The 72,089-nt window shown below is 50.1% G+C and overlaps 1 long non-coding RNA gene across 1 annotated transcript; it reads left to right on the top strand.

The window, feature by feature from the left end:
• The first annotated feature begins 15,739 nt into the window (after window positions 1-15,739).
• LOC138580172 (uncharacterized) lies at window positions 15,740-38,358 on the top strand. Its single transcript, XR_011304194.1, has 2 exons — window positions 15,740-15,922; window positions 31,035-38,358. It is a non-coding gene; the product is annotated as an uncharacterized lncRNA (long non-coding RNA).
• The last annotated feature ends 33,731 nt before the right edge of the window (window positions 38,359-72,089 follow it).

The following is a 72,089-nucleotide window of genomic DNA, read 5'->3' on the forward strand; positions in this document are numbered from 1 at the left end:
CTTTCGGTACTGCATGTTCCACGGAAAGCGTTTGTATTGGTTTTTGGAATGTAAAACATGCACACCTTTTAAAGTTTTCAAAAACACTATTAGAAGACAATATCCTCTCTTCGTTTTGTGTGTGTGTGTTGATTTTATGAAAGGCAAATGACATTCATTCTGTGCAATTTGGGTGGTTATGCAAAGCCAATTTAATGAAATGTGCATTTTTCACCTTGATATGCTAATTTCTGGTGACGTCACATCCCATTGCGTTTGTTGAGGAGTCCCCCCACTTTTATTTTTAGGACTTGACCCCTGCCTTTAACTGCCCCCAGCCCCACGCTTTTAAATGAAATAAGGCAATTGATGCATCATAAAAAGTCAATAGATAAATAAACACACTTCTCATTTTGTTCCCAGTTTTGACAATCACTCTTTCCAAACATCTGTTTTCAAGTGCACATATATCACTGCTCACTCTTAAGTAGAATGTAATGTGCTTTTCTGGGCTTAGTTCCAGAGAAGTCAATAAATCAAGTGGTGGGCCTTTCCATAACGAGAAAATAACACATTATTTGTAAATCACGTTTCAGAGGGCAACTGTCATCGTTACATGCACTAGACTTATTTTACCACAAGTTCTCCAATCTGAATGCACACATCATACAAACTGTGTACTATAGCCCCTGTTTTAGGGCCCTGGTCTGGGTAAAGGTGTACACCTCCCTGACCCCAGACAAGGGACAGCCCCCACAGGAACCACCAACCTCAGGCCAGCTGGATATAGACGAGCACTGCACCTGAGAAATACAATTATTGTTAATAGAGGATGGCCTACACCCTGAGTTCTTAGCTACCTAAATGGACACAGACACCAATGGGAATCCCTCTTAATTTATAAAAACATTTATTCTTTTTTAAAACCTTCCCTATCCCCTACTTTCCCTCGAGGCCGCCACTTGCACGTAAACCGAACTGGGCTTTTTCTTTTTGGCCCTGGCAGCCCAATACACGCTGCCCGGGTCCTTTTCTTGTTGGGGCATGTCTGGTCTGGCCGCCATGGCTCCGTGAGCAGCCAGGCTGATCTTGTCATGCAGTCTGGTGCCATGGATCATCTTGCTGGGGCGGTGGGGGGCTTTCTCAAATGTCCCGACACAAAGCTGCCTAGAGGGCTGCTCCAGGCAGCGACCCCCAAGAGGGTGTTAGGAAGAATTGCATGCAGTCCCCTCTGGGGCATCCACATACAATTAGGACTACAGGTGTAAGCCAAACCAACCTTTGGTATAAGTCTGTACCACACAGTTTTTGGTAGCGAGCTGAGCAGCCAGGCTTATCTCAAGAGTGAATGTGAGCAGTACAAGAGGTTACACAGAGGTCTTTCAATCGCAGTGGTTCAAGTAGACACTTATACTCAAGGTTTCTTGGTAAAACACTCATTAATTTATTACACAATCATTTAGAAAACATTCACTAGAAGGAGGGAACTTAATATTATACACAAACACACTTAGTGCTGAACCAATACGTTTCTAAGTAAAATAGGCTCCCCTGAAATAGGAGCAAAATGGCATTTGAGTTACTTTCAATGGGAGTAAAAGCCACAAGTTAAGTAGAATAGATCACAAATACTTGCGTAGGCAGTGCAAATAGTTTCAGTTCACTAGAGGACTCAATTCACTTCAATAGGCCTCGGCCAAAGTCAATGGACCAGTGTCTTGGATAGAAAAGAGCAGTTCTTGGAGTAAACAGTAAAGTCTTTGCAAAAGTTCTCAGAAGTAGTTTGTATGAAAAAGAATCATTGTTGGTACACAAGCTGATTAGGCCTGCAAGTTGGGAAAGTTTCACGAACTTTCACTGCGAGAGGTAAGTTCTCTCAATCGGGGTTGGCACAGTGCCTTTAAATGAAGAACAAGATGCAGCTGAAGACGTTGGTTCCTGGCAGTTCCTGCAGATCTCGCTGTTCCTGAGCCTCACTCATGGGGACAAGAGGGAGGACGTCGGGGGACTCCTGCACTGCACGGGATCGTCGGAAAACGCTGACAAGATGGAGTCACTTCAGTTCCAGTAGCTGTAATTCAAGCACACAAGCTGGTGTCCCTCTCCCTGGTTAATCCTAACCAGCCTTGAGAATGGTATCCAGGTGACTTACGAGTTGATTGGTCCCACCAACTCAAAGGAAGAGGTCGTCCTTGAAGGGGCTTCTCTGTTGTGATGAACTTGGCAATTCGGACCTGCAACAGGGGTTCACCGGGCAAACCAACGGTCCAGGAGTTGCAGCAGCCGTCCTGAAGCCCACCAAAGGCACACGAACAAAGGGACCAAACCTGGTTTGGCGCGCAGAGACAAACTCTAGAAGGACCTTTACAAAAAGAAACGGCGAAAAAAGAAGACCGGGACCCATTTAAAGGGGCCATCTTGAAAAACATGGCTCCTGTGATTTTTAGCTACCGGTGTTCGCGGTCGGGAAAAATCATGGTAGTTCGTTGTAAAACCACTGCCACCAGCCTTTTCAATAGGAAAGGGTAGCATTTGACTGCTACATGAGTATTTAGACACAGGGGATACTATGTAACCCCTCCAGCACTCCATTGTAAAATGGTGTGTGCTGGGTCTAGGAATTTGGAAAGACTAGTAAAGTCAATTTAACTTTACATTCTCTGGGAAACAGTAGTTCATCCCAGAGAAGGTATTTATACCTTTGGGAAGTCTGAAAGACATCCCTGTGTCACTGCACTGAAGGTGCTGTGTGACACACATGAAAATATGATGCCTATGGAGTTGTCTAAAACTCCATACTCAAAGAAATAAACAAAGAAAACAAACAAGTTAAAAAATTCAAAGCCCCAAAGTTTAGCAAATGAGCTGGAGGGCTCTAAGGTAGAGGGAATTAGCACATTTATGAGAATTCTCCCCAACACTCGTCCCCCCCAGACTAAGGGACAGGAGGACCTAATCCCCGCCAGGATGGATCTCCTGTTGCAAGTCGGTTAAATGGCCACCAGCAACCTTTTGTAATCCTTGCTATGACACTTTTTATCAGGTGTTTTCATTTGCAAGCTATATGACCTACAAACCTTGTTTGGTACATCTTTCTTATTTAAGGTATAGGGGATCTGATCTAACAGTCCCTCAGAAGTTGTGACAACCTCTGAACCTACCATAGGCTTTTCAAGGGGTCCTTAGAAAGGAATCCCTTAGATCTAGAGGGGCCTCCATGGTTTCTCACCACCTCTCTCACAAGAGCAGGTTGGGTCTCAGGTATCTTGGTTGGAGGAGCTGTGGTCAAGCAAGGTACATGCTTCCACTTCCTCTGAGATCTCAGTTTACCTGGCTTAGACGTTTCCCTCCTAACACTAGGATGTATACTAGAGTCTTCAGCAGAAGATCCAACAGTCTTAAGGTGTTTAGCCTTAGACCTATCTTTCCTGGTTTTCCACCAGCTTTGAGAATTAGCAGTTCTCACAGGTCTAGAGAGGGGTCCAATTTGTCTACCCACCTCTTCCTCAGAAGCAGGGGTGGGTCAAAGACTTTACAATTGGATGGGCAATGATGGAGCTTGGTTGGGGCTCCCATTTGCCTACTATTCTGGCCTTAGATTTGCCTTGGTTAGAGGTCAACTTACTAACACAAGGGCTTACAGTGGGGGTCTCTGTAGAGGGTCCCACTGGCTCAGAGTGGTCTCTTAAGGTTGCCTCTCTGGCCAATTTGGTTTGGTTCTGTTTCCCCTCACTGGGAGGCCTGGGGGAACTGGACACTACTCCTAGAGTTTTTTAAGTCATTGCCCAACAGGACTCTCCCTGGCACCTCATTCTGAATACTGAACACAGGTGTCCCGATGAAAACGCTACCTCACATGTGTGGGTGCACCTACCGGGGGCGCAAAAGGAAAAGGGTAACCCACTGGTAACCCCAAGTCTTTCGGCACAGCCCATTTTGTTCATGTGGGCAACCTACAGATTTGGGCCTAGGGTTTCGAAGCCAGCAAGGAAAACAGGGAACCCCATGCATTTCCCAAAAGAGGACACCCGTGGGAATGCACAGAGGTCTGACTTGCGCGAAGCGGCCCAGAATTTATTACCCAGAACCCCAGACAAAGTGAACATTGTGTTTTTCCCCCACCAAATATCACACTTTGTCGGGGATTGTGGCTAATAAAAACTGGGGCAATTTGCACAAGGCAGACCTCTGTGGATTCTCACGGGTGTCCTCTTTACGGAAATGCATGGGTTTCCCTGTTTTCCTTGGTGGCTTGGACACCCGAGGCCCATATCTGTATGGTGTGCCCGTCTGGAAAAAGTGTGAAATTCAGGTGTCAAAACAGACTTGGGATTACCTGTGTTTTAGGCTTTCTCCTTGGCGCCCAGGTGGGTGCATCCACACGTGAGGTACCGTTTTCATCGGGACACCTGTGGGAACGCGGGAAGGTATAACATTTGTTGTGTTTGTGTGGTTTTCATAATGTTTTGACCCATTTGCTGGTGCCCTTTGTCACACAAAGCTTTCATTTCCCAAATGTGCCCTACATTTAGTCGCTGCTTTAGGCACCATACACTTTTGTAACCTGCACAAGTCGCCTACCCTTGTAAAGGTCTGCCTGTGCTCTTTCAATAAACGTATGCTTGCCCTTCCTCACCACATTGGTTTTTCTGATTTACATATGCTAAGTGCATCTGTTCAGGACGTAAGCATAAAACTCCTGTGTACCTTGGCTCAGTGTTTGGCTTGTGGTATTGCTTGTTTTGTAGAACACTACAAAAAATGTGTGCTTTCCTAACTGCAAGAGTCGGGGGAATGTAGCGGAGCATCGCTTTTCTCACAATTCATAGAAGCCATTGCCGTACCAAGCCAACCATGTCCACCACATACCTTTTTTTTCGGTAATTTTCCCGCTTTTCCCCCAATCTATGGCATTTTCCCTTACCTAGTTGTTACCCGACCTACGCAAATCACCCCTTCCTGAACTTGGAATTTTGTCTACTTTTCAGAAATGTATGCCTTTCTGTCCTCCAATACGGCTTTCCTACCCTTTTCTTCCATTCCGTCCATGCATGTCCAATTGGCAAATATGGCCAAAATCGCCTACCTCTCACGAAACGGTTGATTACCACATCAAAATAATGTTTTCTCGTTTCCACTCAACCTGTTCTTGAAAGCCAGGACATTGGGGAATTCAGCACAGCAAACCATTTGTTCCTAGCTCTTACAAGGAAAAACCCACAGGCTTCTTTGTACATCATTTTATTCGCATTTTTTGAAAAAAAACTACATTTTTGCCCTTTTTGCTTATTTTCTCTCAACCCCCTACAGCAACCTAGGATTCCTGGGTGGCGTTACGACCGCCTACATGTGGGGAAAAAAAGGGGCAAAATTTGGCCAGGATATCTCATGTTACAAAAAAGTTACAAGCCATTGAATGGCCACATACCGAAATCACCAAAAGAGGCCTTGGCACTGGGGGGGAAATACCCATGGGACTTAAGGGTTAAAGAGAAGAAATATTTACAACTCTGGTGTGCCTGCGCCGTGTGTTTCAGAGAGGGGGCATTGAGTGAGCGAGTGCGTAAGAAATCAATGCACGGCTGGAGCTTCAGCCAATTCATCCTGCAAGCATTGGCCAGTTGCCATACGAATGAGAGAATGCTCTCAAACTTCCCTTTCTCTTTTACAGTACACCAATGTTTTGGCATTAGGTGGCGCTAGCGTGCCACCAAAAACGTCAATACCAAAAATGCGGATCTCTCCCCGTTCCGATCTCAGAGGTCAAGTCCAGACACTGGGAAAACTGCAGGGGAGGAGGGCAGCTGCTGCAAGGGGCCAGCGTGTATGGTCTAAAGCCCTCCAGCCCTGACCGCTACCAGCTACTGTGCTAATGCGTTCCCTCCCATTGTTTTAGTGCTCGTGCTGCTTGGTGTACCCTCTATTCCTCAGCGAGAGCAAATCACCCAGGACTTCTGTACTGTATAGCATCACTTGCTGGTTTAAAAACGGTTGAATAAAGAAGTGACAGACACACTGACCTGCAATGTAAACTCCCAGGACAAGTATAATGAACAGCGAAACTGCTATAAGAACAGCCAGAATGTGGGTCCCTCTTCTCAATAAGTATTCCCGTTCAGCATCTGCAAAACAAAACACTTATTTTTATACATAAAAAAGGCGTGCACGATAATGATATGATATGATAAGGCATTTGTAACGCGCCTATACACAAGTGTTTCAAGGCGCAACGAGGCAGGGAGGCGGGAACAAGGGGAAGACAGACAACGATCCTACTAGGCCAGGTGTCATTAGATCGCGCAAGTGCAGGGGGAGGGGAGAGGTGCATGGGGAAGGGGAGGGGGGAAGTGCAGTACAAGGTAAGTAGAATAAATAATAAAAGGGCCAGCTGGTGGCAAGTGCAAGGTAAGTGCAGAACAAGTGCTGGGAAGGGGGGGCTGTAGGGATACAGAGACAGTCCCGCAGTGCAGGGGTTGCCAGGGAGGCAGTGCAAGTGGAGAGAGGCTGGGCCCAGGACCGAGGTCGGTGAGAGTGGCCCAGTTGCAGATTCAGTGCAGTTTCAGCGAAGAATTAGCATGGGAGAGGGAGAGAGAAAGCAGAAGCAAAGAGGAAGGCTTTGAGGTGCTTCCGGAACCGGAGATGGTTCTCCTCAAGTTTCAGGGGGGCAGGAAGGCTGTTCCAGAGGGAGGCCCCTGCCGCAGAGAAAGATCTACCCCCAGCTCGTTGCTTCGAGAACCGCCTGACCCTGAGGGAGTTGGAGACGGATGAGCGAAGGGCTCGGGAAGGAAGATATTTAGGAAGAGAGAGTTGAAGGTATTTAGGCCCCAGGCCCCAGAAGGCCTTGTGGACAATGCAGAGGGTTTTGAACTTTATCCTCGCAGCCACTGGGAGCCAGTGTAGAGATTTCAGTCCTGGAGAGATACGGTCCCTGGGCTTGAGGCCAAGGACAAGTCTCGCAGTTCTGTTCTGGATGAGTTGCAGAGGGCGGAGTGTGGAGGCAGGCAGATTAAGATAGAGGCTGTTACAGTAGTCCAGTTTTGAGAGAACCAGAGCTCGGGAGACAGCGAGCTTCTGGGGGAAGGAGAGGAAGGGAAGAATACCGCTGAGGAGGTGCAGCTGGTAGTGTGACTTCTTAGAGACGTCAGATATATGAGGAGAGAAGGAGAGTGTGGAGTCGAAGATAACCCCGAGGTTTTTTGCCTTGCAGGTAGGAGCAGGAAGAGGGCCAAGAGAGGCCGGCCAGAGAGCTGCAGGGAAGGAGGGAGTGGGTGTGCCGATGAGCAGAATCTCAGTCTTACTGGCATTAAGGCAGAGGTCATTGGCGGCACACCATTCCTGGATAGCAGACCGACAGTCAGAGATGAGGGAGGGAGAGGAGGAGGCCGAGGGTAGCCTGCAAATGAGCTGGGTATCGTCCGCATATCATTGGAAGTTGGGGCAGAATGCAGCAATGCGGTGGGCAAAAAGTGCCAGGTATTCGTTGAATAGCTAGGGAGAGTGGTTAGACCCCTGGCGGACACCACAGGTAGAGATAGAGGAGAGGAAGGACCCAAGTTGAACCTGGGAGGGTCGATGGGAGAGGAAAGAGGTCAGCCACGCCAGAGCCTGACCAGTGATACATAGGGTATCACAGAGACGGTTGAGCAGGATGGCATGATTGACCGTGTCAAAGACAGAAGAGAGATCAAGTTACATGAGGACACAGGGGGTATTGGAATCAAGGAGCAGGTCTTCACAGATGTTCAGGAGAGCAGTTTCCGTGCTTCTGGCAGATCTGAAGCCAGATCGATGATCATGGAGACAACCAACAGATTCAGTGTGAAGAATGAGCTGGGAGATGGCCAGCTTTTCCAGGAGTTTGCCCAGGAAAGGAGTGATGGAGATTGGGCGATAGTTAGCTGGGCAGGACGGGTCGGCAGAGGGTTTCTTAAGAAGAGGGTGCACAAGGGAGTGCTTCAGGGGGGAATGGAAGACTCCAGTGGTGAAGGAGTGGTTGCAGAAGTTGGCTAGAGCAGGAACAAGGGAGTCAATGTGGTCCTTGATGGTTTTGGAGGAACAGGGATGAACCTGTTTTGACGAGACTTTCATAGATCGGACTTGTCTAGAAACCTCGTCTGGGGAGAACAGGGGAAAGGTAGAGAAGGAGGGAGGAGAGGTGGCCGTGGAAGGGCCAAAGGGAGAGCAGGGAGGAAAGGGAGGACGGGGAGAGGAGGAGAGAGAGGACAGGATATCCTGAGTTTTAGAGATGAAATGAGAAGCCAGTGCCGTGCAGAGGGCCTGGGAAAGGACAGGAGAGGTAGAGTCTGCAGCAGGATTGGCCAGTTCCTTGCAGATTTTAAAGATTGTTAGATGCCGCAGAGACGCGGGCTTGGATGTGAGCTCTCTTCTTGGTATTGAAAGAGAGCCAGTATTGCCTTTGGAGCAGGCGACAGGCCAGTTTGTCAGAGGATGTACCAGAAGCACGCCATTTCCTTTTAGCCATCATGCACTTGCGTTTGAGGGTGACGAGGTCTGAGTCATACCAGGAGTTGCACTTGGCTTTGGGCTTCAGTGCGCGAGCGGCAATGCGTGAAGATGGGTTGTTGTGCTGGCTAGTGTCTGGTGGAGGTGCAGCCTTAGTTGTGTTTTTTGGTGGATTGGGGTTGGTGTGGGTGTTGATGAGCTGGGGTAGAGGGGTAATGAGAGGGAGTGTGGTGGCTATATATGGTTTGGGGGTGTCTTGTGTAGCTATTAGAAGGGTGATGGAGGAGTTTTGCATGCTTTGCTTAGAGTGTTTGTTGGCAGCTTTTTGTGCAGATTGTAGAGTTTCACCGGGACAAGTATGGATCAGCGGTACATAGTCTTGCTTGACAAGGTGCAGAATGGGTGGTACTAAGCTGTCGTTTTTTTGCAATGTGGCAGGCTCTTGGAAAGTGTAAATGGATTGCAGGCTATGAGTTGTAGGGCGGGTGCGTGGGCGAAGTGAGCAATTCCTTGTGTGCAGTTTAGGGGGTGCAGATGTGGATGGAGTGCTGCGGAAGCGTGATTGGAGTCTCTGATTTCTGTGCGTGGTCAGCACAGGGGTCACAGGCGTTGCCCGATGGATCTGTGTTGGGGTGAGGAATGAGGCTGAAAGGGGTTTGTGAAGTTAGGAACAAAGCTGTGAGTAATCCATTCCATTGTGCTCATGGCAGGTATGGGAGCGATTTAACAGTTCCCGATTCGCGGACTGCATGCAGGCATGACTGATGGGGTGCTGAAGGCCACAATGGCCAGTATTGTGCGGGGGGGTGCGTGATCGTCCTGTGCTGGTGAGGTAGGCCGCGGGCACTTAGCTAACGGGCTACGAGCAGTGGCTGTAAGCCTTGCAGCTGGGGTGTGTGCTGGCATTCGTGTGTCAATGCTTCCCGGGGTGAGGCGCGCATGTTAAAGGGGCGGAGCCTCCCACTCGGCGATACCTAGCCCTGGGGGCAGAAAGGTTCTAGGGGGAGGCTGCGTGATAGATGGGTGGCAGGACACCCGTACATATAATAGCAAATGTATCTGCGGCAGTGACATGTGAGCACCATGTGAGGGACAGCGCAACAGTACTCGTTCCCGTATCAGCATTGGCCATGCTTGCAGCAAGGGTCGGGGTTTGTGCATCGTTGTCAGGATCAAGCAGGGCCGTGGAAGGTGTATTTAGTATGCTGGCAAGTAATGCAGACTGCAAGACCGAGCGTTGCAGAGATGGGGTGTGTTGGGGGTCGCCTGCCGTGTCCATCAGGCAGGCGCCCCCAGGGGCTGCTTCCTCACAGCTCCCCACACAGGCCCAGTGCCTGTGTGAGTTTGGGGGCCTGCCGGGTCCATCCGGCAGGCAACGCTGGTGGGCTGCTTCCTCGCAGCTCACCACAGGCCCAGCGCCTGTGGGGGTCGGGGGTCTGCCATGTCAATCAGGCAGGCCCCATTGACGCTACAGGATGTCGGCGCCATCGGGGTGGGGGCACAGCCTGCCAGGAGCCTGCCCATGCGGACCTCTGCCACCGTCCTGGCATGAGGGTCCCATGGCAGCAGGGCCTGCAGGCCTGTGCCTCCACGTGTAGGCCTCCGGCCTACATCGGTAATGATTGAGACACGGACTCAGACCAACCTTCCACGGAGTCTGCAGCCGTTCTGTCTCACGTGCCTGCAGGGGCTCCTTTTATTAGCTTGGGCCATGACACAGTCATGGCCCATCTTAAAGGGGCAATACACGTGAGGACAAACACATCCCCTTAAAGGGGCAACACACCCAGGCGGGTCCCACGTAACACTCCTCCTTTTTCATAATGAACAAACAAACAGTGCTGAAACATCCAGGCATCCCGCCTGTTACAAAACACTAACATGCTTGTTGGTTTAGAACTTGTGGAGTGGGCAAATGATGAGATTTGCCACCGCCACATACTCAGCTTGCTCACACCACTAAAGACCTAACATATTAACCCATTTCTAAACACACTCCACAGGTGACATTCGTTGCAGGTAAGCTGCTAGAGGAACATCGGCAGTTCTACCACAGTTTACAAAACCCTTTATTAACCTGGGGCTCGAAACGATAACCTACACAAACAAACACCATGGTTGTCTACCGGTATTGCATGCACACCTCGCAACTGTGGGAGCACAGCCTCACCCGATTATTCTCGCCTGAGACCCCTTAAAGCATGTAGTTACTATGCAGGTTCACAGCATCAAACACAAGATTACTGAGTCCTCTTTAAACAACAGCGGGGCAGCAGGAAACCAGTCCATCTCCCATCATTGTCCGTTCAGGAGTCACTTCCCAAGTTCAGGTCCATCGATGGTATAGTTCACAGCCGGCAAAGCCGCACCTCGCGGGTACCAGGGGCCACATCGGCATAGTCACTTGATGTTCAGAGCAGAGTAGCGCGCCGCGGGTCACAGGGCATCCAGGCTGCTCCGTGTGCTGTTGATTTATTACGGAGCGACATGGCATCACTCACCCCTTTTTTTGTCGGCGATGCTCCCCCGATCTGGCACACCTCTTTCCTCCAGGGGCACAGAAGGGCGCACAAGCACTCGTCATGAGCTGCAACCCATTTCTCGACTAATGCCCTGATTCTTAGTTTTATGGTCCAAGGCTGCCTGGTCACTTGGTCACACCCAAGGTGTCGACTGAACTCAGGGGTCCAGCAGGTATCCTCCACACAGCCTGTCGAGCTTGTCCCTTCGATGGCATAGTATGCAGGGTGTCATTAATGACAGGCAGCCAGATTGTCCTCCGTGGCAGTCAGTCAGTGCCACTAAGATGATAGGCAGGGTGGATTATGTTCCGACGGCACTGTTCGGGGATATGATCACCTCTATGTTGTCGGGCATTCCTTCCGACCGATATAGCAGGGTACTGGGTCTTGTTCTGCTGCCAACGCTGCATCCCCTGCAGCACCTCATGGACGGTGCCGTTAGTGCGGTGTACAGTGCACACAATGTCCAACGTCCTGGCTGGGGCCTTAGTATACGAGGGTGGACGCCCCATGGGGGCTGGTGCTGTCGCTCTGCTTTGTGTCTGGTGCACTCACCGCCTGGGATTTTTTTCCAATGGAGCGCCCTTTCGATGCAAAGAGCTCCAACGGGAAGCATGCATTCTCTTCTCTCCTGCTCCTTCCAGAGCACCGTGGCTTCTCGACAGCAGCAGCCCAGAATCTTCATTGAGGCACGTTGGGCAACGTGGCCCTCTCCGGGTATTGCCTCTCGTGTGTGTCTGGCAGTAGACAGAGGCACGGGTGCTGCTGTAGCCGATCTTTGTAGGTGTGCTCCGACCATAAGGGAGGCACAACCCCCTGCCTGGGCAGCGCAGGAACATTGCTGACGTGGAGAGGAGAACTCTGGGCTAGTAATCTCACAGCATGTCACTGCCTCCTGGCCCGGGATCCCACTGAGGCCTCTGATGGCACAGCTCCAACACAAGATTGCTTGGTTGTTCTCCTCGCCAATCACTGCGGGGGCCATGTTCGCACTTTCGCCTCCCTGACCCTGTAGAGCTGCTGGGATTTACATCTATCTGTGGCCCCGGATCTTGAAGGGAGCGGGTTCTTTCTTGTGCCGCTCGGATCCAGAGCTTTCTCACCTCCAGCCTGACCCGGGCTGACACGGAGTATCAGGCACCTTTCAGTTCTGACATAGAGCGCATCAAACTGTACCTCTGGGCGGCGTGGAATCGCCCCTCCAGCAGCCTGAACGTTTAGTGAACCGCAGGTGTTTGCTTTTTATGTCTCACCGCCTGGAACGGTTGGGGGCGGTTACTCTGCCCAGGGCACCTCGCGGCAGGCTGGCTGAGGTGGGACAGGTGGGCGCTCCACGGCGGCACTCAGTCTCACTGCTTCGGCTGGGGGCAGTCTATATTTCCCACTGGACGTTCTTATTTCTTTCCCTTCTTTTTCTCTTGGCATAGCGCCGCGGGACGGGGCGTGGGCTAGATCCCCCCCCCTTTTGGCCGCACGAGCACCCTCCTTTCAGAGGGCCGCGGCCTTTAGCGGGGCAACGCGTCTCTCCTCACGGGCGGATGTTTGTTCCCTGCCCGCAGCTGCACTATTTCCACAGCAGGGTTTGCGGGCAGGCTGCCCCCTGGCCACACAAGCACCCCCATACAGAGGGCCGCAGCCAGGGGGGACCCACCATCAGGGATCTTCTTCCCCCTTACGGCGGGCCCAGCATCAGCTCGTGCGGCTGATGCCGCTTTCCTTTGTTGCCGACTTTTTTTTTTTCTGGGCCCGGTTGATGTTGGGCCCGCCTCAGCTGTTTTGTACGCGGGAGATGCCGCCGCTTCGTGCAGGGGGGGCAGCCTCTCCCTGCCACGGCCAGGGGGTCCGCCCGGCATCTTAATGCGGCTGACGCCGCCCTCTCCATTGTGGCGGCCGAGGCCGCAGGCATCTCTCCCTCCTTGCGGATTGCGGGTGGGGGAGGGGCAGCGCCTCCATGTTGCGGCTACCGCCGCAGATACTCTGGGGAAGACCCTCCTCCCAATGCGGCCGACGCCGCTCGCGGTTCGGGGCCGCCTCTTCTCTCTTCGAGACTGTGAGGTGGGGCAGCTCACGCGGCCACCGCCGCACATCCCCCTCCACACGGGGTGGAGGCAGCAGCTCCTCCTCCCAGGGCCACCTCTCATGGTTGTGGGACAGCGTCGCGTCTCCCCGTCTCCCTCGGGAGACGGGCCGGCAGCTCGCCGTCCTTTGTCCTTGCGGGCCCCGTTGTTGCTTGGCCCCGCCTCCGCCTCTTTTTTTTATTTATTTTTTTTTATTTTCCTCTGCAGCGCGTCCCACCACAGCCCCCTAGGTGGGGGTGGGGCAGCGCCTTCACCTCGCAGCGGATAGGCCGCCGGCATGGCCGCTCCCGTGGGGGATGGGCCGCTCCCCTTTGTTGCGGCCGGAGGCCGCCAAACATCGTATTGCGGCTCCGGCCGCCAGTACTTCTCGGGGCTTCCCCCCTTCCGCCCTCGTTGGTTCTCCACACAGGGGGAGGCAGGCAGCAATCACCGCAGCTGGCGCCTCTCCTTTCCGTGGGAGGTGGGGGCAGCTTCCTCCCTTCACGCGGGCCCTGACAGCGTCGGGCCCGCCTCACCTCCACTTCTTCTGGGCCCGCGGGCCCGTTCTCCTCGTCGCCATTGTTGGGGGTCGCCTGCCGTGTCCATCAGGCAGGCGCCCCCAGGGGCTGCTTCCTCACAGCTCCCCACACAGGCCCAGTGCCTGTGTGAGTTTGGGGGCCTGCCGGGTCCATCCGGCAGGCAACGCTGGTGGGCTGCTTCCTCGCAGCTCACCACAGGCCCAGCGCCTGTGGGGGTCGGGGGTCTGCCATGTCAATCAGGCAGGCCCCATTGACGCTACAGGATGTCGGCGCCATCGGGGTGGGGGCACAGCCTGCCAGGAGCCTGCCCATGCGGACCTCTGCCACCGTCCTGGCATGAGGGTCCCATGGCAGCAGGGCCTGCAGGCCTGTGCCTCCACGTGTAGGCCTCCGGCCTACATCGGTAATGATTGAGACACGACCTCAGACCAACCTTCCACGGAGTCTGCAGCCGTTCTGTCTCACGTGCCTGCAGGGGCTCCTTTTATTAGCTTGGGCCATGACGCAGTCATGGCCCATCTTAAAGGGGCAATACACGTGAGGACAAACACATCCCCTTAAAGGGGCAACACACCCAGGCGGGTCCCACGTAACAGGGTGGAGCAACGCTGTGACTACAATCTAAGCGTGCGTTAGCAGCGGGTATCGCTTTCGAATATTTGCGCATTTGAAGTACAGTTTCTAATGCAAGTGGCAAAGCGGGTCGGAGGAGGCACGTGGGGGGGTGCATGCATGTGAGGGGGAGACAAGGTAAACGTGGATGCGGTTTTGCAGATGAGGCCCGGATCCTGAACCTTTGCAGGGAGGGCATAGCATGACGTTTCAACATCATTGCACATAGTCAAAGGTACAGAAGGCTCTGGGGGCAAACAAGTAATGGAGGGTTAGAGGGTGGGGGTTGGTAGAGGCAGTGAGGGAAGGTAGGTGTAGAGAGAGTGGAGGTAGGATTGGGTAAAGTGGATGGGTGGGGATATAGTGTGCTGGTGGGGGTAGAGAGAATAGGTTGGGATCAGTGGGTCAGAGTAAAGCGGTAGAGTGGATTGGTGGTGTAGAAGGGATACAGTGGGTTGGTGAAGGTAGAGAGGGTGGGTGGGAGTAGGGAGAGTGGAGGTTGAGTGGGGGTAGGGAGTGAGGGTAGGTAGTTGGGTAGGGTGGGTGAGGGTAGCGCAAGTGGGGCTAGGGTGGGTGGGGGTAGAGAGAGTGAGGGTGGGGTAGACAGAAAAGTGGTGGGTGTGCAGGTTGACCGAGCAGGGGTAGTATAGAGAGCAGGGGTGTGGTGGGTGGGTGTGTATAGTGGGGTAGGGTGGGGGCTAGAGAGTGCAGTGGTAGAACGAGGGGTGGTTGGGTGGAAGTAGAGGGAGCTGGGGTAGGGTGGGTGTGTGGGGTAAGAGATAGTGGGAGGTGGGGGTAGAGAGAGTGGAGGTAGGGCGGTTGGGGGTAGAAAGAGCAGGTTTCGGGTGGGTGGGGGTAGAGAGTGGATGTTTTGTGGTGAGAGAGGGTTGGGGTAGGGAGAGTACCGGTATAGTGAGTGGGTGGAGGTCAGTGATGGAAATTGGTTGGGGACACAAACATTAAGAACAAAGCAGCCTCGGAAGGATTTGTCAAAAGTAGCCCAAACTAAACCCAACCAGCTCAAGTAGATCGGTTGGGAAGAGTGATAGTGAGGGGATGGAGAGAGTGAGCTTTGGGAAGGTGAGTGCTTGTAGAAATGCAGCCTCAGAAGCACAAACAAAGATCTGCTGTCAATTATAGTCCACAAATAACCCAACTGTATGCGGTAAAAATACCACAAAATAAAATCACTGCACAGCTGGGAAATGGAAGGCCAGGCATCAAACTTGCTTCTTACAAAGCTGCTGATTGGAGCAAATATTGTTACAGAACTTCTCATTGGGTAGTATGGCGGGGGAGTTTGGGAAAAGAGATTTGAGTGATTTGGCAGTTTCATCAGGGCTGGACTGCCCCACCAGGACACCGGGAGATCCCCCGGTAGGCCTTTGGCCTGCAGGGCCTCTTTGGTGCCTGAATCCGCCTGGGTGGTTTGTGTAAATTGGCTGCCTGCAGTGCCGGCTGCCACCACTGACACCACGCTGGCGCCTGGCGCTGCCTATGCATTTTTTTCTTTCCAGGGTTGGGCTGGGAAGCTAGGCTGCGCGCCTGCGCATGAGGGCCTCGGCTGCCTCCTTAGCACGGGAACCGAAACCGCATATGCCCTGCCTGCCCCTGCACACACATTGCGCAGCAGCACAGGTCAGGTGCAGGGCAGGCTGGCAGTGCGGGCCGCACAAAGAAGTGTTTGGTGTGCACTGCCAGGGCAGCGTAGGCCGCAGTGAGGGGCATTCTTCGCTATGGCGTGATCAAGGTAAGCGTAGTTGACAGAGCCCATGTCTCCTCTTCTGCCGCATGGGACAAGTGTTTCATTTCCCTTATAGCTCGCAAGGCTCTGACAACGATCAGGTCGTTCATCACGAGAGACATGTGAGCACCGCACCGGTTTCGCGCACCTCTCCATTTTACTAGACAGTTGACTATGTCAAGTGTCACGTGTTGTTGTATATCTTTACACCAGTGCAGCTTGGCTGCCGTATCCCCCCCCCCCTGAATTGGCTACTGGTGAGTTCAGGAGAGGAGGTAATAAAGTCAATAAAGCGGCCCTCTTCGTCATCACACTGAGCTGCATTGCACACTGCCTCCCGCACAAGACGGTAAAAAACACAAAGAGCAGCACTTTTAAAATCACAGCAGCCATTGTTTTATTATTTTGTTTGATCATTCAAATAGGGCTAGAACAATGCAAATGAACCTTGCACATCAGTATGCAACAGTGCCAAGCAACAGTGAAAATCAGTACAAAATAGTGCATACTGTAAATGGAGGACTAGTCATTACCTGCGGGTTGGACTCACATTTGAATCCTTACTTTCCAAACCTTGAAGGGTGTATATGTATATGAAGCGGTTATTGAACTGTATATTGGCAGAAAACCTTAATTTCGCCAGACATGAATGTTACAATGCGAGCCAAAAAAGTCCCACAATTCATCACAAAAGAAAGTCAAATATCTGCGCTTACACTAGTTCCAATTACATCAACAAATTGTTCAATGACATCATCAAGGGCTCTGCACATAAAATGATGAACGCGGCCATAAGCACTGCCCTTGGAGAGTACGAGTTGCTGAATTTTGGGTTCTTTTTACCGTTAAGATAGCTCAGCGGGTTGAGAGCTTGCTGCTGTGATCTATGTGCGATCTGCAGGTCGCAGGTTCAAATCCCTGCAAGGTCAACTCAGCCATTCATCTTTCTGAAGTCCATAAATGAGTACCAACTTCGGTTTCTACGAAAGTGCCATTTAAATAAGAAATCATTATCCTTTTTAGGATTTGCATTGTAACCTCGACGTCCCTAGAACTGGGGATGTTATGTTGCATTAACATAGGCCAATCCTTCTGCTTAGTAGAAAACCTCAGCATGACTAAGCAACAGTATATTGAGCTGGGTGTGTGATGTGGTCTCATGACAAAGCATATCCATATAACTCCAGGAAGCACGCATCACAACCTTCAGCTGGGCCCCTGTTCATGGCATGTCATGGCATGATAGCACAAGCAGCACATGGCCTGGGTCCTTGTAACGAGTGTCCCATTCACGTATGCAGCCTGTGTTAAATGGCACGCACACTCCTTCACTCAGACATGAAGACACATGTCATTGTATGCACTTGGTACACATTGCATGCTCTGCAACAATGCACTGTTTGGGGAGCTCAGATGCATGCGCAGGTTTTGTTGAGCGCATAATCATGCTATGCTCTGTATAATATAGTGGTGCACACTGCATGCTCTGCAGCAATGCACTGTTTGGGGAGCTCAGATGCATGCGCAGGTTGTGTTGAGCGCACCTTCATGCTATGCGCTGTATAATGTAGTGGTGCACACTGCATGCTCTGCAGCAATTCAATGTTTGGGGAGCTCAGATGCATGCGCAGGTTGTGTTGAGCGCACATTCATGCTATGCGCTGTATAATGTAGTGGTGCACACTGCATGCTCTGCAGCAATGCACTCTTTGGGAGGCTCAGATGCATGCGCAGGTTGTGTTGAGCGCACATTCATGCTATGCGCTGTATAATGTAGTGGTGCACACTGCATGCTCTGCTGCAATTCAATGTTTGGGGAGCTCAGATGCATGCGCAGGTTGTGTTGAGCGCACATTCATGCTATGCGCTGTATAATGTAGTGGTGCACACTGCATGATCTGCAGCAATGCACTGTTTGGGGAGCACAGATGCATGTGCAGGTTTTGTTGAGCGCATATTCGTGCTATGCGCTGTACAAGTTAGTTCAATGCATGAGTATGGCTCACACAGGGGGGGCCTCCAGTCTTGTCCAATGTGTACCACTTGAATATACACTGCTGTGTGCAAAGCCACGGCTGTCTAGTATGTGTACACGCAGATGTAACATAAAACTCTCGGTTATAGAATGCAAAACTTGTTGTTAGACAGAATTGCATGCAGTACCCTGTGGGACCACCACACACAATTAGGACTACAGGTGTAAGCAAGGCCAACCTTTGGTATCAGTCTGTACCACACAGTTTGTTGGTAGTGAGCTGAGCAGTCAAGCTTATCTCAAGAGTGAATGTGAGCAGTACAAGTAAGTTACACAGAGGACTTTCAATCACAGTGGTTCAAGTAGAAACTTATACTCAAGGTTTCTTGGTAAAACACTTATTAATTTATTACACAATCATTTATAAAACATTTCACTAGAAGAAGACAACTTAATATTATATAGCATAACACTTCAATACAAAACTCTAAGTTTATGAGACTGTTTGAGCTCCCCTGAAAAAGGAGCCAAATGGCAGTTCAGTTACTTAGCAGTGAGCAAAAAGGACAAAAGTAAGTTGAATAGATTACATATACTTTCTAGGCAGTGCAAATAGTTTCAGGTCACCAGAATAGTTCAATTCAAGTCAATAGGCCAGGCCAAAGTCAATGGGCTAGCGTTCTGGATAGGAAAGAGCAGTTCTGGTATCAAACGGTAAAGTCTTTGTAAAAGTTCTCAGAAGTAGTTTAGGTGAAAAAGAATCATTTGTGGGGTCACAGGCTGATTAGGCCTGCGAGTTGGGAAAGTTTCACGAACTTTCACCGCGAGAGTGGCGTTCTCTCAATTGGGTTGGCACAGTACCTTTGTATGAAGAAAACAAATGTTGCTGAAGTCGTGGTTCCTGGCATTTCCTGCAGATCTCGCTGTTCCTGAGCCTCAGTCGTGAGGACAAGAGGGAGGAAATCGGGGGACTCCTGCACTGCACGGGATCATTGAAGAAAGCAAACAAAATGGAGTCACTTCAGTTCGAGTAGCTGTAGATTCAAGAACACAAACTGGTGTCCCTCTCCCTGGTTAAACCTAACCAGCCTTGAGAATGGTATCCAGGTGTCTTACGAGTTGATTTGTCCCACCAACTCAAAGGAAGAAGCCGTCCTTTAAGGAGCTTCTCTGTCGAATGGAGTTTGGAAATTCGGACCTGTAACAGGGCTTCACCGGGAAAACCGACGGTCCAGTGGTTGCAGCAGCCGTCCTCTTCCAGCTCGTCTTCGGTTCTTTCAGTCCAGTGGTCGACTCTGCCTTCCAGTCGACGAGACTCGCCTTTTAAACAGTTTTCTCCCTTTCATTCCAGCCTAGCTGTCACTCACCCAGCAGGGTAGCTGTCCTTGCTGGACAGTCAGCCAGCCAATCATGCCAGAGTGCATTTGGGTCTCCTAGGAGACTAAGCACAGGGAGTTTCGGGCACCTCCCTCACTTCCTGCCCACCCCAGACACTCAGACGCCAAAGGCGGACTTCAGTCCTAAAGTCCGCCAAAGTCACACGAACAAAGGGACCAAACCTGGTTTGGCACTCAGACACAAACACTAGAAGGACCTTTCCAAAAAGAAATGGGGAAAAAAGAAGAACGGGACCTGTTTAAACAAAGGGGCTTAAGGCGCCATCTTGAAAAACATGGCTCCCGTGATTTTTAGCTACCGGTGTTCGCGGTCGGGAAAAATCATGGTAGTTCGTTTTAAAACCACTGCCACCAGCCTTTTCAATAGGAAAGGGTAGCATTTGACTGCTATATGAGTGTTTAGACACAGGGATACTATGTAAACCCTCCAGCACTCCATTGTAAGATGGTGTGTGCTGGGTCTAGGAAGTTGGAAAAGACTAGTAAAGTCAATTTCACTTTACATTCTCCGGGAAACAGTAGTTTATCCCAGAGAAGATACTTAAACCTTTGGGAAGTCTAAAAGACATCCCTGTGTCACTGCACTGAGGGTGCTGTGTAACACACATGAAACGGTGATGCCTATGGAGTTATCTAAAACTCCATAATCAAAGAACACAAATGTAAAACACACATCAAAACACATGAAAGAGTGGGAAAAAAGGCTCACACAGTTTCTAGGTAAAAAAATCAAGTCCTCAAAATCCAGCAAAGTTGCTGGAGGTCTCTAACATGAAGGGAATTAGCACATTTACGAGAATTCTCCCTAACACTTAGACAAGTGTACAGACGTATTCAGTGAACTCAAGTGGTCAAACAGTGTACCAATGAGACATGGGAGGGGTGTACCACTCAGACATCTGGGCCGTGTTCACTTCATGCATAAAGCACACAGTAGACTTCCCAACCATCCTGGACACTCATCAAAACTGCCCGCATGACACATAAGGCAACCATTGCCTACTTGCGAGTCGCGACTCAGGTGTAATGCTAGACCATTGCACGAATCGAGATTAAACCAGGAGACAGGCCTGGCCTACTGGAACACCATACTGAGGCCTTCATGCACCTGCATTCCAGGACAGGACTGAATACCCTGGTTATATGCCGACCCCCTAGTGTGGGATTCACAAGCTAGTACAACCTGTAACTTCCCTGTCACTGCACTCTGTTGCTGCCTAGCTAGTTTCAAACTATATAAAACCAATAACAAAATACTAATGCAGAGTTCAAGCCGACCAGATATGAAGTCAGTATTCAATTCATATATTTTTTCCAAACTCATTTTTAAAATATTTGATGCTGTTTAGCCTGTCCGGGTCAAGATTACAGCAAGACAAACGTGTCACAGTTAATTGACCTCTCAGAATTTTTCTTTTGCAAGTTGTTTCTTTTATTTTTTATATGGTTAACTTTCTTTTAATTTGTAGAAGGTGCAGCCGTGACCCTCTGCCTTTTCTTCTAACCGATTGAGTGTGGAATGACTGTGGATCAAATGCATTGTGGGTATGCAAATTAGCCCAAATGCAAACCTTTTCTGCAGGAAATTGTCTTTGTCTAAGAGGGCAGTGCTTCTTCATACATAACTTAATCAACCCAAGACAGACATTTGCAAGATCATGAACTTATTTAAAACATGAATTTTTGTTAATCCATATATGATTTAAACATGGTTTAAACGCACTAATTTGGACTAATTGTATCGAACATCTTCTTGGGGGATACTCACAATTCCCTCATAAAAGGGTTGGGCTCACGTGCTATGCTCGCTCCTTCGGCGAAATATGGGGCCACTTTGAAAATAATTTCCAGGGCCACTTTTAGTTCCCAGTCCAGCTCTGAGTTTCATGCCGTAGCACTGCCCGTTGCTATGCAAACCAGAAGTTCTCAGTTCGGAACCCCCATTCCTTCTCTCCCTCTTCTGTAACAATGGTTTTGGTAATTTTGTGGCACAAGCGCCACAAAAATTCACTCAAAATAAATTTGCTTAAAACAAAAAGAAGGTCCATTATCAAAGTGCATGTTAATGAGCACATCCACAATGCACCAATTCAGATAGCCTTTTATACTCCTTTACACATTTGCACATATCAGGGGGCGTTTCTGTGCATTTTAAAAGCACATCCCAAATTCACAAACAGGATGCGCTTTTTAAAGAGCATAAATCATGGTCATGCCCTTGCATCTGTGCAAAAAGGCGCAGGGGGAGGTGAAAATCATGAAGTGTCAACTGACACTGTCATGATTATTATTATTTTTTAAAGTGTGACACCCGCGGTTTAAATTGCAGCTACCACACTTGCATTTCCATCCCACTTACAGGGATCGCTGATACGGGCCATTTAAGGGCCCAGCTCGGTGAAATGCGCTCCCAGCAACCACACAGTTGCTGGGAGCCTCTCATACATCAGCGTCATGCAAGGGAGCTAGCCAGTGCATGTTTTGGTCACTGTCCAGCCCCCTGAAATGATCAGGTCACCTGTGAAAATGAGGTGACTTGGGCATTTCTGCAAGCAGCGCAAGTAAAACAAGTGCATTCTAACCTGAGGGGGCAGGAAGGAAACTAAAAAAGTAATTAGCATAAAGAACAGGGCTTGAATCAAAAAGGCAGAATTGTGTTGAACAGTAAAAGACCGCTGTAGCCACCAGCCTGCTCAGTGCTCACCATAACATAAAAGAAACTTAAATTGGGGAAAAGAGGACACATGCCCCTACAGCACCCTGCTTAAGCTTGATCCATATTGCAGAAACTTCGGAATGCACTTAAAGATTGTGTGAGTGCCAGCGGTTTAGACTGTGCATATGACCTCATCACCTTCGTGATGGATACAGGCCCCTCTCAAAGGCCAGAGTGAAAGGTGTGCTTTGACGGAGGCAAAATGACCCCAAGGATACCCTCAAATATTCAAAGATCACTGTTTGCATATGCCATGACGTGTAAATAGTTGTGCGTCACTTCCAGGGGGAACAACCAGGCAAACCCAGGCTTCCCCACTCCAAGGCGCACCTGCGCTTCCCTCGCTCCTAGAGCACCCCAAAAGTGTTGGATCTTACACCCACTAAAAAAATAGAAAAAAGTTGACATGTCCCACTGCCCGTGCGAAGCCAACCAGGCAGCAGTAGGGAAGTGGGTATGTTCAGAGCCGGCCCGAAGCATGGGCATTCTGTGCAATGGTCCAGGGCCCTGCTGTCAGCAGGTGTCAGAGAGGGCCCCGCAGGCACTAGTGCCTGCCTCAACTATCAACTACACCAAGAGTATTGTTTTAAGGGGGGCTGTGCGGCTTCCATGTACTAAGCTCGCGTGAGGCCACAGTGTCGCCTCCCAACCTTATATGGCTATCTAGAGGCCAACACCCACTCCCAGCGGCCCATCGGACACTGCAGCCCCCTTAATGACTACTTATCACTATCTTTCTTCAAGCAGAGCATTTAAAGTGGGGACGATTTACAAGCGATAGCCCATTTAAGAGAGCATTGTTTTGGAGGAGATTTTTGTAAAGTTCCTGTGTTAAGAAATGCAAATAGGCATTTTAATTCTGAAAGCAGACAGAAAGCACCCGTTAGCTGCCTAAATCTACGCTCTCCTCCAGGTCAATTACAATATATCACACAAAACAGTTTTCAATTAGCTACATTACTTTCAGATGTTCATATTTAATGCACAAAAAAGCGTTTCTCCAGCATGGGGTCTGGCATGGATTCACATGCTCATGAACATTCCCCGTCGTCAGGCCGGGAATCCTCGGTACAGAAGAAACCAGTATCAGTTTCGTTTCTGATCTGTCTTTCCTAGTAGTAACCAATCACTGGTCTCTGGGTTATACTGCCCCCAGCCAATGACTGCCCTCTCCCTAAGCCCCGCCCCTGGCAGCCATCCTCAGATTTTTACCGCACGTTCAAGTGTTGGGAGTCCTCGTGCCATAGCTCTCGAGCTTTTTCTGCGTTTTTGTGCTTTTTCAAGAGAATTTCTCATTTTTCGGTCAAATAGAGCCTCAAGCGCCACCGTTTCTACATCCGATCAACGGGGAGCCGTTTCGGAATTTTCTACGTCCCTCAAGGGTGAAGATTTCGTCGAGTTATGCTTTTGGAGGATTCCAGAAGTTTCTGAGGCCTATCCCGGACATGGCCCAGGAGAAAGGAAGCTCGACGCCGCGGAAGCTGTTCAGGGCCTGCCCTGGATGCCAGCTGCAAAATGTGTTCAAGGAGGACGAGCATTCGTTATGCCTCTACTGTCTCCATGAGGACAAGACACACGTGGAGAAGGACTGTGTGTTTTGCGGGAACATGTCGGAGCGGACCATGAAGGATCGCCCTCTTCGTCTCATCAACTGGCTGGAGGGAAAGAGCCCGTCAGGTGAGAAGAAAAGAAGAAGTCCGAGCGGTCTTCTAAGTCCTGTGAGGGCGCTCCGGTGACGGGGGCCCAACATAAGGCCAAGCACCGCGAGTCCGCGGGCACCGGGAGCGCCGAACGGTCGGGCTCCTCGGCTGCCAGGCAGGGTGCATCCTCCCCGACCTCAACCACGAGTCAACGCTCCGGTTCGGGTAAGAGGAAAGCCGAGAACCCAGCGAAGCTTCTGGAGAGGCCCCGGTCGATCTCGAAGGTTCCGGCAGAGGGGGAGCGAGGCGAGGACCCTCCCCCCAAGGTGAAGGCCTCAGACGCGCAGAAGGTGGCAAAGGCCTTAATTCACCCAACTAAGACCTCGATTGAGGAAGTCGCGGCGGCCCTGGCACAGCATGTGGAGGCTACACCAGTGGAAGCGACCTCGGGGTCCAGAGTTTCCCTGCCACCACAGAGGGAGTCCTCTTTCTGGCCCATTGAGAAGACCCCCACGAAGTTCCCGGTGGAAAAAGAGGGGGGGGCGGTGGCCATCGTGGATATGGACACGACCTCCGAAGAAGAGCTTATTGAAGTCTTGGAGGAAGTCCAGCCCCTCGGGAGGGATCCCGACTAGGGCAACGACGAGAGCGACGGTGGCGCCGACGCGGTTCCTGATCAGCCCTCGCGCCTGTCATTTCCGATGCCGCAGGACAATTCGGCGCCATTTTGTTGGCAATACAATCCTTATGTTCGGAGATAAGGACAAGATTGCCCCTACCCCCGACGGAGGAACCGGAGCCAGACCCGACGGGGGAACCGGAGCTTGGCCCGTCGGGAAGTCCACCACCTAAGAAGAGGAGGACTCATCCTCCACCGCCTCCTCAACCATTGCGGCCTGCCCAACCTTCTCCCCATTTCCACAGCCCACGGGGATGACACGGGCACGGACACGGCCACGGCGGGTACGGATGGCGACGGTGGCGACGACGGGATGGACCTCCCATCGCTCCCCGTTTGATCCTCCCCGCCCGACGAGATTGGATCCTTCCACGCAATGATTTCCAGGGCATCCGAGCTCTTCCAGCTCTGCCCCGGAGAAAAGAAGAAGGAAGGGTTCCTTTACCAACGGCGCGAGGCCAAGAGGAAGACGGTCCTCGCCGTACCCCTTCTGGATGACATCTGGGACGAGGGGCTGTCCCTCCTCAAGAACCCTGCCACGACGCCTGCGAAGAGGGACCGGTATGAGAAGAAGTACCAGGTCCCCGACGCAGCCCCCTTGTGCCTTTGGGCCCAACCGACCCTGGATTCGGTCGTCTCAGCAGCGTGCAAGAAGAAAGCGGGGGGGGCTTCGGCTTCGACGTCAACTGCCCCGCCGGACGGCGAGGGCAAGAAGCTGGAGTCGATGGGACGACGGGTCATCTCGTCCGCTGCAACGACGATCAAGGCGGCCAACGCCCTTGAGATTGTAGCCCGCTATGACAGGAAGTTGTGGTACAAGATCGCCCCCCTGTTGGACTTCCTTCCGGATGACAAGAGGGCTGAGGCCCTGGAAATCTTACAGAAAGGTGAGGTGGCGTTGGACCACGCCATAACGGTGGCAACAGACATCGCCGACACCGGTTTCCATCAGTTGGGCAACAGCGTTTGCCTGAGACGACGAGGATGGCTCAAGGCGATGGATTTCCGCCAGGACATACAAACCAAGGTTTTGGACATGTCCTTCGACGAACAACCTGTTTGGGAAGGCGGTTGACGAGTCCCTCCAAGCCATCAAGATGGACACAGAGACTGCCCGGGCCCTGGGAGTGCTCCAGCAACGACGACCGTCCTTTCGGAACTCCAGAGGCAGACAAGGTGCCTCCAAGGATCAGGCAGTAGCTCCTCGACGTACCGTCAAGCGGCCCATTCCTCGTCGAAAGAGGCCTACAGGGGACAGGGCAAGTCAGGTGGTTCCCGCCGTCATCGTCAAGGAGGCCAAGGAGGCAAGGCGGCCTCCAAGCAAGATTCAACCGTCCGTGGGGTCGGGCCCCCACCGAAGCACCCCGGTGGGAGGCCAGCTGACGAGGTTTGTCAGCGTGTGGGAGTTCATCTCCACTGACCGTTGGGTGCTGGACGCCCTGGCTCAAGGGCACGCCCTCGAATTCCAGAAGAAGTGCCCCCGCATTCCACCTGTGGCCAGGAAGGAAAACCAAGTCCCTCAACTGCTGTTGGAGGTAAAGGCGATGCTCAAGAAGGGTGCCATCGAGCTCGTTCCAAAGAGGCTCCGGGGCTTCGGAGTGTACTCAAGGTAATTCCTGGTAAAAAAGAAGACAGGAGGATGGCGCCCCATCTTGGACCTACGACGACTGAACAAGTACATCAAGGCTCAGAAGTTCCGGATGGTCACCCTCCTGCACATGCTGGGACAGTTGGAGGAAGGCGATTTCCTATCGTCGTTGGATTTGGAGCATGCTTACTTCCACATCCCCATTCTAAAAAGACACCAAAAGTTCCTCAGGTTCGTGGTCCAAGGACGGCACTACCAGTTCAAGGACCTCCGGTTCGGATTGAGGTCGGCACCCAGGGTATTCACCAAGTGCCTAGCACCGGTGGCGGCGCGGCTGCGCCTGCAGGGGATCCACGTCTACCCCTACCTGGACGACTGGCTCATCCGAGCAAGGACAAGGGAGCTCGCCGTAGATCACACTGCGAAGACCGTCCAGCTGCTCACGGACCTGGGATTCTCCATCAACTTTCCCAAATCCCACCTGGTCCCGTCGCAAGTCGCCCTGTTTCTGGGAGCCAAGCTCGACACAGTGGCGCGGTTGGCCTCGCCGTCGGAGGAGAGGACGAAGGCCATCCTGGGCAAGGTGCAATGTCTGCTGGCCACGTTCGTGGCCAGGGTAAGATCCATCAAGTCCTTCCTCAGGATGATGTCCTCGTGCATATATCTTGTGCACCTGTGCAGACTTTGGATGCGTCCTCTGCAAGAGATCCTCGACGCCCGCTGGATCCAAGCGACGGGCAGCTTCGAGGACAGGATCCCGCTCAACAAGACTTTCCGTCAAGCTATCCGGTGGTGGGGCACCCGCTCTCATCTGACGGCGGGTATGGACTTTCAGACCCCGGCTCACCAGGTGACGGTGACGACGGATGCCTCCCTGGAAGGGTGGGGAGCGCACACCGGAAATCTTCACGCGAGAGGCTTTTGGCTCCCGGAGGAGAGGTCCCTCCACATCAACATCTTGGAGCTCCGTGCAGTGTTCTGGGCCCTCAGGTCTTTTCTTCCGTCCCTCAAAGGCAAGGTAGTGAGGGTCTTCACCGACAACACCACCACGATGTTCTACATCCGGAAGCAGGGCGGAACCAGATCCCCTGCCCTGTCCAAGGAAGCCCAGGATTTGTGCATTGGGCCGTCGCCCAAGGGATATTTCTGGTGCCTTTTCATCTAGCAGGAATAAAAAACACCATCGCCGACTCACTCAGCAGGGAGCTGCGCTCGTGCCATGAGTGGGAACTACGCCAGGATCAAGTGGATTGACTCTTCCAATGATGGGGCAAACCCCAGATCGATCTTTTCGCGACAGCGACGAACTCCAAGTGCCAGATGTCCGCCAGCAGGTTTCCCCAGCCGAGGAGCATGGGCGATACTTTCTCGTTCCCCTGGGACGGCCTATTCCTTTATGCGTTCCCTCCATTGCCGTTGTTACTCCGGCTCATCAACCAGCTCAAGAGGTCCCGGTGCAGGATGATTGTAGTCGCACCGGCGTGGCCGAGACAGATCTGGTTCCCGGACCTTCTGGACTTGTCAGCGTCCCCACCAGTCAGGCTAACGGCGGACGTGGATCTTCTCTACAGAGAAGGAAGCGCCATTCTTCATCACGACCCGGAGTCGCTGAACTTGCAGGCTTGGCTCCTGCAGCACTAGAGTTTGGAGGATACGATATCCCGGCTGACTGCAGAGAGGTTCTTGCAAAGGCCAGGGCGTCCTCAACTCTCAAGTGTTACGGACATAAGTGGAAGAGGTTCTCTGTCTGGTGCCGTGCACAGAAGATTAACCCTCTGCGAATTACGGCCCCCCAGGTGCTGCCGTACCTAGTGTCGCTGGCCAAAGCTGGACTAGCTCACGCCTCCATCAAAATACATCTGGCTGAGATCTCCCGATATACCAGAACCACGGGACGGGCGTCCTTGTGGTCCCATCGTCTGGTGAAGGAATTTATGAAGGGACTGTTCCGATTGTTCCTGCCAGTGAAGGCCCCTGCCCCGGCGTGGGAGCTCAACGTGGTGCTGACCAGGCTCATGGGGGCCCCATTCGAGCGTATGCTCGAAGTTCCTGTCGTGGAAGACAGCTTTTCTCGTGGCCATCACCTCTGCACGACGAGTGGGAGAGATCCAGGCCCTATCTTGCAAGCCTCCATACTTGACATTTCACGAGCTGAGGACGCACCCCTCCTTGATGCCCTAGGTGCCGTCGGACTTCCACCTCAACGAGCCCTTGGTGTTACCTGTTTTCTTCCCGTCGCCTTCGTCGCCGGCTGAGAGGACTTTGCACTCGCTGGATGTAGCTAGAGCACTGAAGTTCTACGTGGACCGCACAAAGAGTTTTCGGAAGACATCACAGCTGTTTGTGAACTTTGGACCTGTGAACCAAGGGAAGGCTCTCTCGAAAGCTTCCATTTCCAGATGGCTCTCCGGCTGCATCATGCACTGTCACCGGTTGGCAAACCGACCGCTGCCTGGCCGTCCGAGAGCCCATTCGACCAGAGCGATCGCTGCTACCACGACGTTCCTGTCTCTTGTGCCCCTGCTCGACATCTGCAGGGCTGCTACGTGGAGGTCGACGCACACCTTCACGAGATTCTATTGCGTCGATCGGGACTCCAGGGAGGAGTCCAGAGTCGGCCAAGCAGTGCTGCGCAACCTGTTCGCTTAAGGTGGGCCTGGTGAGGAGGCAAGAGATGCTTAATGTTGAGTTGTTGTATTGCTTAATGTTGAGCCTGTTGCCACCTCCTGTGGTTGTGCATGTGTTTACTGCTGTGTATTCTTATATTCATGAGCATGTGAATCCATGCCAGACCCCATGCTGGAGAAGGAACAAGTTACTTACCTGTAACTGTTGTTCTCCAGCATGGGTCTGGCATGGATTCACATGCGAACCCTCCCGCCTACCCCTCTGTGGCTCTTCACTTGGTCATACTGCCAGTTTACGTGCTACCAAATCTGAGGATGGCTGCCAGGGGCAGGGCTTAGGGAGAGGGCAGTCATTGGCTGTAGGCAGTATGACCCAGAGACCAGTGATTGGTTACTACTAGGAAAGACAGATCAGAAACAAAACTGATGCTGATTTTTTCTGTACCGAGGATTCCCAGCCTGACGACGGGGAATATTCATGAGCATGTGAATCCATGCCAGACCCATGCTGGAGAACAACAGTTACAGGTAAGTAACCCGTTCCTTATTTTTGGTAAAATGTGATATTCTTTCATCGCATCATATAAAGCCTGCATTTGACAAACACTTAACACAAACAAGTAACCTTTTCACACATTACATGTTGTTATACGTCTTGAAAATGAAAAGTCAATTTTTTTGCCTTTTGCTGATTTGCATTCTGGTATTTGTTGTCTCCCAGTCAAAATGGGGGACTAATGCCACAATTGCACACTTTTTGCTTAACATATTTCTGTCAGGATTTATATATTTGAGTGGGTACCTTACTATGGTATGTGTACTTCTCAAGTCATCTTCATAAAGTATTGTTGAAAGCCAGACATGGGGTTGAGAAGGGGAAATGATGAGAGGATAAGTGAGTCCTGAATATTTGCCCAGGATGTGGCAAAAGAGGTTGCAATCCTGGATACTGTTGATGTTATTTTTCCCTGATTGTGTCCATGTGCTGCTTTTCAAGGCACAAGTAAAGGATACATGTGGGTTGACAGTGTAACATTTTTCAGAGGGCGGATGCAACCCCCTTGGGTGTTTTTGAGGTTGGCAAGCTTGCTCAAGCATTTGCCTACCAGGAATTCACCCAGGTTGTCATGTTTCCAGTGCAGGCACATGCAATTAGCATCAAAGCAGATGCTCGTATTGGGATTTTGTTTTCCTGGGAATATTTCACTACATATTGCTCGGTTTAAAAGGTGAGCACCTTTTATACGTTGCCAGCATATTTATTGGAAAATTACCTCTCTCAGGTTATTTTTCTATTATTGATTACTTTTTATGAAAGGCCAATGCTCTTGTGTGTAGTGCACTTTCTCCTAAGAGGAAAGGTCAACTGACCTAAATGTGTATCTTTCACTTTTAGATATGTTCACTTACTTTGCGTATATTCTTGGGTGCCAGCTTTTCATTTTCACTATGGTGGCAAAAGTTCCCACACTGAGTGAAGCGAGAGAGCCGTACTAATCGCCATGTCAAAACACCACATTTTAAAACACATTTTGCCGCAAGAATAGGAAAGAAGACATATGATTTACAGGAAGGTCTAAAAGTATAACATCTCAGCAGCAGTCTCCTAACCCGCTCAGTTGCCTTTGCAACTTTCTGCTATAGGATCCCCTGCTATTCTATACCATCAAACAGTTTTGGCCTGCTCAACCCCTCCAATCAAGGCTCAGGGGGTAAATTAATGAGACTGCCTTCTCATTTTGTAGTGAGCAGTACTTGATATCTTTTTTTTTTGACAGTCAAAATAATTCTTATCTGTAGCTTCTGAAATAAAAGCATATTGCTAATTTGGACTTTATTTATTTATTTATATATGTGTAAAGCGCACTAAGCCCATAGGCATCTAGGCGCTAGTATTGCACAAATATACACACAATAAAAATAATGTTCAAGTTCCTGTGTTCAAGTTCCTGAATTGTAGACCGGGCTCAAATCCAGCCTTCGCCACTTAACCAAATTGTGTGCTCCCGGCCAAATCCTTTTATCACACTATGTCTTATCTGCCAAAATTAGAAGTCTGTACAAGGTATTCAGCTGTTTGCTACTTAGAAAAAAATGCCTCACTCCTGATATTGCAACATGGGTAAATTATAATAGTGATACTTAATATACTGGATGTCACAGTGTATTTGTCTACTACTTAATGCATTGCAAAATGTCTCTAATTTAACTTTCCATGATACCTTTGTGTACTAAAGATTCATTCTGTGATGTCACTATTTATGCAAATTAGGGGGGGCCTGCACATCTTTTGCCGCACTTGGTCAAATGTTCAGAATACGTGGAATGGCTAATTATGTTATTAAATATTAATATCAGGGTGCACGTTTGCACCAATGAAACTTTTACTTGTAAGCCCCCTGAATCATAATTTATATGAAGGCTATATTTACGTTATGCTTTGTTATGTTATACGTTATACTTGATATATGATGTTATACTTCGTTGTGTTTTTAGCATGCAAATGCCAATTAAACCATCACGTGTTTCGAAATACTTGAGTGAACAAGGAGACGCTGACACACAAAAATGAAGGGACTAGTTCTGATGGTTTGAAATTCAGACCAATCCAAAGGAAGGAGTTCTGCTGACGAGTAAAGCTTGGTTGTCTTCATAAAGAGTGTAAAAGAGTATGGTATGCTAACATCGGCTCTACTTGCGGTCCTCGGCAATTCATGCCATATCATTTTAAATTGTTATGCTATGCTATGATAAATTATGCAATCCTCTGTTCTTCTATGCTATGCTATGATAAATTATGTAATCCTCTACACTTCTATGCTATGATAAATTATGCAATCCTCTGTACTTCTATGCTATGCTATGATACATTATGCAATCCTCTGTACTTCTATGCTATGCTATGTTATGATAAATTATGCAATCCTCTGTACTTCTATGCTATGTTATGCTTAATTATGCAATCCTCTGTTCTTCTATGCTATGCTATGTTATGACAAATTAGGCAATCCTGCGTTCTTCTATGCTATGATAAATTATGCAATCCTCTACACTTCTATGCTATGATAAATTATGCAAACCTCTGTACTTAGATGTTATGCTATGATACATTATGCAATCCTCTGTACTTCTATGCTATGCTATGATACATTATGCAATCCTCTGTACTTCTATGCTATGCTATGTTATGATAAATTATGCAATCCTCTGTACTTCTATGCTATGTTATGCTTAATTATGCAATCCTCTGTTCTTCTATGCTATGCTATGTTATGACAAATTAGGCAATCCTGCGTTCTTCTATGCTATGCTATGATAAATTATGCAATCCTCTACACTTCTATGCTATGATAAATTATGCAATCCTCTGTACTTAGATGTTATGCTATGATACATTATGCAATCCTCTGTACTTCTATGCTATGCTATGATACATTATGCAATCCTCTGTACTTCTATGCTATGCTATGTTATGATAAATTATGCAATCCTCTGTACTTCTATGCTATGTTATGCTTAATTATGCAATCCTCTGTTCTTCTATGCTATGCTATGTTATGACAAATTAGGCAATCCTGCGTTCTTCTATGCTATGCTATGATAAATTATGCAATCCTCTACACTTCTATGCTATGATAAATTATGCAATCCTCTGTACTTAGATGTTATGCTATGATACATTATGCAATCCTCTGTACTCCTATGCTATGCTATGATAAATTATGCAATCCTCTGTACTTCTATGCTATGTTATGCTTAATTATGCAATCCTCTGTTCTTCTAGATTATGCAGTGCTGTTATGGTATCCTATGTTTTGTTCCACATACAACACTTGATAAGATGTGATATGCTATACTATCTTATGTATGTGTTACCCCTTTGTTAACCTTTTATGAAGTAGCATTGTAGGTGTGTGAGGGAGTTTAGTGACCCTACCTGTGACCAGGAGATGGGCCTGACAAAATACCCCCTGAGTCCTTGGACAAAGTGTCCTACTAATGCTTGCCTGACTCTCATGTTGCAGATACGAACACATATTGACACGTGTCTCCACCTACCACGGATGCTGGTAGGGGCCGCCAACACGTATGAAGGGAAAAGAAACTGCTGCACTCATATAACTAGACCCCTATATCTGTGTGTCAGAAACTTTATTAAATACATTTTTTAGGCATGGACTTGTACAGTCTCAACTTGAGCATCCATGAATGATATGAAAACCCAGTTAATTCATTATAGTAACATACCAGGTGTATTTGTAGAGCACATTCATGCCGATAGCGGTATCTTGGTGCTGTTGACAGATAACAGATGTTTATTGTTACCCAACTCAATGGTACTCAATAAGGATCTAATCACAGCAGAGGTCCCTGCCCCATCCTTCTTTACAGTGTGCAAGTGCAGTGTGCAGCAGCTTAACATCCAGGCTTGCACATTGTGAACTGAAACCCCCATCTAAATGAAGGACCTCTCTGCCAAAGCCAAGGTGTCTGCTCATGGCTGACAAACATGGCCGACACTAGCACAACCTTCAGCGCCTCTCACCTAGAAGTGCATTGATGTGCCCTACAATGAATGCACCTGAGGGGAGCATATCCATCTTCTACCCTCATATGGTATCCTTAGATGAACAATGGGCACCAGATAAGAAACCACTTCAGAGCACCTGTGCCACATAAAGTTACCAACACTTGTGAACACAGCGACAAACGGATGTGTGTTTGTCAGCAAATGAAACCATAATTCAATTAGACATCAATGGGTACTTGATAATCCAGCAATGCTGCACTTCACTGGGGGCATCTGTGGGGGCCCCGTTTTGTCTAACATTAATGAAATCAGAGGGCAAATGGACGCTAAATATCTCAGTGTTCTCCCAAGACCCAACATAAATACTGAAATAAATTCAGGCGGTTTAAAGAGCTGCTAGGCTCTACCATGTTTGAAATAACATATTGGGCTTTTAAACCCTCACTTTCATGGAATATACATATGAGGGGATGCTTAGGAGTCTGTGGAATCCACTCCCATTGGAATAGGGTTTATGGACCATTACCCCAAACAATTAACACCTTTCCAGAGAGTCATCTTTTCAGCCGGAAATTATCATGTCTTTCTCCTACCTCTTTGGTGCCAAAGCCTTGCCTGGGGCAACCCATTGGCTATCTCTCAAGTACACTTCCTCTTGGATAGCATTCCTAAGAGACCGAAAGCCCTACATAACACTAACCTTTTGTGGATTATATTGTGGGCTTCCTCCCCAAAAGGGGAGGAGAGCCAGGAGGGTTGTAAGGGAAAAACATTAGTTCTGAGACATATTTATTAATCACCTTTCCAGAAACCAACAGCTGTTGCCTGTCTCCAAACCCCTTCTCTTCCCCAGAGACTTATTTGCCACTTACATTGGTTAGTTTGTCGTTGGTCATTTCCTTCTGTCACTCACAGTGTATCCGCCCCTGCTATTCTTTTCCCTGGGTTCCAAACTGCCACTTGTGGTGAGGAACGTGTCACTGAAGTTTGGGCAGGTTATCCAAAGGAACCACAAGGGTGTCAGAACTCAACCCCCACAATCTCAAAGAATGACTCCCCTGTCTTTCCCAGCCAACAGCTCCCAAAAGATTAACGTGAACAGATACTTTATAAAAATAGACTGTGAAGGACCCAAAATTGACCAGAGGGTTAGATAGGCAATCCTTACAATGATCTGATATGTTATGTTATCCTATGCTATGGTATGCCCTTATATGCTTTATTAGTACCCGGCGAGAGTCAACCAGAATGAAACAAGCATTCTGATTGGCCCTCGCCAGCTACATACCTCGCTGGGAAACCCTCGGCCGGGATTCCACTGCTTTTTGGCCATCCTCGCTCCGAGCCTCCACACGGCTGGAGGCCACCATCGTCCACCGCTGGGGATTCTGGTATGTGTTTTTTTGTTTGTTTTGTTTTTCCTCCCTCTCCCCACCCTCCCAACTTCACTTACGTTCTGATTTCTCCTTTTTCGGGAGTGAACGCGCTGGGAACAGTTCTTAACCCGACACACGCTAAAGGCCACAACCTCGATTGGCTAGCTGATCAAATCTGCTGCACCACGGTTACATCTAACTCACCATGTCCATGGACAGATCATAACATCATCCAATTTAGCATACCAGTGACTAACTGTGCCCGTCGCCGCCACACTCCCAGCTTTAGACACCCGCAACATTTGCAAAATATCCAAAACCTCTATCCTACCTGTACTAGAAAAGCTGATATCCTCAAATTTGCCTACCCAGGCCTCCGGATAAGGCTTCGTACTAGGCCTTTTTACGCACAAAAATCTTGCAAATACGACAGCTTTATTATTTTCCTGTGTACATTTACACACAGGTTTAGAGCAGAGGGCAGTGCAAAGGTCAGGTTACTTGACAGAAACCAGAAGGCTTCTTTTGATTTTTATCTCCATGGATGTAATTGCAAGCCACCTCTGAAACAGAATGTATTCCTCTGAAGCCGGCTTGGTTTTTGCGATTTCAACATTTAAATATATACAGGAGAGATCAAATGGCCAGACCCTATAGAAATAAGAAAAGGTGTATTCTGGCACAATGCAGAAAGCTGCCGTACGGTAAGGATTTCCATACAGTTTGTGCATGCGTCGCTGGATGTCACATACATTTTACTCTCTTGCAAAGGAGAAAAGTCATTTGACTCTCTTAAAATCACATTTAATCTCAAAGTTTAAAAACAGGGAGTAAAATACTCCCACCTCAAAATCTTATCTGGAGCATTGTGCCTACCACAGGCCTGGCCTCATTAGTAGACCTCTATAACCAAACCCTCACTAACGATCGACAAGATTGCTCCCCTCACTCTACAAATACCTAAACCTGCCTCACACTGCAACACCTGGTTTTCAGCTAAAAGCCCTGAGAATACTAAAAAGGGAAGCCAACACTAGATGGATTAACAACTCATCCAAAGGCAATAAAGGCAGCTTTTCAGCTACAGCTAGAGCCTTCAAAAAGGAGATCATTTTGGAAAAAAGCACTACCTTCAACAATAGAATTACCAATGCAAAATCAAGCTCTCACAAGCTATTCGCAATCCTGCGGGAATTAGAATCTCCCATCTCTTCCAGGACAGCTTGCATCAAAGATAGTGCTTGGTGTTCGAACATCCAAAATACACTACTAGGGAAAATAGACTTGCTCCAAAAAAAGATCACGACTAAACTAACACTAATGAGCACTGACAGTCTAGCCTCAACTATAAATAGCCTCAACTATAAGTGAATTTACAGCAGAAAGCCACACTGCTACCCTCTTTCACTTAAACACAGTATCGGAAACTGTGGTTCTTCAGATGATAAAAAGTTTTAAGCCTGCCCGCTGCCCAGGCAACATATGCTCAGCCATCAAAGACTGCGCCCAAACACTTTCACCTTTTGTCACGACTCTTATCAATGCTTCATTCTCGGCCTGCTCAGTCCCTGCTAGTCTCTAGGAGGCTTGGGTCCTCCCTCTGTTAAATAAACCTACATTGGACCACCCATCACCACTGTCCCCTTCCTCTTAAATATCCTAGATCGCGTAGCTTACCTACAGATCCAGGACTTCCTGGAGTTCAATAACCTGCTAGGGCTGCGCCAGTTGGGCTTCCGACCGGGACATGGAACAGAAACTGCATTATTGGACCTAAAAAAAACAAATGGATGAAATTAAAGCCTTTCTACTATTACTAGACTTGTCTGCCGCCTTCGATTTGGTAGCTCACCAAATCCTTTGCCAACACCTCGCCTCATCAGCAAATTTCTCCTCTGAGGCTATTGCATGGATCTCCTCCTTCTTGTCAGACAGAACTATGAGGGTCTTCACAGCCACAGCTTTAGCCTCCCCCTCCCAAGTCAGTTGCGGCATCCTGCAGGAATCCGGTGTATCCCCTACTCTGTACAATATTTTTTCAAGGGCATTACTCGACCTGTGGGACGCCTCGGACATCTCCTACATAAACTATGTGGATGATACAGGGTACATCTGGATGCCACCCTGTCACTCACGAGGCAGGTTAATGCCATTGCCTCTTCAGCATCTCACAAATCCAAGCTGATCAATGCATTATTTGTGGGCAAATCATCAAGAAACTACAGGTCATCCAAAACAATGCCTTAAGAGCAACTCTTAACATTCCCAGGTGGGATCATATCTCTGCTGCAAGAAAGAAAGCTCACTGGCTCCCAATCCAAGAAATAATCAACTTGAAAACTATGACCATCACACACCAATGCCTTTCGAATACAGCTCCCAGATACCTCTCTCAAAAACTAAAAAAAGTACAATCACTCAAGCCCACCCGCTCCTACTATGCCCAACAGCTCACAATCAATAGATTTAAGAGGAAGAGATCTGGAGGACTCAGCTTCCCGGTCATCGCTGCAAAAAACTGGAACTCTTTACTGCTTGAACTAAGATCTGATCAGTCTTATTGGGCCTTCAGGAAACAGCTGAAGACCTTCCTCTTTACACAAAGTGGGGGTTGATCCCTGTTCTCCCCCAGCTGTCATATCCGACTGCTCAAACTGACATTGATGCAATGTTTTCTGCCTATTTGCAAGTTGAAGTGTAACATGTCTTGTTGTAACTAGCGCCTTGAAGACTTTGGTTTTAGTGTGCTCTATAAATGTAACAATAAATAAACACTGCAACCATAAAGACATGAAGAATACTAACATAAGCACTATATAAGCTTAATGCAACACGAACGATGCACAAGTATAGCTCATTAACATAGAAATGCGAGAGTAATGGGCAGCCATCGTATTCAAAATGGAAATCGTAGCAAACCTTTTAAACATACGAGCCTCACGTCGTTTAGAGAGCACAGAGTGCTGAATTAATAAAATACCGATCTCTACAGAGCTTAGACAGTAGCGTGAATCCCAAGCTAAGGTTACCGAGAACTTAGGGAGTGTCTGAACACTACAGAGTAAGCACGACATAAGGATTCCCAGGATGCAAGAAGTATTCTCTCAAATAAATTAAAGTCTGGAAAAGCACAGTCAACCATTATGAGCCAGGTGCAGGATAATTATAAGTCAGACGAATGTGAAGAATAAGCTCAAGAAAGCCCTTAGTGGTAGAAGAGGCCATAACATTTGCATTAATATTAGCTAAAACGCTCGTAAATACAGGGTGAAATAATTCCAAATGCGGTCCTCTCGCACGTGACCCATAATTGAAGAACACAGTTTATTAATTAGCAACAAACAAAGATAGAACACCTGCTTCGCTCCTAACGCATATTCCCAGCTACGAGGTGGCACACAGGGTTAACTACATAGGTGATCACCATGGCTCATGGCCTAGGAGGGGAGGGATGATATTTTCTTGCATTGAAGACAAGCAGCCCGTGGACCTCTCTTCCCCTTACTCCCATTTGGCTCATGTCTTGATGACCTGTCAGTTGCCCAAGGTTGGTCAGTGCAAAACCAACCAATTAAAACTCCTGGTGGCAAACTGCCCATTACGTATTGCGCCAACCAATAGTTAATTGTAAAAGTGATGTATTTGTCTTGTTATCAATTTAGAGGTGTTCTTAGGAGGAGCCATCAGTTAAGCATTATCCAATTGGAAGTTTAACCCACATACAAAATGTATATAGTCAATTCCCTTAACCAATTCCCTCAGCCCGTAGGTTTTGTATCACAATGTCATCACAGTGACGTGTTTTTGATATAAGAAGTATTGTTGTGTATGAGAGCTCGGAGAGCTGCAGCCCTTTTGCGTGTATGGTGTCTCTGATTTATTTTGGATGTTAATAAAGCTGAGTTTCACCTTTTACTTTGACTATTTCCGTTGCTGATTCTGAGTTTTTCTGACTCCTGCTCTACATAATATTGGGGGTCCCCCAGATCGTCTTATCAGATGGTAACGGAGGATGATTAGCAAGGGTATTCGGGGTGACAAGGACTCCCTGCCGTGGGTTGAGGACTACGAGGTGACCTGTGGAGAGTGGTATCACGCGTGAGCAGAGAGAAGTCGACAGGAGCTCCCTTGGAGAAAATTCCTGTCCGGTCCTCACAAAACGCCCCCTAGGGCATAGGGCTGCTGGCTTATTGAGGGGAGACTTGATGCTGAAGACCCATGGCTGATCCACAGATGTAAGTATTGCATCGGCCTGGCAAAACAGAAAGGGGGAATTTTTATTTTGTATATTTGGGTAATTGTGATGAAGATGATGACAATGTCAGAAAAGACTTTGCAGTAAACCTTGTACAGGTAATAATGATGAGCGATAGCTTCTGACAAGGTATGGGAAGACTGCATCTTACACCTCATTGCGAGGTAATAAATGATAAATAGAAGATAACCTCACCAGGAGTTGAGAAGACGGCCGTAGCATATTTATTTGTGTAGTGATTGCTAGTGCCAGTCAAAGGGGCCCTTAGGGGTCCCTCGCGTTATGGAAACAAGGCAATTACCACACACGAAAGGATACGCCAGACACAAGGTTGAAATCCCAATCCTAGGGTTTATTGCAAGAAAATAGTCTCAGTTGGCTAACTCAGGTCTCACGCCCCGCAACGTGTATCTCTAGACCTCGAGGGACGCAAGAGAGTGAAAAACGTACATCAGTTACATATATACAAAATGCACATCATACAATCAGTTGTGACATGTTTAACACCGCCCTTTATTGGGTTTCTTTGAACTCGGTGTGATGATGGACAGTTTCAACGAATATGACACCTTCAAACATCTATTCTAGTAACAATATGCAACAATATGCAACAATAAGTAACTCAGCGAGTATAGAGACATACTTCTATTGTTGAACAGAACATTGAGTTTCTGTTCTTGTAAGCAGCTACCTACGAGGAGGAATCATATTCCAGACCTTGCTATCTGTGAGTTGCTATTCGTGCCCAGGGAGCCGACACGCTCTACAGGGGTGGCAGAAGGGGGGCCGTAAGAAGAGCATAATTCAAGCCTTTAGCTGGCTGGCTGGCAGCTGCATAATGATTAAATGTGCTGCGGCCCTCCTTCAAGGCTACAGAGAGGGAGCGTGGGCATTCCTCTCTGGGCTGCTCGTGAGGAGTTTCAACGAACTCCTCAGCCTCGCGGCCTTGCCCTTTCACGTTTCAGACAACAATGTTCAATAGTCAAGCCGAGTAAGCAGAATTCGCAAGAATTGCAAGCTGCAAAGCAGTTTATACAGAAAGCAATGCGCAATGGTTAACAAGCAAAATGGCGATTCTTACTATCTTTGAAAATGGCCGCTCATTGGTCAAGCATAGCAATCTGTATTTCTATTCTGTGCATAAGACGGTTGGCCCTCGGCCATCAAACTACATCTGCCGTCCCAAATGAAACGTATTCACTTTTCCAGATCGACAAACCCTCCTTTTGGCCGTACGCCAAGCGTCTTATTCATTCATCGTATCCTCCTCTGATGAGGATAAATCTGAAGTATCTATGTCTGAATTTGTCATGCTATTATAAGCATCATCTTCATCATTAATGTCTATAGCCATGAATTGTTTTACTGTTTTCATTTCATTAGGGTCTTTGTCATTCTGACCATGCGTTTGTTTTCTTCTCGACATCATATGCATACATCCCTTAGTACATCCCTCAGTTATCTCACTGCAAATTATTGGTAGGCATTGTATGCAACAACAACACGTTATGAATACCACCACTAGTATTGAAATCAGCTTCCATCCCCAGGACCGCAATAGTCCCCAAAACCAGGATCCTATCCTCCAACCCCCTTCTCCTTCGGAAAGTGTGGAACTTATGACGTGTAATTTCTTGATTGCTTTAAAAATTGTAGGGGAATAGTCTTCTATAAATACACAGCACGCAGATTTTACGAGTGTGCAAACTCCCCCACGATCAACTAATATTATGTCAAGAGCCATTCTGTTTTGTAGTGCCATTAGCCTGATTCCTTTTTCTTCTAACGTCATATTGTATAAAATATCCGTTGTTGAGTCTATTGTATTTCTTAGTATTCCGGACAGTTGCCTTATGTTGTAAGAATTTACTACCTCAGCCAGGAATCTAATGCTATCATTCTGTCTTCGCTATCCCTTCGGGTCCTATCTCTTGATCGCCTGGCTACTTCTGCTGTTTCCAAGAGGAACACTCCTGGAAACAGCAGACCCAGGTAACATGTACCTCCCCAGTTTCTAGGTAACCACAGATATGCACTTTCCCCACATATGAAATAAACAGGGTCTCCTACGTATACTGGTTCTATTTCATACTTTAGGACCACTGTATTCATGCACCCAGAGAACATGCCTACTAAGTAGGTACCTTTTTTCTTCAGACATTTCGGGACAGTTCTTGGGCTGTAATTCACCGTATAGGAAGGGGGCACAGCATCTTTGTTCCATTCTTCTCTCATCCAGAACGTCATTACTGATGTTTTTTCTGGCGGGGACAATCTATCCTGCCTATATTGTTTTGTTATTTTTCGTGTACTTTTCGGCGTGGGTTTTGGGATTATTACACATGCTTTATGGAATATGGAGCAGCCTACAGGTCTCATGATAATTTACTCAAATTCATTCATATTTGTTTTATCTAGTTGACCCGTACTGCTCCTGTTCCATTTCCCAAAGAACATTGCACCCAACGATGCACTACATGCAGAACTTAGTGGTAATGGTTGTACATACCATCCTCTCCCTTTCCCACCATGCTGTGGTAAATGTGCACACACCCAGCAGTTTCTTTTCTTTAAAACTGCATGGGTCATATTCATTATTAGCAACAACGTGTTGTTGCCATATCCTTCCCTATGTCTCTCTTCCATTGGGGACAATGTACCAGTGATCACATGAACCAGACTCTCAGTAGTGGACACATTCACTTCTGGTAAGAGTGTTTCTAATGGGTGCTTTGACTCTATGCACCATAACACAATGGCTATTGTCATTGGTACTACCATACTTATGAAACACAGGACCAGTGTCCAAGTCAGTACACCATTCTTTTTACCATACGTTTTCCCTGAATTTACAGTCTCTATAACTATCATTTTCTCAGCAGCGGTGCAGGAGGAGGCTGAAACCGGTTTCAATTTGCTCTTCATCATCCTTCTTCTTGCTGGAAAAGTTCGTCGTGGATGTTTCTCGTTGTTACACTTGCTCTGCTGCCAGAAGTTCAACGAAAAATGTCACAGTTCAGTCTGACAGCCCTTTCAGCCTTTACCATTGGTTTAAGCAAGATTAGTTGTATTCTTTTCTTCCCACTGCTCAGACGATTTTTGAACAGTTCTTTATTGACAAAGTACTATGTGCATCCAGCTTGTCCTGCTCTGGCTTAGGACACATGTACTCTATCATAAACGCACTGAGGAGCCGTGAGTCTTGAATTGTCTGATTTGCACAACTCTCACACTTCTCTCCTCTACACCCCTGGTTCCTTCTCCGTCTGTGAGTGGATCCAGAGGCAAAAGCACCAAAGATCTGTGGATCACTTTGCCTTCCGAGGCCGGAGATTATACCGTTTCGCTCCTGGTATCGTGTGATCCGTGAACAGTGCCGAAGCACTTTCAGTATCGGGCTCAGTGTCAGCCTGCGGCACAATGACAGATGGCGATGGGCGCCGCGGCAAAGATACAGATTCTCTCTTTGGCTCTGGTGCGATTGCAAGAGTTGGTGGGCGCCAAAGGGGTACGCGCTCCGTCTCTGCTGATGTTTGCGATGCAGATTCTGTGGCGTTCAACAGTGATGTTGTTTCTGCTGGGGAACGTTGGGGCACTTTTCGCCCTCTCCCCTTTTTGGCTGTTCCCCCATGCTCTGTTTCGAGTTTCACTTCTTGCTCAGGCTTTGTTTCGAGTTTCACTTCTCGCTCAGGCTGATGCTGTGGCAGTCGACTGGCAGTAGTTTCTTTTGTTTCCAGGACCGTTCTCTCTTTCTGGTCGTCTGGATCAGGCAAAGTTTTCAGCAAACCTGGGAATCTTTTGGCATGAGTCGCATGGATCCAGGCCTTACAGCCGTCCACACGAATAGCCGTCTGCGTCGCCAAAAGCACTTGGTAGGGGCCGCGCCACCTGGGTGCTAATGATGTCTTCCGTTCAAAATTCTTGATTAGCACCCAGTCTCCTGGCTCCAGCGCGTGCCCCGGGCCGGTATATCATACTGGTAACGCCTCATGCACCTGCTAATGAATCAAACGCAACTTCTGCATTAAAAGGCCACAGTATGTACTTAACACAGGGTGCTCTAGCTCGCTTAGCCTTTTTGGCTGAGGCGCGCACCATACATTTGCTGGTCTCCCCATTATTATTTCATAGGGGGAGAGTCCAGTCTTAGCCTGCACAGACGTGTGCATGCACAATAGCGCTATGGGTAATGCATCTACCCAACTCAACTTGCTCCCAGCGCATATCTTAGCTATTTTTGACTTGAGTATGCGGTTATGTCTCTCAACAAGCCCGGCAGAACTGGGATGCCTGGAACTGTGGAATCGTTTGTCTATCTGTAGACCTGCACAGATCTGTAATACCACTGCGCCCACAAAATGTGGACCATTGTCTGACCACAGGACACGAGGCAACCCAAAACAGGAGAAATATTCCTTGAGCATTGCTTTTGCCGTGCTCATTGCCATGCAGTCTTTTAAGGGATATGCCTTCACCCACTTGCTGAATGCACAAATCACCACTAACAAATATTTGTAGTTCTGGCACCTTTCCATTTCTATGAAATCAAAATGGATCACCTCAAATGGCATAGAGGGCGGGCCAAAACTGCCTGTTGGAGTCACGGTCCCCTTCCCTACATTGTGTTGCAAGCACGTAATATTATTCTGCACCAATCTTTCTGCATTCTTTTTTATGTGCACATTCTTCCATACTGTGGATAAATGTTGTACTATCTTCTTCGCACAGATGTGGGTAGGGCTATGCGCCATTGTGACCATTGTAGTCACGTAACAATTTGGCAACATCCAGTTCTTAGTTTCTTTGTCCACCCAACAACCCTCCAGATCTAACTCAGCAGAGCCCTCAGCCCACCCTTGGATCTCATCGGCCGTGGCTTCGGCCTGCATTTCTTTGACAGTAGCAACTCCATCCTCTATCATACAGGGCACTTCCTCTGTTTGCACTGTCATCATTTTATTATGTAAATCAGTGGCAGTTTGTTTCGCAATTCTGTCTGCAAATGCGTTTCCCTCTCCTACTTTGCATGTTACCTTTTTATATGCCTCGCATTTCACTATTGCTAGATGCTTTGGAAACGTGAGTGCAGACAACAATCACATAATCAAAGGGCCATGCTGAATCCTGGCCCCATTTGATGTCAAGAAACCCCTTTCAGCCCAGAGTCGACCAAAGTTATGAACCACCCCAAAGGCGTATTGGCTGTCAGTTTATATGTTCACGTTTAAATTTTCAGAAAGTTCACAGGCTCTGGTAAGTGCTATAATTTCTGCGGCTTGTGCTGAATTATAGGGGATTCTTTTACTTTCTACAACCCTTTCTAGAGTAGTAATAGCATACGCGGCAGTTGACGTGCCATCAGGTAATTTAAAACAAGAGCCGTCACAAAACAACTCCCCATCTGGCTCTTTCTGTGGGGTGTCACTCAAATCAACTCTTCCCTTTGTTTCTTCTTCAGTGACCATTAAGCAATCATGGGGTGGTGATTCGTTGTCACCAATTTCTGCTATGGGCAGTGGCATCAATTCTGCAGGATTCAATGCGCTACACCTCATAATTTGGATGTGGGGTGCAAACAAGATGAGTTCATATCTTGTTAGTCTCGCAGAGGTGAGGTGTTGCGTCTGGGTTCTATTTAATAGATCGTCTATGGCATGTGGCACCATCAGAATTAAAGTATGCCCCAATACCATTCCTTCAGTTTGTTTCACTGACGCAGCAGCCGCTGCAACAGATCGCAAACATCGTGGTAGTGTGCGCGCTACAGGGTCGAGCGCAGAGGAATAATAGCTGCATGGCCTATTTCTTCCACCTTGGTCCTGTGTCAATACCGTCAATGCACATCCATCACTCTCGTTTACAAACAATCTAAAAATGTTCTCATAGTTCGGCGTGCCTTAAAACTGGCGCGGAACACAATGGAACTTTTAATTGATCAAACACTTTCTGACATTCCTCATCCCACTGCAAAGGCATCACTGCATCCTTTTTTGTCAAGTTTATCATCGGCTTCACAGTCAACGCAAAATTACTGATCCACTGCCGACAATAAGAAGCTATGCCTATTACAGCTCTCACTCCTTTTTGGGTCTTTGGAATAGGCATACTAGAAATACTTTCTATGCGCTCTGGCGTTAGTCTTCTCCCTTCTTTCGAAAGTAGGTAACCCAAATAAGACACCTCCTTTCGATTATATTGGAATTTCTTCAAACTCGCCTTATGACCATGTGCCGCTAGGTGTGACAATAGCAATACAGTACTTTCTTAACAAATTTCCTCTGTATCAGCTGCTAGTAATAGGTCATCTATGTACTGCAAGAGTATGCAACCCACTGGTAATTCTAGCATATCTAGCTGTTCTTTCAGTGCTCTACTGTAAATACTCGGGCTTTCCATGTATCCCTGTGGAATGCGCGTGAATGTAAATGATCGTCCTCCTAGTGTGAACGCGAACAAATATCTACTGGCCTTGTCCACTGGAATGCTAAAGAACGCATTCTTCAAATCAACTACACTAAAGTATTCTGCTGATGCAGGTATCATTGTCAATATTGTTGTGACATCTGGGACCAAAGGGAATTGTGGATCTACCACTTTGTTTAATGCGCACAGATCAATTATAAAACAATATGGTACCTCATTGCCTCCCTTCTTGTAAACTGGAAGAATCGGGCTGTTACATGTACTGCCTGTAATCTCTTCAACCACCCCCAATTTTACCAAATCGGTAACAATACTTTTCAATCCTTTCTCACCTTCAACTGAAATTTTGTACTGGGGAATTTGTGGCAATGTAATACCTTCTTTCAAAGTTATTTTTACTGGCTCTATCTTTAAGCAGCCTACATCGTTATCATGCATCGCCCATAGACAAGTTGGTACTTTACTTAGCTCTTCTGGTAATGTTTCAGACATAAATTCTGTCACTGGGGTATCATGTGGCCAAATCGTAAGGTACACCCCGTCTGCCCTGCAATGTATAACTGCCCCCAACTTTCTCAACAAATTTAATCCTAACAGGTTCTCACCACAATTTTCTGTTAGAAGAAATGGACACTGCTCAGTAAATGGTCCTATCGTAACTGGAACTGATTCGGACACGGGGTTAATGACTGGTGTACCTGCGAACCCTACAGAAACATTATTTTGCCCTGACAGTGGTATCTCCGGAACCAAGTGATGGTCTATCGAACACTTTTGCGCCCCTGTATCTACAAGGAAACGGTGCTCTTTATTCCCGACTCTCATTTCTATGTAGGGTCCTCTCTTATTCACGGGAAAAGACACTGGTTCTGACCCCTGTCGTGGGCTGTCCTATTGGGGAAACAACACATCGCCCGATGTGTAGTCACCGCTGCTACTGTAATACGTGTTTGGCTACGTATCAAAAACGTTCCCATTTCTCCCTATGTTTCCTCCAACCTGATCACTGTTCTGTTGGCTGTGCTGGCCCTGATTGTGGTTCGGGGCATTTTGGTGGTGGGCCTGGTTTTGTTGAGATTGGTTTTGGGATTGGGATTGGTTCTGATTACCTTCATTGCTATAATACTGCTGCTGCATACTATTTCTATTTGGGCCATTCAATCCTTGGTGTCCTCTATTATGTCTTCTCTGGCCAAACCCACCTCTATTCTGTAGATGTGGACATTGCGCTCGCCAGTGTCCTTCCTCCTTACAGTACGCACATTGATTTGGTCCCCATGATCCCCCATGCATATTATTCAAATTGCCCCTGCCTTGTGCATTCCCTCTTCCTCTATTGTGTCCAGCTACCTGCTGCAGTAGCACCCCTACTACCGTTCGCATCGCTTCTATTCTCATTTGCAAGGGGTACCCATTGCACATCTCACTTACCTCCCCCACTGACGTTTTCTTGTTCGACATACATCGCATTCTTTCCCCCACCCATGCCTGCAATCTTCGTTTATCACCTATCCGTCCTGGCGGCGGCAAACATTTTGCATCCCCCATCGAAGATGTCCGCAATGATTTCTGCACATACAGCCTCGACGCCTTCTCCCTACCTTTCTTGATATACTCACTCCTGTACTCAGGTGTAGCAAACTTTTTAGCATATTCGTATTCTAATTCATTGTTAAGCTCAAGAAGTTCATACACATGCTCCCTTACTTGTTCATCTCTCAGTCTACAACATGCTAATTTATTCAAATCTAACAATCGTTGTGGCGGTAATCTCCCAAGTAACTGTTTCCATTTTCCCACCAAGAATTCACCCATGCATTCCAACACTACCTGTCTCTCGTTATTTCTTCGGTATCCATACAATGAGGACAATGCTGCCGTCCCGTCATTTCCTTCTATGTACATTTCTGCCTCTTGCTGTAATTCAACCTTCCTTTCTTTGCTGACCGCGCTGCGAGTTACCCGTACAAATCCTGTTTCTTCAGCCCCGCCTCTCGCCTCCCCGGTTTCAACTTCAACTCCGGGACGGACGGACAGTGCCGAATCTGTATCTGGGGCGGGAGGTGCGGATGGGACAAGTGGAATAGGTAGCGTCTGTTGTGGGCCGTGCTGGGTACTCGAGGAAGCCTGTGGGCTCTGTTGTGTACTGGGATGTGCTGCGTGCGCGGTCTGTGGCTGTGGGAGGGCTCGAGCTACGGGTGGGGCTTGGGTAAAAGGAGGTGCTTGGGCTGTGGGAGGGAGAGTCAAAGCTACGGGTGGAACCTGGGCAACTACTCCTGGCGTGTTTGGTTTTGATTCTGGTTTTGGGCCTTGGCCCGTATGGGTTAACAAATGTTCCATCAATTCATCTGCTATGTGTAGTTCCCGCTGCGGGTATATTCTCTCTATGTTCATCTGTTCACGTCTCCCTTCCCTTCTTAGACTTGCCGTCCATTCCTCCTCCTCCTTCTCTTCCGCTACCTCGAGTTTTGATTTGTGCCTACGCGCATGCTTCTCTCTACTTCTAAGTCGGAGCATCGCTTCCCTCCTCCAATCTTTAATAGTTTCAAAAGCTGCGGGTCGCGCTTGTTTTCTTATCAACACCCTCTCCAGGTTATCTATCCTCGCAATCTCAAAATTGATCTACCATTGATCGGCCACTGATGGTCCTGTTGCTTTCTAGTTTGCCTATGCCAAATCTCACAAAATATTATCGCATCCACACCATATTTCGCATACATGTCATAAATCGGCGTTCCCCCAGGCGGTGCACTTTGGCCATTTTCCAAGGACTATCTACCGCAGCGGAAAAGCCCTGCTAGAGTGGACAGTACTCCAGGCATGTTTTTAACCTTCCCCTTGGCTAACCAACCTTACTCTGGATGTTTGAATTTGCAAAATCAACACTCAACCAAAAACCAAAAATCAGGGTTATTTTTCGAATCGGGGAATGACTCACCTGATAAATCAAATTGCCCTCCAGGACACAAATCGTCTGTACATTGACGCAACCAATGACGTTGTGTCTGCGTCTCTCTGGCTTCTGCCTCGTTTCGGGACCCTCGCCTCCTTGCCCTCTGGCCCGGTACGTCGATCAGGGGTCAGATGTGTGCAGATCTGCAAAGGAATCTCTCTTCACTTCTATAGGGCGCCCCGTACACCTCTTGATCCCGGCTCGATCGTCCCGTCCTCGCCGCTCTCCGCCTTTACTCCGTTACAACGTCTACGATGGGACAAGTGGGGGAGGGTCCCTATTCGGGCGCCATCTTGAAAGGGGCCCTTAGGGGTCCCTCGCGTTATGGAAACAAGGAAATTACCACACACGAAAGGATACGCCAGACACGAGGTTGAAATCCCAATGCTAGGGTTTATTGCAAGAAAATAGTCTCAGTTGGCCAACTCAGGTCTCACGCCCCGCGACGTGTATCTCTAGACCTCGAGGGACGCAAGAGAGTGAAAAACGTACATCAGTTACATATATACAAAATGCACATCATACAATCAGTTGTGACATGTTTAACACCGCCCTTTATTGGGTTTCTTTGAACTCGGTGTGATGGACAGTTTCGATGAATATGACACCTTCAAACATCTATTCTAGTAACAATATGCAACAATATGCAACAATAAGTAACTCAGCGAGTATAGAGACATACTTCTATTGTTGAACAGAACATTGAGTTTCTGTTCTTGTAAGCGGCTACCTACGGAGGAGGAATCACATTCCAGACCTTGCTATCTGTGAGTTGCTATTCGTGTCCTGGGAGCCGACACACTCTACAGGGGTGGCAGAAGGGGGGCCGTAAGAAGAGCATAATTCAAGCCTTTAGCTGCCTTATTCTAGTATTTTTCTGCCTTTTAACGAGACTGGCTGGCAGCTGCATAATGATTAAATGCGCTGCAGCCCTCCTTCAAGGCTACAGAGAGGGAGCGTGGGCATTCCTCTCTGGGCTGCTCGTGAGGAGTTTCAACGAACTCCGCAGCCTCGCGGCCTTGCCCTTTCACGCTTCAGACAACAATGTTCAATAGTCAAGCCGAGTAAGCAGAATTCGCAAGAATTGCAACCTGAAAAGAAGTTTAGACAGAAAGCAATGAACAATGGTTAACAAGCAAAATGGCGATTCTTGCTATCTTTCAAAATGGCCGCTCATTGGTCAAGCATAGCAATCTGTATTTCTATTATTCTGTGCATAAGACGGTTGGCCTTCGGCCATCAAAATACGTCTGCCGTCCCAATTGAAAGGTATTCCCTTTTCCAGATCGACACCAGCCTTGTGTTGTAAGGCATTTTAGGTTTTCTAAAAAGTGTATGTTTTGTGTATAATGGTGTAGATTGTGGAGTATGTGAGTTTGTGGTGTGTACCAAAGGGTATGGTCCTGGGTAGGAGTGGTGAAGTGGTGCTGCTCGGGGAGTGGCCAGTGTATGTGGCTTCGCTTGGAAACCTTTTGGTGATGTGGAAGGTGTGGTTTTGGGGAGGGATATAGAAGTGTTGGGAGTAAAGAAAATATTATTGGGGGAAAGCGTGAAGGGGTAAGGAGCGTGAGTTAGGATTGAAACGGATTTGGTAAGTATTAATACATTTAACTTTTGACGTAACATTATGGGGGAGACACCCATCTTTCACTTATGTAAAGCATTACCCCTGTAAAAGGACCAAATCCTTAAGTACCGCACCCAATGGGGTAGGGACACTGGGGGCAAGATGTTTATGCCCTGGCCACAGGAGGGCACTCACTCGAAGTCAGTTATGCAACACATGACGACATACTTAAATGCTACATATAAAGGGAAACAGTTGGAGAATCGACTAGTCATTCTGGAACTGTGGAAAGTGCATGGAGAGGAAACGGAGCAACCAACCCAGAAAGAATGGATTCTTAATCAGCATGACGAAGGGGACATATCGACGACGGCTCCTCCCTCTCCTCCCCAGAGTGGCAATCCTTCTGTATAGCAATGAAGATGTTATAAACAGAGAGAAAATAAGTAAGCAACGACCAGTGTCCACATGTGATGAATATAACAAACGTTGTGAATTACAGGCAAAATTGACAGAGGCTGAGGAGAAGGTTCGGCGACAGAGAGACAGGCAAGGCAATAGTGAGAAGACTGCGATTGCACCAAACTAATGGGTAGGACAACTAATGCTCAAATTAGATGGAAAGGATGATTTTAAAGAAAGGGAAGTTAGAGAAAGACAGGAGAAAGAAGAAGAAAAAAGGAACAGGAAGAAAGAGAAGGGGAAAGACAAGCGAGAGAAAGCTAAAGAATTAAGGGATGCAGAAAGGAATATTTAACGGGGCACCTGGTTGATGCCTTGCTCTGCCCGGGTAGGTATACTTATATCAAAAAAACACAATTGAGCAAGGTCATGGAGATCTAACTGCTGGAGATAGAGCAACTGAGTCCCGGATTTGTCACCACATGATTTGGTAAACACAGAATTGTGAAAAGGTCTGTATACTGCAGTTCAGATTTAATTTACGTGCAGTCAGTGTCATGATACTCTTGAATTTCAGGAGCATAGGATATTCAACATTAAAACATACACAGTGTAGTACCTGAGTTAAATGATTCAAATGGTAAGTATTTGAAAAAACGAATTCTTATGCTTGTACATTCTCTACAGGTTCCTTGGAAAGGAAGCTAGAGAACTTAGTGGAGTCATAATCAGATAATCAGCACATTTGTGTGGGAACAATCAAGGGTTGAACAACAACATGGACAACAAGTCAACACAACAGTGTTTCGGCCATTTAAAGATAAGCTAGGTGAGCTATGGTGGTGTAGGCCTTCATCAGGACAGGAGTTTCTTATGGGTGGAGTATCCTATGCGGTCTGTTGGAATAAACAGACAGAGAATACATCAGGGGTCAGTTGTTTCAGAAAAGTCTAGCAGTAAAGATGTAAGTAGATACAAGGGGATGCCGGTGCTTACCGGATCCGTGGAGCACAATGGCTCAAGGCGTCTTAGAGTCTGTGTACACTGGGAAGAGATGGAGCATTCATCTTCTGAAACGCGGCCACTCCTGTCAAGGGAGATCAAGGAGTGGTCAATTTGGGTGTGTCTTGCCACAATTGAATTATAAGGTGATGTAGAAAGGGAAAGAGAAAGGAAAAAGGAAGAAAGGGACAGAGAGAAACATGTAGAGATGGAAAGAATCAAGGAAAAACGATGAAAGGAGATAGATGAGATTATCACAGGACTTACACCCTGAGAGAGAAGAGACAAGAACTGAGAGAAAAAGAAAGGAGTTTAGAAAGACGCTGCAAGCAAGTGGATGAGATACTTAAAAAGCATACGCTTACAGATGAAGGAGAGGGAGAAGCCATGTGCAGGGAGATTTGCAATTTGCACAGAAGTAGAAGGGAATGGCGCAAGTAGCCCAACAGGGACCAGAGGGGGGTCTCTGCAAGATGGGGGAAGGAGCGTATTGGAGGAGGTGATGAGCGGAACGTGTATAACAAGTCCCCATAGGAGACTAGATTTTGAGGACGGGGAGGACGATGAAGGAGATGAGATTGATGACACCATGTTTATAGATGAGGGAAGAGAAGAAGATGAAGAAGGCGTGGCCACACATGCCCCTTTCATAAACATGAGGATAGGGAAAGAGACAGTGTGGTTAGATTTAGAGGAACCAGAAAGAAGAATGCCAAAACCCATTCAATATCCTAAATGCACAGAAATGTGATCAAGCAGCTTAGAAGAGAGAATCCTGTATGTGAATAGGTTGAGAAATTTGTCGGGGCGAAAGAAAACTAGTATGACAAATGCAATTACAAAAACAAAGGGTGCAACTGCACTTATACAAGGGGCAGGATTTACACAGTTCTCTTTATTAGAGAAAGTAGGAGGACAGATGCAATATTTTCCGTGCCCATAAATGGACGAAAACAATTTACAGGGTAATTCATAGAATTTCGCAGAAAAGTGTCGCAAGCGGCTGGCGCAGAGTGTCCGCGTGCAATTGTCTGCGCCAGGCACGTGCGCTAAAACCGATTTCCGCGCACAGCGTATTCATGGATTTTAGGCTCCCAAACCAGCCGTGGCGCAGAGTATCGCAGCGACCCTGCAGCAGCGCCAGTAATGCCCCCAAGAACGCCCTCGCGCAAGGAAAAGCCATCAAAATCGCTAAATCATCACAAAGGGCTGCGCTAACCCTGGACCAGTCTACAGGGCTGCCAAACAAGGAACGCAAAGCGGGTAACGTGCATATCAGGGGTACGCGTGAAGTTATACACGCGATTAGCCAGGGTACGTGTATTACAGGGGTACGCGGGAAGTTCTACACGCGATTGGCCAGGGTACGTGTATTACAGGGGTACGCGTGAAGTTTAACACGCGATTAGCCAGGGCACGTGTATCACAGGGGTACGCAGGAATTATCACACGCGATTTGGCTGGGTACGTGTATTACAGGGGTACGCGGGAAGTTCTACACGCGATTTGGCTGGGTACGTGTATTACAGGGGTGCGCGGGAATTCTCACATGCGATTTGGCCAGGTACGTGTATTACAGGGGTACGTGGGAATTATCACACGCGATTTGGCTGGGTACGTGTATTACAGGGGTACACAGGAAGTTCTACACGTGATTCGGCTGGGTACGTGTATTACAGGGGTGCGCGGGAATTCTCACATGCGATTTGGCCAGGTATGTGTATTACAGGGGTACGTGGGAATTATCACACGCGATTTGGCTGGGTACGTGTATTACAGGGGTACACGGGAAGTTCTACACGCGATTCGGCTGGGTACGTGTAATACAGGGGTGCGCGGGAATTCTCACATGCGATTTGGCCAGGTACGTGTATTACAGGGGTACGTGGGAATTATCACACGCGATTTGGCTGGGTACGTGTATTACAGGGGTACACGGGAAGTTCTACACGCGATTCGGCTGGGTACGTGTATTACAGGGGTGCGCGGGAATTCTCACATGCGATTTGGCCAGGTACGTGTATTACAGGGGTGTGCAGGAATTATCACACTCAATTAGGCTGGGTGGGTCCTCACAGGTGTTCCCTGTACACCCTCCACGGCCCCTGCAGGCAGCCCACAAAACAGGGGACTACCCTGCACACCTGCTCATGTCCCCCTGCACCCCCACCCCCGACAGTGCAGGGGCAGCCTCCACCAGGCCCCCACCCATGTCTCCCAACACCCCCACCCCCCAGCAGTGCAAGGGCAGCCTCCACCAGGCCCCCACTCATGTCTCCCACCACCCCCACCCCCCAGCATCCAGGGGCACCCTCCACCAGGCCCCCACCCATGTCTCCCACCACCCCCACCCCCCAGCCACCAGGGGCACCCTCCACCAGGCCCCCACCCATGTCTCCCAACACCCCCAGCCACCAGGGGCACCCTCCACCAGGCCCCCACTCATGTCTCCCACCACCCCCACCCTCCAGCAGTGCAGGGGCACCCTCCACCAGGCCCCCACCCATGTCCCCTATCACCCCCACCCCCCAGCAGTGCAGGGGCACCCTCCACCAGGCCCCCACTCATGTCCCCTATCACCCCCACCCCCCAGCAGTGCAGGGGCACCCTCCACCAGGCCCCCACCCATGTCTCCCATCACCCCCACCCCCCGCCACCAGGGGCACCCTCCACCAGGCCCCCATCCATGTCTCCCACCACCCAGCAGTGCAGGGGCACCCTCCACCAGGCCCCCACTCATGTCCCCTATCACCCCCAACCCCCAGCAGTGCAGGGGCACCCTCCACCAGGCCCCCACCCATGTCTCCCACCACCCCCACCCCCACCCCCCAGCAGTGCAGGGGCACCCTCCACAGGCCCCCACCCATGTCTCCCACCACCCCCACCCCCCAGCAGTGCAAGGGCACCCTCCACCAGGCCCCCACTCATGTCCCCTATCACCCCCACCCCCCAGCAGTGCAGGGGCACCCTCCACCAGGCCCCCACCCATGTCCCCTATCACCCCCACCCCCCAGCCACCACGGGCACCCTCCACCAGGCCCCCACTCATGTCTCCCACCACCCCCACCCCCCAGCCACCAGGGGCACCCTCCACCAGGCCCCCACTCATGTCTCCCACCACCCCCAGCCACCAGGGGCACCCTCCACCAGGCCCCCACTCATGTCCCCTATCACCCCCACCCCCCAGCAGTGCAGGGGCACCCTCCACCAGGCTCCCACCCATGTCCCCTATCACCCCCACCCCCCAGCAGTGCAGGGGCACCCTCCACCAGGCCCCCACTCATGTCCCCTATCACCCCCACCCCCCAGGGGCACCCTCCACCAGGCCCCCATCCATGTCTCCCACCACCCCCACCCCCCAGCAGTGCAGGGGCACCCTCCACCAGGCCCCCACTCATGTCCCCTATCACCCCCAGCCACCAGGGGCACCCTCCACCAGGCCCCCACCCATGTTTCCCACCACCCCCACCCCCCAGCAGTGCAGGGGCAGCAGGCAGTCAGGCAGCAGCAGGTGGGAGCGTGCTCGGGGCTCTGGGGGGCAGTAGTTCGGCCTTCCGGGCAGGAGCGTGGTATTCCGTGTGCGTACGCGTGGCCAGCTTGGTACGGAGTGATTTGGCACGTGAAAATCCTGCACGTCAGCGTGAAAACCGAGGAAAGGCCCTCAGCGCGTAAGCGCGTCTGTGACGTGACCCGCACGGGTGTTTCCCACACAGCACGTGATGACAGAGCACACGTGGAAAGACTGCACGTCAGAGTGTAATCGCGTGTGATTGGTGGAAATGGCCCTACACGCAGAAGTGACAAAGCGTGTGATTGGTGGAAATGGCCCTACACGCAGAAGTGACAAAGCGTGTGATTGGTGGAAATGGTCCTACACGCAGAAGTGACAAAGCATGTAATTGGTGGAAATGGCCCTAGCGCGTACACGCCGCGTAAGTGACGCTGGACGTGTGGGCCTGTATAAAAGGTACGTGTAGAACACGTTTTCCTTGTACGTGCTTTTCGTGGAGAGCGAGTGGGTGAATTCTGTACTTCTTGTCGTTTCACACGCGATTTACTTCACGGCGTTTCAAGTTCGTATTCCCTGTTACCTCTGACAGCTTTTTCTCTTTTTTCGCTTTTACTGGTTTACCTGGGCCTGTTCCCTCAAACAGTGTTCCCTTCTACTGTTGTCCTGTCTCCTCAGACAGCGTACAAATCTTCTTTTGGCGGGGGTGTTGCCAACCAAACGTGCTCCTTTTACACGCTAGTTTACCAGGCAGACGGTGAGTCACGCACGTATCTAACATCTGTGCTTGCCCCGTGTGTAGCCTACCCCTTCAGAGGTCATTCTAGGCTGCGTGTGACACGCATACGTTCATTCTTGTGTTACTGGGTGCCACAGCGTAGTGCAGGTTTTTCTTTCTGCACACGTGGTCTAGGAGGGGTTGCGTGCACGTCATCTCCCTTTTTTGGGGCTCCTGTGCGTAGCGTGACCCGTCATCTTTCCCCAGGGGTTACAATCAGCCTTGCAAGAGCACTAGGGTACAATTACCATCTGGTACCCAACCCCTTTGACCCCCAATTGCCCAGGACAATAGTTTACAGCCACTCCCATACGCACATTTACATCAGTGCCATGGCTGGGAGGCGAGGATTCCGTAAGGGTGGCAAAGGTGGAAGAGCCACAAGTGGTGGCCGTGGTGGATCCGGTAGGGTACGTGGTCGTTACTTGCAGGGTGAGCCTGTCCCCCCATGTGTGGCGTTGAGGCTGATGTGGCTGACACCATCCATGCTCAGCCCTTGTTGGACCAGCCCATTGTGGCACCAGATCTGGCTGACTCCATGGCTGACTTCCAGGTCAGCAGGCCTATGACACGTGCGCTGGTGCACGTTGATGTCACCATGCCACGTGCATCTGGGCCAGCAAGGTCATCTGCTGCACCAAGGAGGCAGGGCAGAGAGGCTGCAGGGGCAGCTGCGGCTCCATCCACCCCAGCCCTCACACACCCAGCCAGGACAGTGTCGGTCCTAGTCCATGCTGCTGACATTCCCCCTGACACCATCACACTAGAGCCAATGCCTGCACCAACTCCCATGCTGAGTGTGCAATCCCACACTCCTGATACAGAGTCCACCAGGGCTCCTGCCCCTAGTGTCCAGAGCGGCGCAGGACACTCAGGATCACCACCACCTTCCAAGCGGAAGAGGAAGAGTGCTCGTCCGGCACAGGCTGATGACCCAGACACGGCTACACAGTCCGGCCCGTCCAGGAAGCCCAGCTTCACGGATGACGAACTGAATGCACTTGTCGAGTATGTGTCCGGACATGACAACGAGATGGTCATTGTTGCAGGATCCAAGACCACACCTGCACAACGCCAGGCACACTGGCAGACCGTTGCGGACATCGTAAGTGCCCTTGGAATCGTGAGGCGCACAGCCAATGATTGCTATAAGCGCTGGAATGACCTAAAGCGCAGGGCAAAGAGTAAGCTGGCCTCAAGCCATGCCGCAACTCTAGTGACTGGAGGTAGGTCTCCAGTAGTAGACATGGAACTCACTCCACATGAGTCAGTCGCTGGGACCTACGTCACGGAGGAACAGATCCAAGGCGTGGGAGATCTGGCTGATTACGAGGCATTGTCCGGTGAGTGCACATGCATGTGTGTGTCATCCATGTGCATGGTGTGTGTGTGAGGGCTTCTGTTTGTGTGCCAGGTGAGAGTGTGTGCGCCTGAGTCGTATGGGTCAGCCATGTGCTTCATGCAATACTTCCTGCGCAGCTGCATTTGGCCATAGCAGTATCCCTTCTGCCAACAGTAGACATCTAGCCCAACTGCACGCCAGTTGCCCTTGAAGTGTCACCTTGCCACAACATAGTTGCTTATTTTTCACTGTTCATTCAGTCAGATTGTTTGCATTCCACCACTTTTACTAGGCATGTCGCTGTCCACTAGTCACATGTCTGACATGGCTATGGTAAAGTGGAGTGACTTTGTTACCTGGATATCATTTGTACACACATGTCCCTGTGCAATTGGACCATTTCAGACTGGCAGCTCCAGGTGAAAAATCTGACCTGTTAGAATTAGAAAAGCGATTACATGCGGGAACTGGACTGAATGAATAGGTGCTGCCCTCCTCTCCATCTTCACTCAATAGCAATGGTACATGCCATCTGTGTGATGGCATGTGTGTTTCACCTGGCAATCACAGGCCAATGTGTGATGCCACTGCCAGGCAGCATGCAGAAAATGTGTTCATCTTCCATTTTGGTGTCATCAGTGTGTGCCATTTGCCTGCACTTCATACGCAGTGAGGGTGCATGCATGGGAGGGTTTTAGTCATGTGGGACATGTGTCAATCAAGTACTGGTTCTCTTGCTTCTCAGCCCTCATTGTGTGCCATGGTGCTAATGCCTGTTTCCATTTCTTTGTTTTCATGTCTTTGCAGGGGAAGACGCACCTGATACTGCTGGGGTTGTGGAGATGGTGCAGACCCAGGAGGGGTCCGAGGGCCGACCAACCACCAGTGAGGGACGTGGTGTGGTGGTGGGGGAGAACCCACAAGTGCTGCAGGTCGTGCTCTCAAGGGGTGTCTCTGGCTGCACCTCCCCCAAGCTGTACTCAGGTGTTGATTCGGATGAGACCTACGTGCCGTCGCAGGTGAGTGTTCCAGGGAGGGATTCTGTTCTGTCTCACCCACCTGCACCAGGGTCAGAACCCTCCATGGGGATGTCAGTGTTGGCAGCTACGCCTTTGGTGGTTACGGATGCAGGGTCACACTCCGCGACATCTGATCCTGTTCCTGGGCCAGCAGATCAGAGGGGGAATGCAGTCCTGCAGCCTCAGGCAGTGCCGGCACAGCAAGGCGCAGGTCGCCTTGCCCCAGACAGGTGTGGTGCCCGCCGACGTGGTGGCCGTACGCCACCTGGCAATACCGCATGGGAGCAATCCATTTACGGTATGGCAACCCAACAGGCTGCATCATCCGAGATGATGGCTCAGGCCATGGATAGGGTGGCCACTTCCATTGTCCCCCCAGAAAGGCTGATGGAGCGACTAGAGCAGGCAACGACTCCATCTGCCAGTCACACAGGGAGGACATGTTGGGGTCCAACAGGGACAGGCGGGCGGCACTGGCGACTCTGCAGGAGGCCATCTCCATTGAGTCCCAGGGCCACAGGGAAGCCCTGAGGCAGGAGCTCCTTCACCTCAGGACGACTCTTGTTGAGCTTGAGGCTTCAACACACCAAAGGACAGAACAGCAGCTGGAGCGTCTCACCCGTACGCTCTCAGCTGAGATGCAGGCAACGAGGGCGGAGGTCCGGGCATCCCGTGAGTTGTTGCATGGGGACCTCCGCACACTCATCCTCCAGAACCAGACCTACCACACCCGCATGCTTGCAGCCATGGAGGAGCAGACTAGGGCCTTGCGTGGGCTGCCTCCCATAGTGCAACCACCTCCGGATGCAGCTGCACAGGGTGACAATAGCGACAGCAGTGATACTCCCACAACAGGGTAGCCGTGTGGGCCATGAGCCCATGGAGGTGTTTTATTTTCCCAGGATCCACGCAGGTGGGTTCTGGTGTGCATCCTGTCCTCGGACCTCCTGGGTGGCCTCCCCAACCCCCCCGGGCCCATCAATGGCCATTTTTGATTGTTTCTTATTTTTATTTTTATTTATTTTATTCCCTATTTTTTTGGGACGATTTGTTGGCTTCCGTGGTTCCTGTGGGCATACGCTGCATTGTGGCTGGGCACATGCAGGCTTGTAATGTATTTGGTTCAGATGCTTGGGTTTGAGTCACACACACCCCTCCTGCTTCCCGTTTCCATGGGCTTGCAAAGGGTGTGCCCAAGTGACAGTGAATTACACAGTGACGTTGGACTCCCATGAGCTGTGTGGGCAGTCTGTAGTCAATACTGTGTATACATTCCTAGTGCATATTGCTGTTGTGTTGTACACTGCATGTTGCATTGATGTGTAACTCATCTTCTGTGTCTACCTCCCAATTTGCAGGTCCCTTCCTCATGTCTACACAAGGACCTCAAGTCTGGAGATGGGGTCCATGTTGGCAGCAGTGCACCTACAACTCTACATGGCGCCAACACTGCACAGTTGGTAGTGGTGGGAGTGCAGGCATTTCCAGGTGGTGAGACTACTAATATGTAACATTTGTGATGTCATGTTAATGGTAGTACGTGCTCAAGTATGTTGTTGGTCCGGCATTGCTGTGAGCATTTCAGGTGTTGCAGGTTTCTAATAGGGACACTGTACATAGTGACACTAGTGTCATGTTGTGGGGATTACTTTGTTTACCTGCAAATAGCATGACATGGCACGGTGTGTCGTGTGGCGGTGCTGGGGTTGGGTTGGCTGACATGGCACTGTCCTCTTGTTGCATTTTGCAAGTGGGTATTCATTTTAGCTGCTTGAATGTGTAACTTCACAAAACTGCATTGGTGGTGTCTGTGTGGGTAGGGATGCACACATTGTGACACTTCCAGGTGAACAATCTCAGGCTGATATGGTATTCACGGTTCATTCTCCAGACATTCAGGATCAGTGTCAGGTTGAGTCATCATTGATTGTCAGATGGAATGTGCCAGGGCAGTGTGCACTCCACAGGGGTGTGATTTCTATGTGAAGTAATTAGCCATTAGCTGTGTACGGGCTGCCTCCCCCCGTGCCCTTTCCCCTCCCATGCGCAGCGGCTGTGCATGTGGTTGGGGATGTGGGGCCACCACCATGTCCACGGCCAGGCCCCGGCGTGTTGCAACGTTGTGCAGGACACATGCTGCCACTATGATCCTGCACACTACTGGGGGAGCGTATAACAGCTGCCCGCCAGAACGGTCAAGGGAGCGAAAGCGTGACTTTAGCACTCCGAATGTGCGCTCCACTATGCCCCGGGTCGTAATGTGGGCTGTGTTATATCTTACCTCGGGTGGTGTGGTGGGGTTCCGAATTGGCGTCATCATGTGGGGGCTGAGAGGGTAGGCACTGTCCCCTGTGGAGGTGGTGATTGGTATCATTGGTGGGGTTGTGACCTTGCTCAGTATCCAACATGCATGCATGTGCAGTGGCATACATACTCACCAAGCAGCCATGTATCGCCATGCCGCCCAGCTTCTAGGTCCCGGCTTAGGGTGGACATTCGGTAAATGAAGCTGTCGTGGGTGGACCCGGGATAGTTGGCATATACTGAGGTGATGATTCCCTTGGCATTACATGCTACCTGCACGTTGATGGAATGCCAGTGCTTGCGGTTCCTATAGATGTGCTCAGATGCCCTGGGGGGACGTAGAGCCACATGGGTGCAGTCGATGGCACCTAGCACTTTGGGGAATCGTGCCACACCGTAAAAATCCAGGGCGGCAGCATGCCTTTCTGCAGGTGTTCTGGGCAGGTATATGTGCCTGCGGACTGATGGGCGTGCAGTGATGATGTTCAAGACCTGGTGTAGGCAGCGTGACTGGGTGGCCTGTGACACCCCACCCACTATGGCACTTGTCCGCTGAAATGATCCAGTGGCTAAGAAGTGCAGTACATTGAGGACCTTCTCCAGGGGGCTGAGTGCTTGGGAGCACAGGGTGGGTGATGTGAGGTCATCCTCCCACTCACTCACCAGGTCCAGTATTATGTGTGGTGGAAACCTGTACCTCCCATACACCTGGTCATCAGGCATCCCGAAAAGGCTGGTTCTGGGTGTGAATATTCTGGCCCTGACTATCCTCCTCCTCCTCCTTTGGTAGCCCACTGCCACTGCTGCTAGGAACGGTATGTTCATCCTGGCGTCTGAGCTTGTTATTGTTAAAGTGCGCAAATGTATGCTTTGCGCGTGTTCTAGGCGAGCGTGTGACCCGCGCACCCCTGGAATCCAGTTCCCAGTCCAATAGCGTGTGGAAATTCCCACGCACCATGGATACAGGTGCGCTGACGTACTTGCGTGTGTAAGTGCCCGCGCACCCATGAAATACGCGTACATAGGCCAATCGCGTGTATGCGCACTTTTGTCCAATTACACGCGATGACACTCTGACGTGCAGTATTTCCACGTGTGCTCCGTCATCACGTGCTGAGTGGGGAACACCCGTGCGGGTCACGTCACAGACGCGCTTACGCGCTGAGGGACTCTGGTTCAATAGAATCGCGTATGCGTGCTGACGCGCTTACGCGCTAAGGGCCTTTCCTCGGATTTCACGCTGACGTGCAGGATTTTCACGTGCCAAATCACTCCGTATCAAGCTGGCCACGCGAAAACACACGGAAGACCACGCTCCTGCCCAGAAGGCCGAGTTACTGCCCCCCAGTGCCCCGAGCAGCCTCCCACGTGCCATCTGCTGCTGCCTGCCTGCCTGCTGCCACCGTGCCCTGCCATTTGGTGCCTGCACATCAGCCATCTGCAGGGGTCCAGTTGCTGTGTCCACCCCTGCTGGAACTGAAGACTCCCGACTGGGATTACATCGCTCCACAGCCCAGCCCCAGGACCCAGTTGCCCACCCACACCTGCCTCTGGGGTTGCCATGTCGGGCACTTCCACATCTGGCACTAGTGGCAACCCCAGGCCAGAGGGGCAGAGGGGCACCAGCTTCACTGCCGCCGAAGTTGGTGTCCTGGTGGAGCATGTCCTGGGGCAGTATGATGCCCTCTTTGGATCGTCCCGCGCCAGCAAGGAAGGACGGGAGAGGATCTGGGCCGACTGTGTGGTTGCCATCAACGCGGAGGGGGTGGCAACTCGCAACGTCCTGAAGATCAAGAAGCGCTGGGAGGACTTGAGGTCCAGGACCCTTGTGAAGGCCCGGCGCCTCGTGGAGGGGGGCCGGGGCCGCATGAGTTCCATCCAGATGAGGGTCCTGGAACGTGTACGCCCAGCGCTCCATGCCCAGATCCTTGAGAGGGAGGCCCGTCTGGAGTTGAGCGGTAAGTGTCCAAGCATTACTGTGTGAGACAGGGCATGTTGCGGTGTGCTGGTTCTATGATACTAGCCTGTATGTGTGCCATAGGCCATGTATGCATGTATGTGTGCAGGGACATCATGGTAATGCATGTGCGACCAGTGATGTGTGACCCACATGGTTGTTGCATGTGTTCAAATGCCGCATGGGGAGCCCTATGCAGATTTTGAACATGAGAGCATGCCAGTCTCTGTACCTGGACATGGGTGGGGGTGAGGGATGGGTGCTGATGCCAGGTACATATATGGTAGCCATGTCTGTGTGCCTGACCTGCGTGTCTGTGACTTGTGCATGCCATGGATGCATGACACATGTGTGTGACAATGCACAGATTCAGTGAAGCAGCCAAATTACCCTTGTATCCGCTGTGTTTGGTGTGTTTGGGGCCAGATGGATGTGACTGAGGTGAAGTGTGTGCATGTGATAGCCATGAGCCATGATGCATGTGAGTTACATATCATTGAATGTTTCAAGAGTCCATTGGACATGCATGGAAATGTCCATGGCATGCACCATGCCTGTTACTGTGTGTGTTTTGCCTGGACTGACCCATGTGTTGTGGAGGGACATGATGGAAGTGTACTTTGACAGTGGTGCTCATCTGCTATTGCTTCCTGTCTAGGGGACCATTGTACAGTGCCCTGATGCTTGTGTTCTTTGTCTCCCTCTACGCAGCGGCTAATGAAGAAGAGGGCGGAGACGGCGCTGTGGAGCAAGGCGGCGGGGATGCCCCCACGGCTGCAGCGGAAGGGGTGGGTGAGCCCCCACAGGGGCCTGCTACGGTGGGAGACGGTGAGGAGCCATCCAGGTTGGTGGTTTGCACAGAGGAGGAGGAGGCCGCCACTGGGGCACACATGGGGCCTGGTGGGGGCATCCCTGCTGGTGCAAGTGGTGCAGTCCAGGGCCAGGGGCAGGAGGCAGCACAGGTCACCGTGGAGGGGCCTGTGCATGTCGCTGTCCCTGACCCTGTGAGTGCACCACCATGCACCAGCAGGGATGCCCCGTCCCAGGCCCGTCCGCAGGTAGAGGGGATGTCCATGTCACCTGACTCCCCTCCACCTGCGGACGTGGGAACCCCTGGCCCTGTGGAGAAGGTCCTGATTGGGGTCGCGATGCGCACGGCTGTGATTCGTGATGCCGTGCGTGCTTCCCAGGAGGAGCACGCACGTCATCACGAAGTGCACCGTGCCGACGTGGCCCAATTGGGATCGGCCATGTTCGGGGGTTTCCTGCATGTGTTGGCCAATCTGGCGGCCCTCTCCTCCTCTGTGCAGGCTATACACCAGTCGTTCTCCTTGCCGTCTTCCGGCCCAGATGCCACCAGGGCCCCCTGTGGACCTGCCCCAACCAATGCAGCCAGCTCGGTGGGGATCCCATCCCTGCCACAGTTGGGAGTCGGAGGTCCAGCAGGGGTGGACAACACAGCAACTGCACCCCAGCAGATGGAAGATGTGACAGCATCATCGGGCAGGGCACGTGCACGACGGCGTCGGTGGTTTCCATCAGCCTGGATGCCGTCGTGCTGGCAGAGGCAGTGGCGTCGGAGGCAGCAGCAGGCTCGACGTGGGAGGCATCATGGCTCGGGGCCATCAAGATCAGAGGGGCAGGCATCGGCTGGAGGGCAGGGCAACCCTGGGATGGTGGTGTCTTCCGTGTGGGAGCAGTTGGTCCAGCGGATAGGTGCGGAGCGGCAGCGGGCGGAAGAGGAGCGGCTCACCATGGTCAGGGCGGAGTTCTCCATGCGTCGGCGGTGAGGCGGGCTGAGTGCCTCGAGGAAGCTCGCAGGGAGTTTGAGCTGGACATGGGGTTATCCCTGCGAGACCTCGGGGCCAGGACAGAGTCCCGCCTCCAGGACATCGACATGGAGTTCGATGATGCCCTGGCCAGCAACATCACCGAGTGAGCCGCAGGACTTGCCCGCTGCCTTTGTATATAGTTATTTAGTTAGTTAGTGTTAGGTTTCCTTTATTAATTTTTATTTTTTTGGACCGCTCGGACAATGGCCACTTTTTTGTATATATTATTTTCATTAGGTAGTAGTAGGTTTCATTTATGGTGTTGGGCTCATGGACCCTGGAATATTCGTGTATATAGTTTGCTTTTTGAAGAAACATTTTTTTTATTAATTATTGTGTTCACCATGAGGAAATGGTTTTTCATTATTTTCCTTCCACATGATATTGCTTTGGACAACATTTGTTTTTGGATTACTTTGTTTTTTTTATTTTTACATTTGTTCTCGGACATGGACCATTTATTTTGTTATCCACATTGTTGTATGTTTGATTTGTTTACTTATTTTTCATCTTTAATACATGTTTTTTTAACTTTCACTTGTGGTATTTTCTCATTGGTTTCATACATGTCATGATATGGGTTTTGACATTCACTTGCACCCATTGTGTATGTGTGTGTGACGGACATGTGTTCATTTACAGACTTGCCATTGGGGTTGTATCATGTAATTGCATTCACTATGTGGGTGGATGCAATCCTTGCCTGGGTGTTTGTGCTGGGTATGCTGCCCATTACTGCCATGATTGAGTATCGTCACGACCTGGGGGCAGGGGGACATGTGTGGGTGCCTGGTGGAGGCTGCCCCTGTACTGCTGGGGGGTGGGGGTGGTGGGTGACATGGGTGGGGGCCTGCTGGCAGGTGCCCCACAGTGCTGGGGGGTGGGGGTGGTGGGAGACATGGGTGGGGGCCTGGTGGAGGCTGCCCCTGGTGGCTGGGAGGTGGGGGTGGTGGGTGACATGGGTGGGGGCCTGGTGGAGGCTGCCCCTGGTGGCTGGGGGGTGGGGGTGGTGGGTGACATGGGTGGGGGCCTGGTGGAGGATGCCCCTGCACTGCTGGGGGGTGGGGGTGGTGGGTGACATGGGTGGGGGCCTGGTGGAGGATGCCCCTGCACTGCTGGGGGGTGGGGGTGGTGGGTGACATGGGTGGGGGCTTGCTGGCAGGTGCCCCACAGTGCTGGGAGGTGGGGGTGGTGGGAGACATGGGTGGGGGCCTGGTGGAGGCTGCCCCTGGTGGCTGGGAGGTGGGGGTGGTGGGTGACATGGGTGGGGGCCTGGTGGAGGATGCCCCTGCACTGCTGGGGGGTGGGGGTGGTGGGAGACATGGGTGGGGGCCTGGTGGAGGCTGCCCCTGGTGGCTGAGGGGTGGGGGTGGTGGGAGACATGGGTGGGGGCCTGGTGGAGGATGCCCCTGCACTGCTGGGGGGTGGGGGTGGTGGGTGACATGGGTGGGGGCCTGGTGGAGGCTGCCCCTGGTGGCTGGGGGGTGGGGGTGGTGGGAGACATGGGTGGGGGCCTGGTGGAGGATGCCCCTGCACTGCTGGGGGGTGGGGGTGGTGGGTGACATGGGTGGGGGCCTGGTGGAGGGTGCCCCTGGTGGCTGGGGGGTGGGGCTGGTGGGTGACATGGGTGGGGGCCTGGTGGAGGATGCCCCTGTACTGCTGGGGGGTGGGGGTGGTGGGAGACATGGGTGGGGGCCTGGTGGAGGATGCCGCTGCACTGCTGGGGGGTGCGGGTGGTGGGTGACATGGGTGGGGGCCTGCTGGCAGGTGCCCCACAGTGCTGGGGGGTGGGGGTGGTGGGAGACATGGGTGGGGGCCTGGTGGAGGGTGCCCCTGGTGGCTGGGGGGTGGGGGTGGTGGGAGACATGGGTGGGGGCCTGGTGGAGGCTGCCCCTGGTGGCTGGGGGGTGGGGGTGGTGGGAGACATGGGTGGGGGCCTGGTGGAGGATGCCCCTGCACTGCTGGGGGGTGGTGGTGGTGGGTGACATGAGCAGGTGTGCAGGGTAGTCCCCTGTGGTGTGTGCTGCCTGCAGGGGCCGTGGAGGGTGTACAGGTAATACCTGGGAGCACACAGCCAAATCGCGTGTGTAACTTCCCGCGCACCCCTGCAATCCACGTACCCTGCCTAATCGCGTGTGGAACTTCCCGCGCACCCCTGAAATCCACGTACCCGGCCAAATCGCGTGTGTAACTTCCCGCGCACCCCTGAAATCCACGTACCCGGCCAAATCGCGTGTGTAACTTCCCGCGCACCCCTGAAATCCACGTACCCTGACAAATCGCGTGTGGTACTTCCCGCGCACCCCTGAAATCCACGTACCCTGACTAATCGCGTGTGGAACTTCCCGCGCACCCCTGCAATCCACGTACCCTGCCTAATCGCGTGTGGAACTTCCCGCGCACCCCTGCAATCCACATACCCGGCCAAATCGCGTGTGGTGCTTCCCGCGCACCCCTGAAATCCACGTACCCGGCCAAATCGAGTGTGGTACTTCCCGCGCACCCCTGAAATCCACGTACACGGCCAAATCGCGTGTGGAACTTCCCGCGCACCCCTGCAATCCACGTACCCTGCCTAATCGCGTGTGGTACTTCCCGCGCACCCCTGAAATCCACGTACCCGGCCAAATCGCGTGTGGTACTTCCCGCGCACCCCTGAAATCCACGTACACGGCCAAATCGCGTGTGGAACTTCCCGCGCACCCCTGCAATCCATGTACCCTGCCTAATCGCGTGTGGAACTTCCCGCGCACCCCTGAAATCCACGTACCCGGCCAAATCGCGTGTGGAACTTCCCGCGCACCCCTGTAATCCACGTACCCTGACTAATCGCGTGTGGAACTTCCCGCGCACCCCTGAAATCCACGTACCCGGCCAAATCGCGTGTGTAACTTCCCGCGCACCCCTGAAATCCATGTACCCTGCCTAATCGCGTGTGGAACTTCCCGCGCACCCCTGCAATCCACGTACCCTGCCTAATCGCGTGTGGAACTTCCCGCGCACCCCTGAAATCCACGTACCCGGCCAAATCGCGTGTGGAACTTCCCACGCACCCCTGAAATCCACGTACCCTGCCTAATCGCGTGTGGAACTTCCCACGCACCCCTGTAATCCACGTACCCGTCCAATTCGCGTGTGAGACTTCCCGCGCACCCCGGTATACACGCACACGTTTTTTTTCTGTCAGCGCGTGTCTGTGTTTGTGGGTACCCCTTTGCACGTCATTTGTCCTGGAGGGCCACAGTATTGGGCATTCATCATGGCTGTATATAGGTGCTATTTGTCGGCGCACCTCTTGTCGCGCATTTCTTCCAGGCGCAGAGACGCTACCGCCTGCTTTCTTGTGGCGGTCGTGTTTGTGCCTGTGCGCTGGTTTGAGCATGCGCTTTTTTGCCCTATTCTATTCCATGAATACGTGTTGTAGGCGAGCGTGTGGGCGTTCCGTGCACTTGTACCCTGTGCTTCCCCCGTGACGCCCACATTTTGGCAAGTTGTTCCCCATTCCGAGTGGTACGCCCCGTGTTCCGCCTACTTTTGTTGCGTGCGCCGCGCTATGTGCGATTTTCGCTGTGGCCTGTGCGATTTTCGCTGTGACCTGGCGCACGCTGTTTGATGGCCTGTGCGCCAACGTGCGCCGCGCACTTTTTTATCGCACATCCGCTGGTTTTCTCGCGCACGGAATTCCATGAATCGACGTGCGCTGCTTTTCGTGCGATTTTCGCACTTGCACTGCGATTTTCGCTATTCCACTGCGAATCGCACGTTTTTGGCCACTTGCGCCGCGCTAATTATTCCATGAATCGGCCTGTTAGTTTCTAAACTGCCATCACTGACTGGAAAGTGGATTTGTGAATTAGAAAGAATGGCAGCGGGAATGACTTTAGCGGTGGGTGACATAAAAAGCTTGCTCGCTGCCATATTATTAGAAGAGCGGCAGATGACATTTGGAAATGAGCAGGCTATCCTGGAATGACAACCCAGAACACCAATCACAACGGAGTACCTTTTAATAATTGCCGAACTGAGTTATGTAGAGCACTTAGGGTTCAGTACTCAGACTTGTCAGACATGAATTCAAGAGATTCAGGAAAAGTGGCAGCTATAAACGAGAGAACCGTGGGACAAAAACAAAACTATTAGCACATATTATACCAGGGGCTGCCCAATGCAGTGCAGAGACAATTGAAAAAGATTGTGGGAATGGAGGCAAAGCCATGGGCAGAGATTCAATTGACAATGGTTCACGAGTCTCTGTTAAAACAAGAGAAAGACAGAAAGAGAATTGAGTACAGTACAAAATTGTCAAATTTCTCAGTGGAAGGGGCAGTACTAACAAGCGACTGAGAATGGTTTAATATACAAGCAGCACAGCAGGCACAGACAACAGTCAATGAACATTTTGCAGGAAGGGGAGAATATAATTATTTCCTGCGAGGCCGAGGGGGTCTGCCCAGAGGGAGAGGATTCAGATTTCAGGCTCCACAGGGAGGAGGATTTAATGGAGGGCAACCTAGGTTTGGAGGACATACACTGCAATATTGAACATGTGGTAAAATGGGGCACATTTCACGTGTATGTAGAAGCAGGGGAGGGGTGCAGTAGAATTGGCCGACAGCCGATCCAAGAGAGTGCAACACATATCCCCCACCATATAGCGCGGAACTACCTGAATGTTATGTGCAAGATCACATGCAGTATCAAAATAAAGCACCACAAATACAATCAACGTGGCAAGGAAGGCCAATGCAAGCACAGCAAGTCCCAATGCATGCAAAGCAGGTACTGATGCAAATGCAACCACCTACACAGCAGAATACAATGGCACCATGGAACGCAAACATATTGCCACAAGTAGCCACACCTAGAATAGGTGGGGTGACCGTAGTGGGAGGGAATCCTTTCACTGGCTCAGGACTGGATTAATATCCACAATAGAACAGCCCACAGAACGACTTGATGTGTTCCATCCTATCAGTTACACCAGACACACAAGAGGAGCCGAGAGTCTGGGTAAGCATAGGCGACCAAACCGTTTCCTTCCTTTTAGATACAGGGGTGACTCGATCTTGTTAGAGATGGGACATTTCCAATGTCAGCCATTGCCATGAATGCACAATGATTTTCTGGGGTGACAACTACAGTTCCTTTTACAGACTCTTTACCTATCACTTTTGGGGAACATGACATGTCTGTGACATTATTGTATTCCTGCAAGACACCAGTCAACATATTGGGGAGGGATTTGAGGAGTAAGCTGAACATGACAATATCATTTACTGACCAGGGGATAATATGTTCCACCCCAGAGATTCATTATGTACATGTGCAAGAATTAATAGCAGCATTCATGGGCAGAAAGCTCAAAGGGGCGTGCCATTAGATCCTGAAGTATTCCTTTACAGGGTACATCTACTGTTAGCATGGTTTCCAAGAATACAGGACAAAGAATTACAATTACCTACGTAATTTTTATTCAGACCAAAAGTACCCATGGACAAAGAGGAAGGGCAAGTTATTACAATAGAGCTAGAGATAGCAATAGTGAGAGAAGACAGAGTGATTTTGCTAAGAGTTGATGAGGAAGAAATAAACTGGAGGATAGCTCTTGATGAGGGCTACAGACTGACTGATCTGACAGATGAATATCTGTTTACAGATGATGATTCAGATGACTAAGTAATGTTTAATATAAGCCGTACATACCAAGATAACATTTGAAAACAGAGCAATACCCCAGAGAAGTCACTAGTAAAAAAGATACCATCATTCCCCGGGAAGATTTGGCACATGTACCAAGTATTGAAAAGAGTAGGGGCAGTCAAAATTAAATGAAAGCAAGGAGCTATTTTACCACGGGTGAGACAATACCCAATGTCAAAGAAGCAGACAAAGGCATTCATGACACCATTGCTGTCCTTATGCGACAAGAGATATTGGTACCATAAGAATCTCCATGTAACACCGCTGTGTACCCAGTGAAAAAAAGCGGCAGGAGTGTCATGGAGATTTATTCAGGATTTACACCCCATGAACAATATTGTTGAGGCTGAGTTCTGTCTCTACCCCAACCATTCCGCGGATGAATGTGACATCTGTCAGGGTTTCTTGCAAAAATCTCTTAGGGACAGGAACCGTCGCCTAATCTGTTGGCTCAATGAAGGAGCCTATCTGGCGTCGGAAGTGGGGTCATCACGTTGTGGGAGAGTAACCACTCCCTCTGACAAGAGGTCACCGTCACCACAGAGGTCCAGGTCTGAGGAGCCGGTGGCGAAAAAACTGAAAATAGCTAAGGCAAAATCGTCCTCGGGTCACGATAAGGCCAAACATTCACTCCCTGTCAAGAAACCATCAGCTAGTGCTGATGGGTCCATTAATGGGTCTGAACACTCATCCAAGGCCCCGTTGATGAAAGCATCGGAGAAACCGAGGGAGAAAGGTTCACGCCCGTCGTCAAAATCCACGTCTGACCCGTCCAGGAGATCTCCTCCATCGACTGAAAAACACAAAGCCAAATTGGCTATGAAGACCTCTTCTTCGTCGTCGATGAAAAAGAAACACTACTCGTCATCGGAATCTCAAAGATTCTTCTCCGGCCAGGAGTCATCATCGAAACACCTGTCAACGTTCAAATTGTCGTAAAAGTCCACTCCGACGACAGCACCATTGATGATGGCATCAACGATGATGACAACAACTTTGTCAGGGTCGACGGCTCATCTCTTATTGACGTCCACCACGCCGACGACCACCTTGTTGACGGCCAAAAAGGAATCATCCGGATAAAAAAGCCTACTCACACGTTGACCACCACTATGACCGAGATTTCGGAATTATCTGTGCAGGGCAGTATATTGTTCCCCAAAGGTATTTTGAAAACCCCAACTGGGGCCATGATGGAGCACGACCAGGCTCCCCTGGGAATGTCTCCCATAGATTACCCAGATATCATGCCAAAAGAAATTTTGCAGCATAAGATTACATCTGATTTTGAGCCACCGCCAAGTATCATTGATTCCGATCCTGAAGAAGGCACTTCCAATACTCCTATCCAAGGACCATCTAGAGAGGAACACACATCTCTAAGGTTTCAGACACCTATTCTACCATCAACACCTGCTGGAATGGGCGGTATGTATCCACAATGCCCCCTTATAAACCTGCAATCCTTGCTTTCCCTGCAAGTGCTTACAACACTAAATTCACTTTTGGGGCAGCTTGATGCCAGGCTTCTGCTCCCTCAGGCTCAGACCATTCGGCCATACGGAGAAGATCAAGTTAACCCAAAGCATCAAATGGATCCAATCCATCCCTGTAGAGACCAGGGCATGCTCCCTAGGATTCAAACACCTCCTAGACCTCCACCTCCACGTGGATTTAGTCCACGTAGGAGAGAGCAAGAGGAGGGGGAATTGGTTGACACATACCAAGACACTGGTCCGAGGGATACAAGTTCCACCGCCTCCTCGTCTCCACGCAGAGCCAATACGTGGGACACAGATGATCCTGACCAAGACATGGAGGGTAGCCCAGAACAACATTCACCTCCAGATGACATTGGGACTTTTTACTCCATGATGTCTAAAGCATGCCAGGAGTTTAGTTTGATTCCAGAAGAGGAGAAGAAAGACTGTTTCCTCTTCGATTACATGGGTGAACGGAGGAAGGCAGTGTTTTCCATACCCATTCTGGATCAAGTTTGGTAGGAGGGCTTCTGTTCTCTGAAGCATCCTTTTACAGAGTCAGCAGTTAAAGGTAGGCTGGATAAGAAGTTTAAGGCTCCAGACACACCACCAAAATGCCTCACCTCGCAACCCGCTCCAGAGTCAGTCGTATCAGCGGCAGCAAGCCTCAAGGCCCGAACACAGCATAAGTGCGCCACTCCGCCAGACAATGAAAACAGAAAAATGTATGCCTTCGGAAAAAAGGTTCTCACCATTGGGGCAACAACTGTCAAAGCAGCAAATGCCCAGGCAACAGTTGCTTGATATGATCGAGAGATGTGGCACCGTCTGGCTCCTATATTGTAACACTTGCCGGAACAGCAGAGGAAAGAAGCCATGACGCGGGTGCGTGAAAGGGAGGAAGCCTCGAATCACAGCATCAATATCGCTGTAGCCCTTGCTGAAATGAGGTTCAAACAGATTGGTAATGGGGTAGTCCTCAGACGGCAAGCAGGTCTACGTTGCACCGATTTTCGGCATGAAGTACAGCACAAAGTCATTGATATGCCCTGTGAAGGGGAAAATCTGTTTGGGGCCAAAATTTATGAGGGCCTTAAAGCCATGAAGGCAGATTCGGACAC

This window comes from Ambystoma mexicanum, chromosome 3p (genome assembly GCF_040938575.1).
Source record: "Ambystoma mexicanum isolate Mex_15411 chromosome 3p, UKY_AmexF1_1, whole genome shotgun sequence".
Classification (NCBI taxonomy): Eukaryota; Metazoa; Chordata; class Amphibia; order Caudata; family Ambystomatidae; genus Ambystoma; species Ambystoma mexicanum.